The sequence below is a fragment of the Panicum hallii genome, chromosome 9 (assembly GCF_002211085.1).
Source record: "Panicum hallii strain FIL2 chromosome 9, PHallii_v3.1, whole genome shotgun sequence".
In the NCBI taxonomy this organism is placed as follows: domain Eukaryota; kingdom Viridiplantae; phylum Streptophyta; class Magnoliopsida; order Poales; family Poaceae; genus Panicum; species Panicum hallii.
This window is the reverse complement of record NC_038050.1, coordinates 21,052,685-21,113,632: the sequence shown is the minus strand read 5'-3', so window position 1 is coordinate 21,113,632 and position 60,948 is coordinate 21,052,685. Positions and strand designations below refer to the sequence as shown.

The 60,948-nt window shown below is 47.6% G+C and overlaps 4 protein-coding genes and 2 long non-coding RNA genes across 6 annotated transcripts in view; 1 reads left to right on the top strand and 5 right to left on the bottom strand.

The window, feature by feature from the left end:
- Window positions 1-7,926: 7,926 nt before the first annotated feature.
- Window positions 7,927-9,282, bottom strand: LOC112876842 (ethylene-responsive transcription factor RAP2-13-like). Its single transcript, XM_025941021.1, has one exon. It carries the CDS (start codon window positions 9,134-9,136, stop codon window positions 8,321-8,323), a length of 816 nt encoding a protein of 271 aa, XP_025796806.1. The 5' UTR covers window positions 9,137-9,282; the 3' UTR covers window positions 7,927-8,320.
- A 4,308-nt stretch (window positions 9,283-13,590) lies between these two features.
- On the bottom strand, window positions 13,591-16,060 carry LOC112876843. The gene is made up of 2 exons (XR_003225378.1): window positions 15,741-16,060; window positions 13,591-13,760 (listed from the first exon to the last, which is right to left on the bottom strand). It is a non-coding gene; the product is annotated as an uncharacterized LOC112876843 (long non-coding RNA).
- On the top strand, window positions 15,084-20,564 carry LOC112876844. Its single transcript, XR_003225379.1, has 4 exons — window positions 15,084-15,229; window positions 16,387-18,033; window positions 18,285-18,387; window positions 19,861-20,564. It is a non-coding gene; the product is annotated as an uncharacterized LOC112876844 (long non-coding RNA).
- Window positions 20,565-21,321: 757 nt separating this feature from the next.
- On the bottom strand, window positions 21,322-21,835 carry LOC112872934. Its single transcript, XM_025935968.1, is given in 6 exon segments — window positions 21,322-21,393; window positions 21,395-21,480; window positions 21,483-21,584; window positions 21,587-21,605; window positions 21,672-21,757; window positions 21,760-21,835. Coding segments are annotated over 6 exon segments (441 nt in total).
- Window positions 21,836-42,573: 20,738 nt separating this feature from the next.
- LOC112872933 lies at window positions 42,574-43,194 on the bottom strand. The gene has a single exon (XM_025935966.1). The coding sequence runs from the start codon at window positions 43,192-43,194 to the stop codon at window positions 42,574-42,576; it is 621 nt and encodes a 206-aa protein (XP_025791751.1).
- Window positions 43,195-48,200: 5,006 nt separating this feature from the next.
- The window catches only part of LOC112872619 (pollen-specific protein C13), a 12,999-nt gene continuing 251 nt past the window's right edge, over window positions 48,201-60,948 (bottom strand). The window contains exons 1-2 of the mRNA XM_025935679.1: window positions 60,926-60,948; window positions 48,201-48,740 (exon numbers count right to left, since the gene is read on the bottom strand). The exon at window positions 60,926-60,948 is cut by the window's right edge and continues 251 nt beyond it. Coding sequence (XP_025791464.1) covers window positions 48,409-48,740; window positions 60,926-60,948 — 355 coding nt within the window. The 3' untranslated portion in view covers window positions 48,201-48,408. The remainder of the gene's footprint in view (window positions 48,741-60,925) is intronic.

Genomic DNA, 60,948 nt, shown 5'->3' with positions numbered 1-60,948 from the left:
GCTGCTATGGTGTCTAACAGCTCCTCAACTTGATCCATGTTCCCCCTGGAAAGCTCGACGTTCCATTCCAGCCTCACAACAGGTGGACTATTTGACTTTTCTGGGAGTTGGGGGCATGATTTTCGATATAAAACCAATGATTTTTCCACCCGGGAATGTTGGAAGGGAATTTGTATGCAAGGTATTTGTCGCCGGCTTGTTATCTCAATTGAATGCCGGCGCCCCCTACAACAGATGGATTCTTGGAGGTGGGTTGTGGTTTGACCCAGAAGAGGAAGCGGAAAAGATCCCAGTGGGGTTCAATTCCGAGAAAAGCTTCACAGAAGTGAATAAAGATAGAGATGTGGCAAATGGAGTTCGGGTTGAGGTGATGGAGCTCAAGCCCGTAATAGTAAAGAAGGCCACGGAAAAAAGAACAAGAGGGGAAGGCCAGACCCCGTTCGGAAAAATGGTAAAATGTGACGATTTCGTCAACATTTTCCATGGGGAAAGGTTCACGGAATGAGGGGCGCCAATTGAAAAGATTCTTATCTTGGAGCAATCCCTCAGAAACTAGCCTATTGAGATCGTTGAGGGAGCACTTACTGTGTGTCCACTCTCCGGTCGGCGGCTGTGCCTCCTTCTTCTTCCCTTCTTTCTCCGATTTCTTGGGCGCCATCTCTGGATCCGCTCACCACGAGTTGCTCGGGGGCTGCGAGGAGAGGGGCGGGGAGATCTGGGGGGATTGGGATTTCTTTGGGAGAATGAAGGTGGAGCGCGTCTCTATTTGGGGATTTTGGCGGCTCTTGGCAGATTACAGATTGAAGGCACAGTTTTTACTTGGAGTTACCGCGGGGTTAAATAACCAGCGGCTGGAAACAGTTCTACTGTTTTAAAGTTGAAGAGTCGTTTCAGGGAATATTTGAAGTTGAGAGGTCATTTGGTGGATTGTTTAGATGAAATATTCATTTAACCATTTTTTCAGCGTTAATTGTCCCGAAAGAAGGGGTTTTCCGAATTCCAGATCTAACTTCCATCATTTGTATCATTACTTCAATTCTTTACCATATTGACAATTTTACATTGCATGCCACGACTTTTGGATCCTTATTTCCAAACCTGAGAGGTTTGGATTCAAGGCTCGGGGGCTGCGAGATACGTGGCATTGACTACTTGTTTTTTTGAATTTATTCGAAAAAGTAAGTAGGGAAGGTTCAAGACTAAAGCAACCCTCAGCCTGATTCTCCGATTCAACCTAAGGCTCGGGGGCTACTCCATATGGAGTGCGATTTTTCAATCGCACACCATATCAAAAATAAAATTCGGGGCATGAGCACCTCATAGCTTCGATGCAGCCAAGTAAGTACTCGAAGAAGGACTTCAAGACGGAGCTTCAAAAGAAGCCGAAGACTACTTCGAAGGCACTCGATAAGCCTGCAGTACTCAGCTATGAAGAGCTCGGGGGCTTGTCAGACCCGGGGCCACGGGACTATGTACATAACGTAGTTTAAAGAGGTTTAAGAGATTAAGTCTATCTTATCTCTTATTTATCTCGTTTATCTTTTATTTATCCCGTTTAAGTAGGAGATAAAGCTAACCGATACAGAAGAAATCTACTCGAGATATGTTCTAGTACGATTCCTTGGCTGGTGTTGGTTAGGATCCTTGTAACCCTGACCTCCCGGATATATAAGGGAGGACAGGGACCCTCTCAAAACAAGATCTCCAGATCATTCTACACCCAAGTCAATACAAACCACCATACAGGACGTAGGGTATTACGCGCCTCGCGGCCCGAACCTATCTAAGTTTTGTGTTCCTTGCACCTTCGAGTTCCTGATCTCAATGTCTCCTCACCTAAACTTACCACCTTGGGCATATCCCTCGGTGGGCAGCCGGTAAAACACCGACACAGAGAACTAGGGAGTAGTTGAAAGGGTGTCCAAGCAAAGTTGGAGGCCCAAAATATATCATATTCAAATCCACCTTAGAATCAAGGAGCAGACTGCATAAATTCATCGTCTGATCCAGATTGCACACGGACTTCATGTTCAACGCTCTACATATGCATGGAATGCTAAAATGATAATCTTTCCAATGGCACTAGTCTGACATCAAGATTTCTTCTAAATCAACAGTAATTGATCGAAACAAGTGGACATCCAAAATCTATTAGAGTGTTTCATCACCGTATTTTGAAGCGTTGGACCATGTATCACATCGGGGTCCATTAGAGACGCATCCGTCAGTCCTTAGCCGATTCTAACACTTTATATTCAGTAGCTGTCACTGAAGTTAGGGTTGGCTTTTGGTTAAATTTCTTAAACAGTCTCCTCGTTCAGCAGTTTGTGAGACCCGTTCTTCAGCAATTTTCAGTTGTGCAGTTAATAACCAGAGGAGACATGGTGCTACAATTGTTAGTTTGTGCGGTTAATAACCAGAGGAGACGTGGTGCTACAATTGTTAGGTTTGAATCTTGTTGATCATAAGCCGGATCATAAGTATTAACTTCCTGCTAAATTGATAGTTATCTTCATGATTGATATGCCTTTCATCCCATGGTATCATCAACCTATATAAATACCCCTTCATCAACCAAGCATCGAGATTCACCTACCAAAACTCGATGAAACATAGGGACACACACCATAGGAAACTAAGGTCTGTTGCATGTCTTCAAGATTTCCTAGGAGAAATTTATACTAGATCCTTGTCACCATGGTCGCCCTAGATGATCGACGCCATGGTTGAGTTCTAGAGTCAAGCCTTAATTTCATTGGAACATGTGCACATAATGGTGATATCAATCTAAAATGTATTCTAGCTGTCTCAACTTTGGTCTACTTCAATGTATGCTTGATAGTCATATGCAGGGCCGTCATATGCTTTTAGTAGGATTAGATGTAATCATGGTGATTAGTCTATATCTTGCGGATACAATAAAGTAATATGTTTACCTAGTCCATTGATTACCCTAGTATGGTGATAGAATGCTGGAGGGAAAAGTTACAGTGAGAACGTGATGTGGAGTTGAATCTATGTTTAGTACCGTGGGAGTTGCTACAACAGCTAACAAGAGGAGGCGCTTCGGGAAAGAGCACTTGATTGTTGTTTGGGGTAAAGCTTTGGAAAACCATAAGCATTAGCACACAGCTCTTGGTGGTAACCACAGGAAAGTACGCCGCTTGCGAGCCACCTTTCTGAGAGATGAATCATTACGATGACTATAGATGCAATCATGGTTCGATCGCTTTTTGACTAAGAACTGCAGTTAGAAGACAACAAACTCATGCTACCTTTGGTTGTGATACCTGTCAGACCCAGGTGGAAGGCATCAAGTGGCTTGGGCGATCAATATCTGGCATCGGTGGTATGCTCCTATACATATTTATATCATCCTATAACAGGTTCAAGATATTGTCACTACACGTCAACATCAAGGACTGAGAAGTACTCGATATAAAGACACGACTACTTATCCTTACTTGATTGGGAGGATTTTTTATGATAAACAACTTGGATGGCATATAGGACACCGTCCTGGCATCAAGAAGTACTCGGCTCACCCGCCTCAATGCTTCAGCTTGATGAATCTGCTCTGCAGAGAACCGAGACAGATCTTTGAGGCTCATGTACTCGAAGCCAAAGCGAGAGCGCTATTGCAGCGGTTGAATTCACCTGCCTATCCAAGAATACATCACCAACACTCCGGTGACTCCTTCATCCTTGAGGATTTTAATTTTGGCAAGCACCTCGTTGACTTAGCTCGGCTCGGGGCTTTCCTCATCCATCATTCGGTTATTTTTAGGACTCCAGCGGTCCTCTTTGGGAGTGAAGACGCGTGGTTCCCAATGTGGAACCAGCGTTCTTTCCAGCCAGACAGGCTAGATGGAAACTTGTAAAGGATGTACACCTTTTCCATCCCCTGCCTTAGTTGAAGACAAGCTCTTCCGGCTACTTCTATCTTGTCAGCACTGGGTTGAACTCTTAGAAGGAAAAGATGACAGAACAAGTCAAAATAGAGTTCTATCCCTAAGAAAGCTTCACATAAATGTACAAAGATGGCTATGTGGAGAATTGAGTTGGGATTCAGGTGGTGAAGCTGGATGCCATAGTGAAAAAGGAGGCCGCGGAAGAAATCAGATGTCGGCAATGCTAGCCTGCGCTCCACAAAGTGCTAGAATAGTACTATTTCATCAGTCTCTTCATACGGCCTCTTTTCCCCAGTGGCAGCGCACCGCTGGATGATTTCCTAGAACTGAAGCAGTCCCTCATCTACAAGTGCTTTCAGATCGGCATTGGAGCACTTACTTTTTCTCCACCCGTCCCCAGTGGTGGCAGCAGGCCTGGATTATTTCCCTTTCCTCTTGGAGGTTCCTTTCTTGCCCACCATTCTTGATGTCACAAGCTTTTTCACTCGCATGTGCTCGGGGGCTCAGGATGGAGGTGGCGGAGATGCGCTCGGGGAAAGCAAGGGCTCTCAGCGACTACTTTCTGCACAGGGAGGAAGCTGAGACTAACTTAGATCTAATTCTGGGAGTGGCAGCAGCTGCAGGACAGAGGAAGACGAAAGCCCAAAGCAGTAAGAATGCAAACGAAGGGGTGAGTAAACCCTAATTTACCGCGTGGTTAAATAATCATCGATGGCCCTGCAATTACTGTGTGGAATGCGAACGGTTTTTCCCTTGGGATAAGATTTGTTTTGAGCGGTAATTTTGGGTTCACTTGGGAAAGTTATTTGCTTAACTATTTTTTCAGGGACGTTATTCCAAAAAAGGGGTTTTCAAATTTCTGAACCAATTTACTCATTTTAACTATCAAGTCAAATTCTTATTTTTCCACAACCTATGCCACGACTCTTTGGATCCTCTTTTTCAAACCTTGGGATTTGGACTCAAGGCTCGGGGTTGTGGGACACATGTCATCGACAGCTTATTTTTCAAATTTTTGGAAGATAAGAGCAGAAGGTTCCAGACTATTTTGACCCTCACCCTAATTCTTCGATTTCAAGCTAAGCCTCGGGGGCTACTCCATATGGAGTATGAGTTTTATCGCAATCCATATAAAAGAAGACTTGAAAACTACTCGAGGTATGAGCACCTCACAGCCTCAATGCAGCTAAGAAAGTACTCGAAAGACACCTTAAGATGAAGTTTGGAAGAACTCGAAGACGCCTTCAGAAGTACTCGGAAGCCTGCAGTACTCGACTATGAAGAGCTCGAGGGCTTATCAAACCCGGGACTATGAGACTACATATATGGCTTACATATTCTAGGATAAGAGATGGGATATGGCCCACACCTGATTAGAACTAGTCGGAACAGAAGGAAACTACCCGAGTACTACTCGGGTAGGACTCCTAAGCTCGTATTTGGCTAGAACTTCCATGAACCCTAGCCCCCAGACTATATAAGGGCGGGCACGGACCCTCTCCAAATATATACATCATCTAAGGCAATACAAATCACCACATAGGATGTAGGTTATTACGCATACTATGACCCGAACCTATCTAAAGTTTCGTGTTCCTTGCATATTCGAGTTCGTGATCTCGACGACACCCTACCTACAATCTACCACCTCGGGGTATCCCTTGGTGGACTTGGAAGTTAAACACCGACAATACCTCTTCTGGATGCAATTTGTTTACCACACATTCATATTGTTTATCTTTAATGTAATATTTCCTTGTTTCTGCAGGTAAATGCAATCTTTACATCATGATAGGAGTAGTTCTGTTTAGTTTGATAGCAAATCTTAGCTAGTTCATTTTCAATCCATGAATGGATGAACCTTGGAAGGAACATTCTAAGGGAAAGCTACAATGATCCGTGTGCTAATGGTACAATATTTGGTTTTATTACGTACCATCAACTTATGTATGTGAGCATGCGTGACTCTACTGTATTTTGGAAAAAAATAAATATAGCATTAAAAATATGGAAGAATATATGAAAGGAATCGGTGCTTGTAGCCTAAGAGAGTGATAGGGTGAGTTAGGTAAACTTAAATTCTTAACATATGGCTCAAACTAAATTGCACAAAATATAATCTATAGCATACTATCTAGATGTGCAACTACGGCTCATCTAGTGTAAAACCCTCATCCTAAAATAAGTTTTGCAACCTATAGCCAATCCTAGCAATAGATATTACACTAAAAAAGTAGAAGCACACAAGTTGCAAGTATAAAATACGGAAGCGTAAAGGAGGGGATGAGACGAAGCAAACTCTTGATATGAGGACTTATCTTGCGGTATCGGTAGGCACTAAGCCACCCCTAGTCCACGTTGTTGAAGCACTCACAAAGAGTATTTCTTTCCAGTCACCAAATATCCTTCGGGACTCCCATTGACTTGCCACAAAGGTTTGGCCATTAAGGCTCACGCCAAGTTCCCCAGTCACCTTGATGCTGCCTTCACTACAGAGCTTCCCATGAAGGAGGGATCTACTCGTCCCCCACACAAAGCCGTCGCCGCCTCTCCACACCAAGCCGGAGGGTTCAAGATTTGCCGATGAGCTACAAAGGCTCCAAGGGGCTGGCACATCGAGATTACAGCTGAGATTCACTCAAGAACCAACACAAGGCATCTACATCTTGCTCTCTCACTCTAACTAGAGCTAGCCTAGCACTATCACTCACAAAGTTTGTACTAAAGTCTAAGAATTCAATAAATGAGTTGTTGGATGGCTTGGAGAATTTCTTCAGAGTATAGTTCACACAAACTCCAGCTGCCTCAAATGATCTAGGGTGATGCCTTATATAGGTTAGATATCCACTCCTAGCTGTTGCATATTTTTTTTTTCTGAAAAGCTTAAAATGTCGGTTAAATCGGTCACATGTGTCAGTTTAACCGGTCACTCTGAAATTGCATGCTAGCCGTTGATCTCCTTTCTGCCACATCTTCTTTTGCTTACGTCCTTGCACCGATGCTTTCAACCGACGCACTGTCAGTTCAACCGGTGCTGATGACTTTTACTAAAGCAGCCATCTCCAACTCCAAAAATCGTTCTGCAATATTGAAGTACCAATGCACCCAAGCCTTCTTTTTGATTGTCGGTTCAACTCGTGTTGAAGACACTTTTGGCCAAACTCTTCTGGAGCTTCTGTACACATCACCAGAGCAATCTGACATTGCACCGACGCTTACTGTCCATAGTGTCAGTTTAATCGATGGTACTGAGTTTCCTACACTTGATCGCCGTTGCAACTTCCAATGCACCGCTCAGTTATAAATTGATGTTGTTGGTTTAATTGGTCAACTGATTCCTCCTGCACCTTGTCCAGATCAACTCTGGATTTTCACTATGGTTTGGACACCTTGACAGCAATTTGGACTCCATATACAGGATCTAGAAATCCTATAATCTTGAGCTCACAAGCTTGTTAATCCCATTAACTATGTTATCACACAATCACCAAAATCACATTAATAACCTAATGGGGCCATGTTTCTTTACAATATACTTATGTAAATAATCTGTTGTGCCCTTCAAATGGTAGAGAAGCACAATTCCACGATACCCTCCCGATTGAACAATGGATGGCTTGGATTAGTGATTACTCTACATTAGTTTCCTTAAGAAAAAGATATTCTTAGGCATGCTATCTCACGCCTAAAGCGGTGCCCATCAGAGTTACTGCAATAGTAAGGTCCCTTATCATGTGGTGGAGGTTGTGAAACTATTCTTTAGTTTGGATGAAAGAATGTCCTTTTGTTGAAAGAGACCTATCTAGCTATGTATAGAGCACACTCTAGAATTGTAGCCATATATTTATAAAAGAGAATCCATGCATTTAAAACAACTACCAGCGGTACCTGCCTTTTTCAATAAATATTATTTCAGGGAAAAACAAATACACCCCGCATAAAAAAATTTGAAGAAAACTACGGCACCCCTTAGGGTGCCTGCGCATAAAAAATTCTCAAACCGGCTAGTGACTTGACACAATCAAACAGGCATAGCAAGTCTTTCTTTCCAATGTGTCAATTCAAAGGGCGTTCATATTAACCACTATATATATTTCTGTGGTTGCAGCGGCGGCAACCATCACATACATCATTGGCATATATGCATAGCCTTTTCTTCTTTGTGAGAAGGACGCCAACAAACTAGCGCAGGGCATTGTGCGCAACAGCAACCGGCAGAGCGCATCCTCCGGTTCCTTCCTGCATGATGCCACGAGCAAAAACCAAGCAGAGGCTTGGAAAGGTGGCACGCTGATCGTGCAAGGCAACTTAAGCTGCACCGCAAACGGCAGCCCGATGGCATCATCATCGCGAAGCCACTCAGCCATTGTTACTCTTGTCAAGGTTCAATGGTTGAGACTTTGCTTTAATTAGGAGAGGATGGCTTCCCAGTCGATCTCCTGTGACGGGTACATGCGGAGCGCGACGACGCCGGCCTCGTCCCACGGCGCCTCGGGGAATTCCACCTGTGGCATCTCTGGCAGAGGATCTGCCGCCTTTGCCAACGATGACGACCCAATGGATGATGACGAGAGGTCTGCGCCGTCGGCTGCAGTCGTGGTCGTCGAGGCCTCCGAGCCAGAGCAGCAGCCTGGCTCGTTCTTGGTGCCCGCACTCTCGGGTTCGTGCGAGGCGGGTGCCGGCGCGGATGTCACGGCTTGGAGCTTGGCGTCGACAGACGGGTGGAGCGGCGGCGCGAGGTGCCGGCCGCCGCGCCTGAGCTCCGGGAAATTGAGGCGCGCCGCGTCGCCGCGCAGCCGGAACGCGGCGCCGTCGTAGGCCAGCGCCGCCTCCTCGGCGGTGTCGTACGTGCCGAGCCACAGCCGCGTCCTGTTCCGCGGCAGACGGATCTCCGCCACCCACTTGCCCCAGTGCCGCTGCCGCACGCCGCGGTACAGCTTTGCCATCGTTGCTGCCGGCGCCGCGAGGCCGTAGTGCTGCTTCATCACGCGCGGTGCCGGTCCCATGCGCCTGCCGATGCGGTAGTAGTAAGCCACCTGTGCCGGCGTGATGAGGTGGTAGCAGCTGGCACCGACAGCCATGGCCGGGCTCTGCTCGGTGTCCACCATGAATGGCACGACCGGAGCAGCTTGCACTGGTGTGGCTAGCGCCTGGATTAGGTCTCTGTACTCCGTGGCGCCTATTGGCGGCAGCGGGGTAACAAGCTGCTCCATGGCTGTGGTCATGGCTTCTTGGATCACACAGGAACTATGCAAGAAGCAAAGAATTTACTTCTTGGCTGTCTAGTTTAATAGATTTGGCTTCTTTGGATGTTTAGGAAGTGGAATGAATATGCTTGCAATGGTTCGGGAAGTTTTTATAGGCAGGGAGAGGCAGTAGGGGCGCTGCGGCAAATGGGCATTTGCCAAGTGTTCAACTGTGCTACGTGTCAAAAGTTCCAAAGCAGCTTGTGTGTCATGAACGCCACTTGGAGGCTGATAATTGGCTCCAAGGTGCGATGGAGCATTGACCATGAAGGCCTTAGATATGGTTGTCCAACTGCTAACCATGGCCAATCACACAACAGGGATTTATATGTACCCTCCATACTGGTGATCTAATTTTTTAACAAAGTTGTATAACTTTGCTGGTTAATTTCCAACGTCGTTGATTTCTCTATGTAGGCAAATACTCCATACTCCATTTTTAAATATGTGACGTTTATATTAGGATAACCTAGTTAGTTCAAAAATGGACTAACCTGATTGTCCACAACGTTACATGTTTAAGAACGGAGGTTGTGTTTGTAAGGATTTTATATAATCTACACTCCAATGATTTTTCGGCTCTAAGATAAAGCTATCTGGAATTTCTTCCTTACAAGCTACTCCTTACGAAATAAATCGCAGAAGAAGGCCTGATCGATGGAAATACCTTTAGGCTACAACTAATATGATGTTGACATAACGCGCCGCCAATGCATTTCGATTTGATGAACACAAGGCCGTTCTTTACAACGGTTTCTGGTTGACTGGACCTGGCATGCATGATCCATTGTGTCAGAACAAGGAATGTAGGCCATCAGTTCATTATTTAACCTCAGCCATGCGATCAAAAAGTGAGTTCTTTTCTCCTTTTCTTTTCACTTACTCAGCTGCATATAAAGTTTGTCATCTCGTCACTTATTTTCTTGTTTAGTAAATACAAACGTGAAGTATACAAGTAATAGGGAAAAGTAGTGTAGAGTAGTTAATAGGACGTCGCTTGAAGCTGTTAAACAGAGATAATGTTTGTTTGCTTTGCTTAAGAAGACATATTATTAGAATACTTCAGGAAATCGAACTTCTAAATAATTGAGCTTAGGGGCGGATCTAGCATTGGGCAGGGAAGCTCCAGCCCCCTACCCCATGCAGCCTATGAAGACCCACCCATCATATTTCGGTCATGGATGAAGAGAAGAAGAAAGAAAGAGAGGAAGAAGAAGACGAAAAAGAGAGAAGGGGCGAAGAAGAGAAAGAAGATGACCCCCCCACACCCCCACCGTCTACTGAGAAACTGGATCGACTGCTGAATCTGGATCCACTACTGATTAAGCAGGAAATAAATATCTTATGTATATCATTATATAGAAAATACTTATAGATAAGCATATGGAAATTAGAATAATCTTTTTAAAGTGTCATAGAATAAATGAAAAAAATCCAACGGTGGAATGTAGACGTTTCAGTATTATGTGGGGAAGAAGAAAAGAGGATACATGGCACTGACCTTTTCATCAAATAGAAAGGGACGCTTATCAATTGCTTTATCCAAGTACCAATTGTTAAGTTGGCTCTAATAATAACTCATAAAATTTTCCCACTTCAGGAAAAAAACTCATAAAATTGTCGAGCAAAAGAATGTGAAATCCAGCCAAAACACTAAGCCACAAACTTAAGGTGGCCCAAATGCTGTCTGCAGCCATCATCAATTTCAACTGAATCATCGGAACTAACCCAAGAAATAAACCGAAATAAGTAATTTACAACTAGTAATAGTCACGGTCTCACTTTGAAAACCGTTGGTCCATACCCGCAACCTGTCGTACGCCCGAGCACTTCAAAAACATTACTATCTGTGTGGTGATAACATTCTTAATCTCTGAGTCAAGCACTACTAAAAAACAATTTGCAGGGACGTTCTGTTTTTTCTAGATAATCCGCTCCTACAAATGGAGCACAGATATTGTAGCATCTTACCCATCCCTAGAATCATTTTAGGACAGGTGACGTCATCACCCGTCCCTGCAAATAGACATCATTTTCAGGGGCAGGTGGTGCCATCACCCGTCCCTAAAAATAGTATTTCTAGGGGCGGGTGATGCCACCACCCGCCCCTGGAAATGGTGGTATTTTTAGAAGCAGGTGATGATGTCACCTATCTCTAAAAATACATTTTTAGGTGTGGGTGATGGCATGACTCGCCTCTAAAAATAGTTCCAAACAAAATAATTCATAACTTTTCCATATAATTTTGGATGAAGTCAAACTTTATATCAAAATTGTAGAGAATGATGAGATCTAAAACTGTGTAGTTGATAGCTTTTTCATTTAAAATTATTTAATGGTCTAAAAGATTATTATGAACTTGCATATGGCTATGACTATATAGTATCTCATATAATTCAATTCAAGTCATACTTCGAGGGTTTCAACAATTTTAACCTTTATATACACTGAAATATACTTAGCATATTTTTTTATATAGTTCACAATAATCATAGTATAGAAGTTTCACTTTTTTTATTTGTTTTGCTATATGGAAAGATTTAAATGAATTTTTAGAATAGAATTGAAAAATATTTTTAGGGGTGGGTGCACCCGCCTCTAGAAATAGATTTCAGAATTAATATAAAAGAATAGCATACCATATAGAGTCATAAGTGACTGTATAGTATGGTGGAGAGGAAGATACGCGCGAGACTTGAGGTATGCGTTTGAACCTCGGGTGATGCAAGTATGCATATTTCGTTAAAAAAATTGTAACTCGATAGTACAGGGGCTTGTGGTGGTGGCTAGTTGGTTGCAATATTTTTTTTCTTTTCTTTTTCTGTTTTTGATCTTTTTTATTTTTTTCATTTCTGAAAATCAATTTCTAGGGTGGGTCACGCCGTGATCCGTCCTACAAATTATTTTCAAGAGCGAGCGCGTTACCAGTCTCTAAAAATCGCATTTTTAATTGCGAGAACTAGGGGCAGGTGCGGCCCGCCCCCTAAAAATATATTTTTACCTGCCTAAAAACTCTATTTTAGTAGTGAAGAAAAACAAGGAGGAAGCCAAACAAGATGATAACTTTATATACCAAACTTGTGGTCTACGTTCATTAGGCCGGGCGTTAAGAAATGCAAGATGAAATAGTGGTGGCCAAGCAGCCCGGAAGAAGAAGAAAAAACACAAATAAATAAACTACCGCCTAATCGTGGGTTAGCGACGAGCTAATCCAATCATGCAGCCTACGAAATGGTTGGTTTTGGCGTGGCATCAGCATTCAGCAGCAGCAGCAACCTGGTGACAGGTCTGGTGATGCCACGGAGGCAGCGCTTTTCAGCGCTCTGGTTAATAAAGGGCAAAAGGGTGATTAAAGAAATGACAAGATAAGGGTTAGTAATGCTGGAAGGGGACAGGGCAGCGTAACACGACGTCTTACAATCTAGGGGATTACGACATGCAGAGGTAATAAGATTGGCAAGGTACGTTGCTTGTAATTGCAAGTGTGCAATAATGTTCACATTTATGGAGGTCGAAGGGCTAATTTACCGATGGGGCGCCTGGCGATGGACGTGGATGTCTGAAAATCCGAATTATTCATATCTATATCCAGTAACGGGTCTAGGATTAAAAACGCGATCCTACCACTAACTACTCTATACACTACTCTATATATACCACTAACTACTCTATATACTACTCTATATAGTGCACTAAATAATTGGGACCGACGGGATAATTAACATGCACTAAATAACATGGAGTTTGGAATATCATTATCAAGTGATAATAAACTGAAAGACAATTGTGAACATGGATTACTTATTTGGGCGTACCACATAAGCTAATTGCAACAAAGAGACCGAGGCAAATTCATTATCCTGTTTTTGAGCCTGAACGCGCTTCATAATTCTGTGATCATCAATATCTCAAAATCTGTGTAGGGTACCGTCAAATTATTGAGCCACTCATCGGATCTGTAGTGTAAAAGTATCTCTTCAAGCAACTACGAATCATCAAATAAAAGTATAAAACTTGAGTCATGAGGGCATCTAAAAAATACATCCAGAGGATCAAACAAGAGTACGTGCGCTCTTCTTCAGAAGAAAGATCAAAAAAGCATACGATTCGTAGTCAGAGATCGAATGATACATTTTATTCTACAGAATTTATCCAACTCCAACGAATCCAATTTACTAACCTTTTCCTTTTTTTTTCCCCCATATGACCCGCATGAGAAGCTTGCCCCCGTCAGCACAGTGCGCTCCCTGCTCCTCCACGATCTCGTTGAATTGAAGGCTCCCTTTTCTGATCCTCTCTACTCTGGCCATCGCTAGTTTCGTCAGGGGTTTCTCCATCAGCCATCGTGGATTCGTGGACTCGCAACCCACACCTGAGATCAGCGTCGCTTCGTTTCCAATGGTGCCCACATTCCCTACGCCTTCGACTATTTCTTTTTAGAAACCGGATTTATATTTCATTCATATTTTGGTGATTACTTCAGCCCATAACTTACAAAGACATCCCTGAAAGAAAGTGAAATTAAATTTGAGTCATTGTAAGCACCTCCCATTCTTCCTCGCCGCCGGCAGCCGGAGCCCACAACTTCAAGCCAACTTCCTCCCTGGTGAAGAAACACATTTTTTGGACATCGTCTTGAGCAACAAATCAAAAACGACATGTTTTATTGATGCTGAATGACCCGGCTGGAAAAGATCATAGCCGTTGACCATCATATCGCCAGGTAATGAGGACTGCAAGGCTTCATGGACTGCCAGAAACTCCAAATCGCCGGACGACGAAGAACCCCAAAGGGGAACTGAACCACAAAAACGGCGGGATCTGATAACCAACTTGATTTCACCTCATGTTGGTAAACAAACCTCCAACATCAAAGCCAAGAAGACAAGCATCACCAATGAAGACAAAAGGAGGGAAAAAAAGACCCAACAAGATCTAGAGCTCCAGATCCGAGGAACTCACACTACATCGGCTCATCGCTGGCACCAGAAGACTCACCAGCAAGGTGGAGAAGAAGCCAGCGACGCTTATTCCACCACCGTAGCCCCGCCTTCACCCTGCGAGCGTCGCCTGGATCTAAACTGCCTATACTAGGTAGGTATATATACAACGGCCACCTCTAATCCCCGTTCCCCATCCTCTCTGACGCTATCCCGGCTGCCGGAGTGAATGGGGAACGGAAGAAATCAGCACCGGACGCTGGTCGCCTTCTCTCAACTGTAGCTGGGCTAGAGAGTTCGAGAGATATCTGCTATGCAAATACCTGACTTCGACTAATTAAATAGATGCCATAAGACAGCAGATAACCCCCCCCCCCCCCGCCCCCTCCTCCTCATCTCCTATTCAATGTCAGACTAGCAGTACTGTACGCTTCTCCGCATCGCAGGCTCGCAGCCATGGCAGGAAGCCAGGAACCCGGAGAGAACAGGGGTAGTAGAGGGCTGCTCGCGGGCCAGCAGGTACGGCAGCCGCCGGACCTCGGCATATCGGTGGATCTGCACCTGTTCATATCCGATTTTAATATTGATATTATATGGATGTATCTAAATCCAATTTTTAGTATTTTTCTCTATATAATTCCATATTCATATTGGAAGTAATGTGAATTTCCGACCATATCCGTATCGATAAAGAAAAAGTATCCAATGAAGCTGTCTTAAACTTATCTTCATAACTAATTACTTAATTATGTACACCATTTAAACTATTTAATCTTATACTACTAAAAAGAACAAAGTTCTTCTTCACGCTTTCACGCTTCATCCATCGTGCGTCGTCGTGCGTCGCCAGCCCCCTGTGATCATCGTCCTGCCGGAAATCATCCTTCGCCGTTTGATTATTTTCTCCCGCTTTCTCGACCCGCTACGTGCGATCGCGCACACTCAGACCGCTGAAATTTGCAGTCCCATGCTCCCCCCCCCCCCCTCTGAATCCCGCACTCAAACCACCCCATGCCCCGACCATGCACCCCCACCATATATATACTCCTCCCTATGTCCGTTATGAGCGCTTGGAAGAGCATCACCGAGTTGCATTTGGGTCGGCTTCTTCCACGCACGACGAGCGCCCCAGGTAATCCTTAAACCCTAATCAATGCAATTGTTCTATTACAGCTAATTTACCATGGTTAGGGCTAATTGCTTATCAATTACTAAGCCACCACCACCTCTGTTTAGCGGTAATTCATTGCAATTAGTTCCATGTTAGTGCTAGGGATTTGATTTAGAAATGAAGGAGGAGGTGGATTGCGATTCAATGTCAGACCCATAAGAAATCCCAAAAATCATGTCTCAGATAATTTACCATGGTTAGGGCTAATTGCTTATCAATTACTAAGCTACCAATCCCACCATTACCTCTATTTAATGGTAATTCATTGCAATTAGTTCCAGGTTAGTGCTAGGGATTTGGTTTACAGATGAAGAAGGAGGTGGATTGCAATTCAATTAAGAAATCCCCAAAATCATGTCTCATCCACAAGAAATCCTCAAATTCTGAAACACTAGATCCAAAGTTCCCGTAATTCCGCCCTAAATCATGTCCAAATCCTAACCCTAAGAGCGGCAGGTGTAGAGATACCTACCTGAGGCATGCTGGAGATGTCGCCGTCGCATGGAGCCGCCGCGACCACCCTTGAGCGTGAAGCACTCATCTCGGCCACACCATGCTATGTTGTCGCTGGGCCCTACTGCGTGCACTCACATCCTCCCACCCTGCCCTGTTGCCTTGATCCCTCCCATCCCACTCGGGGATGAGGGCCCGCAACCAAGCCGGAGCGGGAAAGCAAGCCGTTGCCGGAGATGCGGAGCCACCGCGCACTAGCAAAAGCCACACGCGTGCAGCGGCGAGTGGGCCTTGGCAGCGCCACCAGGTCCTCGCGCGATGCCGCCCATCGCTCCGGCCGCTACAACAGATGAATTATCAAAAGATACCGCTATCGCTGTTCCTACGACGTAGTCAATACGCATTGGAATAATGGCATCCCCTCCACCATAGTAAGAAGTAATGGGTCTACGCATTGCTTTGATGCCCAGAGGAAGAAAAGCGAAGGCAAAGCAATGGCATGTTTGTACACGGTTAGAAAATGGCATGTTTGTACACGGCTAAGCAATGGCTTTGGTACGGCACCTAAAGAAATAAAATAATTCCAATTGCTTAACTTCTCTTCCTGGCACTTGCTGGCGTGTAGTTTGACATTACGTTTTTTTCTCTCTTCTCTACTGTTGCAGAATATAGACGGTGTAGATATGCTAGCAGCCAAGATGGATATTCTCATGAAAAAGCTAGAATCTTCGCACCAGGAGGTCAACCGGATCATGGAGTCTCGGATCACATGTGAGACATGTGGCAATACTAGGCATTCGGGCAATGATTGCCCATCAACTCAAGAGGACGCGAATTTCATTGGGAATAGCAATCCCAATAACTCAGGCGTCCTCAGCAAAGTTGGAACTCCAAGCCCAACCTCCCCGTCGGCCAACAGCAAGGTAACAATTTTAATAACAGTTTTCAACCTTCTCTTAAAGACTTAGTGTACGGTCAAAAACAAATAAATGATAACATTAGTAAGAAAATTCAAGCTAATGATAAAATTTTGGAGTCTTTGGACACACTACTAGAGTGTTTTAACTCTGTTATTAAAAATCAGCTGAGTTTCAATAAAGTGATAGAAACTCAAGTAGCTCAGTTGGCCTCATCTTGCCCTAACCATAACACGGGAAAGCTACCTAGACAATCGGAAGTGAACCCAAAGGAAAGTGTGAATGCGTTGACTGTGCAGGCTGGAAAGTCCATGCAGGAACCAGTTTTTCCGCAGGATGCAGGTAACGGCGGAAGACTGTAACCGCCAGGAATACTGATGGTGAAGACGAAGTGCAGGAGGAGGCCGATGAGTCCATCACTGCTACCTAGGGAGAAATTGAGGAAGTCCCAAGGGCTTCCCGAGAGTACCACAATACAACCGCTTTACCATTTCCAAAATGGAGAAGGAGGCCGGTGGCTGACGAGCAATTCGACAAGTTCATCGAGGTAATTACGAAGCATTATGTCAACATACCGCTTCTTGATGCTATGCAGGTTCCCACTTATGCCAAGTATCTCAAGGATATCCTTGGAAACAAGAGGGCCCTACCGACCATCGAGGTCATACAGCTTACGGAGGAGTGTAGTGCAGGTATACTCGATCCTCTCCCGGAGAAGAAGGACCCAGGATGCCCCACCATCACATGTTCAATCGGAGCCCAACACTTTAAGCACGCTCTTTGCAATCTAGGGCAAGCATCAGTGACATGCCAAAGGTAGTTTATGACAAACTTAACCATCATGTGCTTGCCCCTACTGCTATGTGCTTGCAGCTAGCGGACCAATCGGTTTGTTATCCCGTGGGAATTGCCAAGAATATTCTGGTGAAAATACGAAATTTCTTCGTCCCCGTTGATTTTGTCATTCTCGACATGGAAGTCGAGACCAAGACCCCTCTCATTTTGGGAAGGCCATTCTTGAGCACAATAAATGCACACATTGATGTGGAAGCTGGAGAAATTCAACTCAACATCAGTGGACAGAAGGAGAGATTCGCCTTCAGACTGAAGGTCGAACAATGCTCTCAGGCCAAAACATTCAACCGGAAGAAATCCGAGAAAGAGCTAGAGAAGCCATCTACCCCATCCCTCAACACCCTCATCAAGTTTGTGGAGAATCTTCAAATTTGAGAGGAGATCAAGGTGCATAACCAACGGAACGTGAAGCGAAAAATCCAACATAAGAAATTTCTGGAGCTCGAGTGGAAAGAGATTGAAGCAAGAAAGTCCACGAGAAAAACATGGCAAGTTCATCACCGACAACATCTCCATCCGGTGATGACAATCGAACCCAAGGTATGGAGAGTCCCGCTCAGGACTCAAAAACTTGAGCTCTCGCCATGAGGTAATATGGTAGTTATCCATTCTTTGCATTAGCATATAGGATAGTTATTTCCTTGCATAATTTCCTTTCAACTTCATCATAGCACATTTAAATTTCTGCAAAGTGGATATTTGAAATTTTGAACTTTTCCTTTCATTTGCACTGCATAAAAAAAATGGCGAAATGCCAGGCCGGCCGGCCTCACATATCTTTATTTGGTCAGAGTGCAACATGTAGGTGGAGCACTAATGTGCAAGGAGCAGAAATGATCACATCCAAGCACTACTGAGCTTCATCTAAGCTTGGGGGAGATCCCATGTATCCAGGTAAGTTGTCCAACCTGTCCATTAGTTTCAAAGGTTCCATGCCATGCTAAGAACAAAATAATAATAACAATAATAATAAAAAATATTTCTTGCTTTGAAGAAAAAAACTCCCAACTCATATGTAAGCTCTTATCTTAGAAATGATGAATAGTTGCTCTGTTCATGCTTTACAAGTGCTTTGTATACAACTTTTTACTCTCCGAGTACTTGAACTTGTTGGCACATTAAAATTGTTATCATTGAAAATCTGGTTTTGTGGGTGCTTGAGCTTCATTTCCAAGTCTAGGTTGTTGTGAGATTTGAGATAGTTAGAACCGGAATAAAATCGCATGCTAGTAGGGAAACTCTCGGAATTTCTTTAGAAATGAATCATGGTTAAGATATCCCCTTTGGTTTTCATATCCTATCTAGAGCCATAATGTTTTATCATCTGAACCGATATAAGCTATCTTGAGTTGCTTTGAGCTGTGCCGAATGGTGAGTCTGTTCAAGGAAGGTACTTGTCATCTACCAATCTTTCTCCTTTGTGTACCCGTTATTTTGCTAGCCTCAAAATATCTAGCATGTCAATTACCTACCCCAGGTAGTGACATCAACCTTCGCTAGACAATCCCACTCACAACAAAGCCCAAAATCTCAACAGTGATCCCATCCATCCAAGAATGATCTATCCAATAAAGACTCCATTCCATTATTCTATCAGCACAGAGTATGGGTCATCTTCTTCTTCAAAAAAAAAGATATGACAAAAGAGAAAGAAGGAGACAAAGACCTATACCTCCCTTCGAAAAAAAGCAAAAGCAAAATAAGGAGTTCAAAGACCAGAAATATTCCAAGTGTGAGCCAATTTCCTCCCTCTCCCTCGAACATTTTACCTTCCATAAGATCGGGATTCGATCAGGTACCAACCTCTTGCGAACCACTCTTCAGCTCAGCAACATAGGTAACCAAGGTATGCTACACTCTTTCTACCCATAACTCCACCTATTAGCCTTAGAGTAGAAAGAAGATGGTCAAAATTTCTGACCATGGGGAGGACTGTACACCTTGAGCGATTTGAGAGTACCAATAGGGATTCTTAAACCTATTTTGAAAAAAAATCTGAGAAGGAACCTGAACAGGAAGTAGGAAATATTTTGGTGAAGACTGTTCAGTCTCTCAACCGCCCAAGACGAGGGATGAAATGCGGGTAAGCACCACACTTCGGAAACCAAGGTATGAGCCAACTTATTCAAGTACATATGGGGTAGAGTAATACGTTGTGCACAAGATACCTGCAGGGTGTGAACATTGACGCAACTCCTGATCCACTGAGCCTGAAGTTTTAGTTTTGCTCGAGCACGAGCAAAAGTCTAAGCTTGGGGTGCATTGACGGCCATTAAAACACATTGTGACCATCAATTTCTCAGGAATAAATAGAGCTTTCCACTATGTTCCATATATAATTTTACTTATTTTTGACAAGTTCTACAGGTTTTGGATGAGTTGTGAATGCAGGAACAGATGAACCAAAAATGAGGCAATTTGGGGAAAATCCCAGGCCGACCGATGTCCCCTAGGCCGGTCGGCTTGGCAGTGAACCCGAATGCCATGTCACTGATCCAGTGGCAAGGAAACACACCCATAATGCCCTTGAGCGGTGGACTTAAAGTCGGTTTGATCCAATGACCCGAAAGGCTTCACCCATGGATTGAAGGGCCCACTTGCATGCAAGACTCAGGCAAATATCTAAGGTGCCACCTCCACCGACACCAGGAGAGCATCAGGATCGTCCAGGAGAAAGGCGGTGCCACGCGGCTAACATCCCAAGCCGGCTGGTCTCTTCTTTCGTGCCAAGATAGAGAAGCCACCTCGGCAGTTATCACAACCGCCTCCAGGACTCAATCCAAGCCGCAAGATCAAAGTCAGTGCAGATCAAAGGCCGGCTGGCCTCCCCTTGGCTGGCCAGCCTGAAAGTCACACAACTTCCACAACCATTTCACTGATGCTATCCTTAGCCCTCCTACACTATAAATAGAAGGGTATCCATCACTTATAAACACACACAAAAGGAGTTCTCTTCTCTCTTTTCACTTTCTAGAGTTAGATTTAGTAGCCTGGGAGTTAGTAGTCCGGAGTCGTCATCGAAAGTCTGGTATAGATCTTGTATCTTTCCCTTTGATAGTTTATCAATATAATATATCTTCTTTACTTTTCGAGTCAGATTTACTTGCCGCATTTATTTATCATTTTCAAGTTATCAACTTGTGTGCGGAAGTACCTTTCCTCTAGCTTAGGCTTTATTGTCTTTTTAATTTTTTAGGATCTTACCTTGTGGGTTTTCACACCCGGACTAGGGAGCTCAAGTCAGTTCCCTAGGTTGAGGGGGATTTCTCTTAAATGCATCAAGAGAGCTTAGTGGTGTCTGAGGGGGATTCCCTAACACCGAGTGCAGATGTGGTGTCTGAGCTTAGTGTTAGCTAGGAAGTGTGTTCCACCCCACGGTACCGTTGTGGTAGGTGGTAAGTAGTGACAGCCCTGTTCGTCCCTCGTAGTCCACCATGTTCGGGTGCTTTCATAGCAGTAGTAGCAGGTTGCCGTTGGACCCCCCTCTCACCTCTTTCTGCAGTCCTTCCTCTTACAGCCGCCGAAGTAAGATCTAAGTTCCAGATAACTCGTTAGGAGCAAGGTTTAGCCTAGTGAGGCTAGCTCGATAGTCTAGAAGTGTTTTAGAGTCTTTCTTGCTCATTTATCTTATCTATCTTATCTGACTTACCCCTTCTAGTTGGTCGGTTGATATCTCTAGTAAAATTTGTCGTTCGATTCTTCGATACTCTTTATCCATAGTGCTTCCCCAAGGAAATTCACAATACCCTGGAATACTTCAAGGTGAAATGGTATAGTGGTAATTCTATGCGCTTGCAGTATATCAATTCTATTGGAGCATAAGAAACATCAACAGTGGATGGAAATGGCCTTGTTGTACCTAACTCCCATCTTCAATGGGGCCTGCTCTTTTTTTTTTGGGCAGAGTATGCCAATATGATCTTAATGAGGTGCGGGGCTTTGCATCTAACATTCGTTGGGCTTTCCTCTGCGGGAGCCTGCGTCCCAACCTTTTTGTGCAATAAACCCCTCCATCCGAACACTAGTGATAGGTGGTCCCACGGAGCTTTCGGAGAAGGGTAGCATAGTGTGTAAGCACAACAATGAATGCAGTGAACCCTCAGACGACCCTTCTAAGATAGGGGGGAGATCCTCAGTAGTGGTGACCCTTTGACTCTTCCAGTGACTTATATATGTACCGAATGCTCATACAGGAAAGTGAACTCCTAGGTTTTGAACCAGGGGTGTTGCTCCGAGAAAAAATCCTTTCTTTCTCATCCACTCCAGGGGTGCGTACACACCTGCATGGATTACAGGTGACGGTTACAAGAATGGCGGGGCAGTGAAGAGTACCTGACGACATTCAGGGATGAACGTAGACCCATCGGGCTGGGATAATCATTCCGTTACTAGGGGAGCTGGTGACACCAGTCTGAGCTAAGGGAAGCCAGCCAATTGAGTCACTAAAATGACCGCTGGAGGCACACGTTAAGCCCAGCTTCTCGTAGCTGCTATTGCGAAATACGGCTTCCTTAATATCCAAATTTCCACAAGGGGGCTGGGCTGCTCGATTTCATAGAAAGGCGACCGGGCCTAGATTAGATGTTCGTCTTTTATAGAATAGAAAGGGAAGGTAAAGGGGGGCTTTATTGGTAATGGCTGAGATCCATAAAAGAATCGCCGGAGCACATCAAGTGGTCAGAAGAATGAGATGGCTGATACACGGATATGGGTTTTATTTTATTGGCCAAACATGGAAAAAGATTGCAAGAAATATGCCCGAGGATGTGAGGCTTGCCAAAGATACAGACCGATTAAAAACCTGTAAGCGGAAGAATTACATGAAATCATGAAACCTTGGTCATTCCGAGGTTGGGCAATTGAAACAATTGGAAAATTATATCATCCTTCCAGCACCTTTTAACAATCTTCTTCTTTGTTGAAGCGTAAAGCCAAAACATTCTTTCAAGAATCTCCAAATCCTACTTCCTTGACCTACCGGATACAAGTCAAGTCACACCTGGAACCCAGACGAAATATGGCGTCTAATAGCCGGGGCTACCCCCATCCACGCATAACCCCTTATTTTTTCTCCAATGGTAGATTCAAAGAAATTCACATGCTCATATCGTGCTCTAATCCCACGAACATCCCCAAGAAAAGAAAACTCAAAGAGGAGCCATATGCTTCATATATTGATGGTTTCTTGGAGGGATGGATCCTAATGCAAGCAAACCAGAACTCTTCCACATAATTTTCAAGGCGACACTTGGGGCCTTCCACGTTATAGTCAGCCAACTCTATTTTCTCAGGTACTGGAGAAAGAGTATGAACACCTGCGTTCCAGTATACCATCCTTCCATGCAGTAGTAATCCCCCCCTCTAAAAAAGTAGGTTGAGATTCAAAACATTCCCATAAGCTAGTAAGTCAATCAAAGCTATAACTCTATTTGTTAGTTTAAGGAAATTGGTACATATTTCTAATAATAATAATATATCTTTATATTATTATTATTTGGTCTTTACCAATTTTAGAAAAAGCATAAATTCATTTTGAAAGAAAAGGCAAATCCCTAGAAATAAAGGATTTTTACTATGTTACCCTAAAAAAGTACTCCGGCAGCGTGAGTGAGTACAGGCTCATATTCCTATTTATTTTCTGACAACGGAGGGATGCACAGGATTTCTTACAAGAGAGATCGAAGATAGGGAGGTACTCAATATAATGTGTACTCTTTCAACTGAAGATGACGATTGAAGGTACCGCTGCAAATGATCAAATGGACTGTGGGTACTATACTAAGAGTAGTAACAACTATTCCTTCGCAACTTCGCCCTTCGCACTTACCTTTCATCCGGTACGTTGTTCAAATATTTTTCTGGGATTACGGTGGTGATCTTGAAGGGTTGTGGGAGTATGCATGGGGCCAGTCTGTTGGGGACAACCTGTTGAACTCTGTTTATGCTATTGGTAAGTGTGTGCAAGAATTTATGGCGGATGAGAAGATTCACAAGCCTACGCTGCTTGGGGCGCATTTTGCTTTGCTGGTAAGAAAATACAGTAAGTTTGTTTTTTTGCCATCCTGTATCGTTGGTGGGTGATTACAGCATGGCTTTAACTACAAATGTTTGCAATCAAAAGGTTTGGCTGTATGAGCAGTGATGAAAGAGAAAGAGGGGGGGGTGGAGTTAGGGTTTCGGGGCGGGTTCGACGGTGGTTTTGTTGCTTGTAGGTGGGTTGCCGACCGTCCGATCGCGATTGACGGTTCATATCTTTTGGCGCCGAAACAGGCCGAGTAGGCCGTGTGGGGAAGGAAATTCACGGACCCAGCCCAAGTTTTTGGGCTATGAGCCCATGCGAGAGGACTGCCGGGTATAACGGGCTGGGCCAAATGTGGGATGGTTTATGAAGTTTTTTTTAACTAAGAAAACTAATTTTTTCCTATTCCCATTAGGTCGTTGGGCTCCATAGTTAAGCGCTATATTGTAACTATATAACTATGTTATGTGTTTGAATCAATGAAATCCACCCCTTCTCAAGAAAAAAAACAACCGATGTAGTTTTTGTATCACATTTTATATTTACGAATATGCATGTTAATGAAAATATGTTTTTCTTACATATGGTATCTTCAAAACGATCTGAGGAATGCATCCTATTCAATGATCTGTCCAACGCCATTAACCTAAATAATACTGGTAAACTAATGTTTAAAGGTACTTTTTATGTACAATGCAATTACATATATGCCTTTTATTTTAGGTGGCATCACGAATAGCACTGTTGGAGAGTCAATGAATTCCCATGACATTCCAACACCTGAAGATTTCGGACAATGGAGGAGACAGCGAGATAGGGAACGATATGCACAAATGTCAGTCCAACAAAAGGAAAAATTACTAAAAAGTGATGTGAAAATTACCAACCAAAGAAAACTGCAACCACCAATATTGGAGGTGAACACAGGAACTTGCTGTCAGTGTTTTACCGCTACGCCCACCGAGGGATACCCCTGAGGTGGTGAGTTTGTAGGTAGGGTGTTGCCGAGATCAGGAACTCGAAGGTGCAAGGAACACAAGGTTTAGATAGGTTTGAGCTGCCGAGAGCATAATACCCTACGTTCTGTATAGTTTGTATTGCCTTAGGTGATGATCGGGTGATCTCTTGTTTGGAGGGGGCCCCTGTCCGCCCTTATATAGTCTGGCGGAACAGAATTATATGGAAATCCTAATCGGATACAAACCCAGGAGTCCTACTTGAGTACTTTTTGGGGAGTTTTCTATCGTCTCCGACTATTTTTGCTGTTGTATGAGTAGTCCTACTACACTATGAGTAACTATAACAGATGTAGGGTGTGGGCCATGTCTCATCTCTTATCGTAAAAAATATAGGCTATGTGCACAGTCCCGTGGGCCCGGGTCTGACAAGCCTCCGATCTCTTCGTAATCGAGTACTGCAGGTGTTCGAGTACTTCTGAGGGCGTCTTCGAGTTCTCCTGAACTCCATCTTGAAGGTGTCCTCCAAGTACTTCCTTGGCTGCATTGAGACTGTGAGGTGCTCATGCCCCGAGTAGTTGTCAAGTCTTCTTTTATACAGGATGCGATTAAACTCGCACTCTATATAGACTAGCCCCCGAGACTTAGGTTCACATGTAAATTCATGCTGAGGGTCAATTTAATCTTGAGTCTTCTATCCTTATCTTCCAACAAATTTGAAAAATAAGTCACTGATAACACGTGTCCTGCAGCCCCCGAGCCTTGAATCCAAATCCCCAAGGTTTGGAATAAAGGATTCAAAGAATCGTGGCATGCAATATATGATAGTAAAGTTTTGATGGTTAAGATGGGCAAATCGGTTCAGTAAATTTGAAAACCGCTTTTTTTGGGATGAATTCACTGAAAAATAGTTAAAGAAATAACTTCTCCAAAAAACGCCCTAAATTACCGCTCAAATCAGATCATGTTCCCTGAGTCAATGACAAGACAAGACCTCTAGGTAATAATTTGAAAAAATCCCTTATTTCGGAATAGAATCCCAGAAATAATGGTTAACAATTATCTTCCTAAGATAAATCTTTAAAAGCCTCTTGAATCGGGATCCTCCAAATAGTTTTGCAGCGACCAACCTTAAAGCATGAGAGCTGTCGCTGAAAACATGATGAGTGCCTTATCGCATCCAGCCCCCGAGCCAGGGAGCTCAATAAGTAGCATAGTATATACCTAGCAGTCGGTGGTGCAAGCCCTCGAGCCCAAGTATCGGCCAAGTAGCTGCTGGATCTTGAATAGTCATTAAAGTCGTCTGGTCGGAGTTGATTCCGACTAGATTTGTAGGCGAGACGAGTAGTCGAAGTAATAGAACACGCGTAAAACTAGCTATAGACTAGTAAATGCCTTATTATGGGAGCGAGATCCCTTCAGTAACATAGGATACTAGTCGGAAACTAGTAATCTATTACTGGAAGTATGGGAGCGAGGCTCCTTCAGCAAACTTGCGCATAATACCAATTGTAAACCAATAAAACAGAGTTATACTGGAAGTATGAGTGCGAGGCCCCTTCAGTAATATATGATACTAGTCGGAAACTAGTAATCTGTTACTGGAAGTACGAGAGCGAGGCCCCTTCAACAAATTTACGCATAATACTAGTCGTAAACCAGTAAAACGGAGTTATACGAGAACTATGAGCATGAGGCCCCTTCAGTAACATAAGATACTAGTCAGAAACTACTAGTCTATTACTGGAAGTACGGGAGCGAGGCCCCTTCAGCAAACTTGCTCGTAATACTAGTCGTAAACCGGTAAAACGGAGTTATACTGAAAGTATGAGCGCGAGGCTCCTTCAGTAATATAAGATACTAGTCGAAAACTAGTAATCTATTACTGAAGTATGGAAGCGAGGCCCCTTCAGCAAACTTGCGCGTAATACCAGTCGTAAACCAGTAAACTAGAGTTATACTGGAAGTATTGATCTCCAGGCGCCAACAGAAGATGTCTTGGTCAACTAAGGATGAAAACAGCGTAGATGCTTGATATTCCAGGAACTAGGAACCTCCTGGCCATCAAGGTACTGTAAGTGATACGACCTAAGGCATGTAACCTTGTGCATGATGAAAGGCTCTTCCCATCGTGAGTTAAGCTTGTGTAACCCGGTGTCGTCCTGGATTCGTCAAAGAACCATATCTCCAACATTGGAAGAGCGTCGTTGAACATTCCGGTCGTGGTAACGATGGACTCCTTGTAAGTAGCGGGCTGACTGAAGCAAGACTTTGCATCTGATTTCCTCATCTTAGTCAAGCTCGAGATGTCTTGCAATGTCAGCCTTGCCTTCTTCAAACATCTCCAGTCGAGGAGACTTCCACATCACATCAGCTGGTAAATCATACACGAGGAAGAAAGGTGACTGTCCTGTGGCTTTGCTTGGTTGTGTGCGAAGCCCCCAGATCACTGACGAGATCTCGTCGACCCACTTGCCGCTCTTTTTGCTGTTCTCGTCGTAGAGTCTTTTCTTCAAGCCATCAAGAATCAATCCATTGGCGTGCTCAACCTGGCTGTTGGCCCGCAGGTGAGCCACTGAAACGTACTTAACTTCAATGGAACTGCGTTCACAGAAATCCTAGAACTAATGCAAGTGGAAATTGGATCCTAGGTCCATGATGATGGTGTTGGGGAAGCCAAAATGATGCACAATATCGCAGATGAAGGTAACCACTCGATCTGCAGAGAGCGTCATGATTGGCTTGTACTCGATCCACTTGGTAAACTTGTTGATGGCCACCAACACGTGAGTAAAACCACCCGGCGCAGTAGTCAGAGGCCCTATCATGTCCAGGCCCCAGCATGCAAACGGCCATGAAGGTGGTATGGTGATGAGGTTGTGAGCCGGGACATGGGGCTGTTTGCTGAAGAACTGGCAGTTTGTGCACCGGTGAACTAGTGCTTCAGCATCTGCCAAAGCAGTCGGCCAGTACAAACCAGATCTAAAAGTCTTGCTGACTAGTGTACGAGAAGTAGCGTGGTTCGCACACAAACCTTCGTGAATCTCTTTTAGTATTTCTCTGCCCTCCTCCGTGCAGACACACTTCATGAGTATGCTAGATGCTGATTTACGCCTGTACAAGTTACCCCCAACTAGAACGTACCCTTTACTGCGCCTTAGGATGCGTGTAGCCTCAGCGCTTTTTGGGTTGACGCCGGGGGTAGTTTGTGCTCCTGGATGTAGTCAATGAAGGTCACCCTCCAGTCGAACTTGATCATCATGACCTCTTGGTCGGGTTCCTTTGGACTCTGAGTGATGAACTTGAGTCTAGTGCCTTGATGGAAGGGCGATGCAACTCGTGAATGAAAACTCCCAGTGGGACACTAGCTCGATCAGAACCCAGTTTGGAGAGCACATCCGCTCCCGCGTTGTTGTCGCGAATCACATGATGGATTTCCAACCCCAAGAACTTGTTCTCGATCTTGTGTATCTCCTCAACGTATGCGTCCATGGTGTCCTTGTTGACATCCCACTTCTTGTTGACTTGTTGGACCACCAGTAAGGAGTCACTGTAGACGATTAGTCAGTTGATGCCCAGAGAGACTGCTAGGCGTAGCCCGTGCAATAGTGCCTCGTACTCAGCTTCGTTGTTAGAGACCTCAAATAGTACTTGGAACACATATTTGAGTTGTTCTCCTCTCAGACTGATGAAAAGTACTCCCGCACCACTGCCACCAAGCTTGAGTGAGCCATCGAAGTATATAACCTAATTCTCTGGCTGGATGGCTGGGGCTTCCACTTAGTTTTCTCACCACTCCACCATGAAATTGACTAGTGCCTGCGACTTGATGGCCGCCAGGGGCTTGAAGTCGAGGGTGAGGCCCCCAATTCCACTGCCCACTTGGAGATGTGCCCGGTGGCGTCCGATTGTGGAGGATATCTACTAATGGGAAGTCGGTGACCACCAAGATGTTGTATGCATCGAAATAATGGCGAAGCTTCCTGAAGGTGATGAGTATACCGTAGAGTAGTTTCTGAATTGTCGAGTAATGAACCTTGGATTCAGAAAGGACTTCACTGATGAAGTAGACTTGTTGCTGCACACCGAAGGCGTGGCCTTCCTCCTGGCGTTCCACCATGATTGCCATACTAAGGATGTGAGAGTAGTCGCAGCGATGTAGAGTAGCAGGTTCTCGCCTAGTTGGGGAGCCATCAGGATGGGTGGCGACTGCAAATGGTGCTTGAGATCTTGCAGCGCTTGCTTTGCCTCCTCGGTCCACTGGAACTTGTCGTGTCGCTTGAGCAGTTTGAAGAAGGGTAATCCCCATTCTCCAAGTTGGGAGATGAATCTGTTCAAGGCTGCCACGTAGCCTGTGAGCTTTTGGACATCCTTGATCATCCGTGGAGCATCCATGGCTGTGATGGCGGTGATCTTCTCTGGGTTTGCTTCAATTCCTCGGTGACTAACAATGAAACCGAGTAGTTTTCCTTGTGGCACGCCAAAGATGCACTTGGATGGCCCGCTGATAGGTGGCTCCTGCATTCTTCAACCCAAAGGATATTGTTGTGTATGCATATGCTCCAAAGGGGGTGATGAACACCGTTTTGATCTGATCTTCTTCCCTAGAGCGATCTGGTGGTAACCTAAGTAGCAGTCGAGGAAGGAGAGCAGGACGCAGCAAGCCGTAAAGTCGATGACGTGGTCAATGCGTGGGAGCGTGAAGGGATACTTCGGGCAGTTTTTGTTGAGATTAGTATAATCCACACGTATCCTCCATTCATTATTATTCTTTTTCAAGACTAGTATAGGGTTAGCTAACCACTCGGGATGGTACACTTCTTTAATAAAACCAGCCACGAGTAGTTTTGCTAGCTCCTTCTTGATGGCCTCCCTCTTGTCGAGAGCGAAGCATCATAGTCATTGCTTCTTCAGAGTGACTTTAGGGTCAACTTTTAGGCAATGCTCAATGAAGCGTCCCCTCATCCGAGGTGACTTAAATGTGATATAAAAATCAGTCCCAGGAGGCTGATACACATTTATTACATCAGATGGTACATTACTGTACAAACCTCCGAGGAGGCGGGCATTCGATACAAACGATAACTAGTAATAAAATAGCTATGGTAATACACCAAAGCGTGACCCACGTGGGATCCAGCTCGGGCTCAGAGTAACACGCTAGCAGAAGCATCTTGCGGAGGGTCAACACCACAGGCAAAGTTGGGCGCGGACACAACCCTTATTCGTCGTTTCCGATCACGTAGTCTGGGTCTTCCTCTGAGAAAACCACAAATATATATAGCGTGAGTACAAAGGTACTCAACAAGTCCAACCACACCCGCGGAGGGGTGATAACAGAGATCATGCACGGTTATATCAAGGGTGGGGTTAGGGTTTATTTGCGATAAAGCAAGATTTCACACATGCAAGGGTTTATTTAACAAAAGTACTTTCTCAAAACATTTTTATAGTAATCGAATCATAAGTAGTGTTGATCCTGCATAAATGATCCAAGTTTTAGTGTCATCGGACTCGGCGTCCACAGTAGCTTACTGTACATCTGCCGAGTACTTTCAAAACAACCTATGCCACAAAACCAGTCATCCCGGAACATCTATTGAAGTGACCATGCCGTAACGCGTCCAATACCGTGGACACGGCTATTCGAATAGATTTTTACACTCTGCAGAGGTTGTACACTTTACCCACAAGTAGGGTACCGCGCTACGAACACCTTAATGTCGCGGCGGATCCTAACAAAGCCATTACCCACCTTAGCTGAATCTAACTAGCCAACACGGAAGCTACCATGGGGTTAATGACCCATCGATGGAGTCATAACCGGAATATCACTCACACAGATCGTATCCCTTCCCCATGGTCTCCCGTTACTCCCCCGCTCTCCATTTTTGGCTAGTAGAGCAACTAGTGGGGTTTATGCTAAGCCGTTGCCCACACAACGGTCGAGTGGTTGTACGATAAAAGAGTTAGGCAAGATGACACCCCAGTTCATCCTTATACCAACCAGACGGACATCTCCCGACCATGCTCAACCACAAAGGTACAAGCACGCAAGCGGCATTTCGCACTGAAAACGCCGTCCATCTCGTCAGGTTAAGCCTTTCTTTTTATTTCCCCACAATCCCATTTTGATCTTCTAAAGCACCCGTACCCTTATTCTTAGTAAAGCGCTTATAATCATGGTTTACAATATAATGAGAGGAATACTAGGTAACAAGTATCTCTGACATGTAGTTTACGCCTAACCGAGCAAATCCTAGGTCATCGGGGTAGGGTTATAGCAATCAAGGGGTGGCTATCCAACCAGGTCTTGCAATAAAACAATGCATTTTACAAAACAGGCCAATAGGTTGTATTTATAAATCTAGGATAAGAATGCATCAAAGGATGGGATTGGACTTGCCATTCGCAAAACCTTCCGGGAAGTCCTGATCGAGGTACTGTCCTTCAGGTTCGGGCTCACGGCACTGGTTCTCGGACTCTTGCTCGCAGTACTGCTCATCGACGGGTTCTCCCTCAGTCACCTCGTAATCTACGGCGCACACAAACAAACATTCCATAAGGAAAAAGAATTAAGGTTTTATTTACAAGCCCGAATCAGGAATGACTTAAGAAACTATGGTAGAAGGAAGATTTCCGGGGGATTTCTTGATGGCAAGGCCGACATTATGCTAGAAATGGCGTGGTAAAGTTTCAGGGCAAACGGGGGATTTTTGGCGCATAAAATAATAGGCCGAACGGGGTTTTAGGGAAGGAATAAGGGTCCAAGGACCTATTCGTAATTTCTGTTGGGAGGGGAGGGCTTGATTGGAATTTCCGGAAATACCTAGGGTACTCTAAAAAGGGTCAGGGACCTATCCATAAATATTTTGTGTAGTGGAGGGGTTCATTTTCTAAATAGTATGAGCAGGGGGGGTTATTTGGAAAGGGGGTTTAAGGGGAGGTGGGGTTCTTAAGGGAATAGGCAAAAGGTCAGGGGGCTCAGGGCAAATGTGCCCTTCTTCTTCCTCCCGTTACCAGAACAGAGGAGGGGGGAACAGGGGCCGGCGGCGCCACCAAATTCGGCGGCCCTAGGGCACGGCGGCGGCCGGGGGCAGGGCTACACGGAGAGGGGAGCGAGGGGAACTCATTCCACTACTCACCCCGAGCTGGGACGGCACGAGACGGCCTGCCCACGAGGGCCAGGGGCGGCGGGCGGAGGGCCGTGCGGCGGCGGCGGAGCAAGGCAGGAGAGGGGGCTAGGGGTCGCGGGGAAGGTTGGGGTGGTGGTGAGGCGCGTCGCGGGGGGGTATTTGTAGGCCGGCGAGAGCAGGAAGGAGGGGGCGCGGTGGAGGTCGGTGGCGGCCAGTAATGGCAGTGGGGCGGCGGCGGTACGGGGTGCTGCTGCGCAGGGCGGCCGGTGGCGCTGGTCGTCGCTGCGCAGGGCGGGGTGGTGGCGCGTAGCGGGGAAGGGCGGCCCGGGGGCGTGCGGCGCAGGGGGAGGTGGCCCGTGGCGAGGCGACGCACGGCGGCCGGCACTGCACGGCGTCGCAGCACGCAGGGGCAGCGCGAGCGCCAAGACGGCAAGGGGGTACGGCGTGCGCAGAGGAGGGCCGGGTTAGGCAGCTCCTGTGGAGTCGTCAAAGGGCGGGGGTGGTGGTGGTGGCCGGCGTTGAGCTCTCTGCTCGGTGCTGTGCTGCGTATGCAGGGGAGCGAGGGGAGCAGGAAGCAGGAACAGAGAAAGGAGAAAGGAAAAGGAAAAGGAAAAGGGGTAGGGGAAAAAGAAAAGGAGGGGGGGGACGTCGGCGGATTTTGCGGCGGCGGTCGCGAGCACGAGGTCGAGCACGCGGGGGGGGGGGGAATGCGTCGGCGGGATTCGTGGTGACGGTCGCGGGTGCGGGGTTGAGCACGCGGCATGTCGCGGGGGTCGAGGAAAAGAAAAAGGATGGCGGTCAAATTCGGGTGTCAGGCGGCGAAAGGTCGAGGGATGTGTTGGGCGATTAGGGGTTCGGACGGTAAGGGTTTAGGATCGATCCGAGCTTGTCGAGAGAATATTTTCTAGCAAGCGACTTGTGCTGTAATTTAGATAAGGTAAAAATGCGGGCGTTACAAACCTACCCCACTTAAAATGAATCTCGTCCTCGAGATTCGGCTGGTTCCTAAATAGATGGGGAAACTCTTTCTTAAGGGCATCTTCGCGTTCCCATGTGGCTTCTTCTACTCCATGTCTGCTCCACTGAACTCTGCAAATCCGTACTTCGGAGTTTCTTGTTCTCTTTGTGACCGTGTCCAAAATCTTGATAGGCACCTCCTGGTACTGAAGATCTGTTTGTAAAACTATCTCTTCTTCCGGCACCCGTTCCCTCTCGGGCACCCTCAGGCATCTTCTCAGTTGGGATACATGGAATACTGGGTGTATGTCAGACATCCCTTCCGGTAGTTCTAGACGGTATGCTACAGCTCCAATTCTCTTCAGTATTTGGTACGGTCCAATGTACCGAGGGGCTAGTTTCCCGTGTACTTGAAATCTCCGAGTCCCTCGAATAGGTGAAACCTTGAGATATACGAAGTCTCCTGGATTGAAGCTTACTTCTCGTCTCTTCTTGTCTGAGTAACTCTTCTGTCGGGATTGGGCGGCCTTTAGTTTCTCTCTAATTTCGGCCACTCTTTCTTCCGCTTCTTTTATGAATGCGGGTCCAACCAGGGCACGCTCCCCAACCTCTGACCACATCAGGGGGGTCCTGCACTTCCTCCCATAGAGAGCTTCAAATGGTGACATGCCCAAGCTTGCTTGATAACCGTTGTTGTACGAAAACTCAGCGTACGGTAAGCTTTGTTCCCAGTCCTTGCCATAAGTAAGGACACATGCTCTCAGCATATCCTCCATAATCTGGTTCACCCTTTCCGTTTGACCGTCGGTCTGCGGGTGATAAGCCGAACTGAAGTCCAACTTGGTGCCCATGGCCTTATGCAAACTTTTCCAAAACCTAGAGGTGAATTGGGTTCCTCTATCCGAAACAATTCTGCTAGGCACGCCATGCAGCTTCACTATGTTGTCTACGTAGAGTCGGGCTAGCTTTTCACCACCATAATTGGTCCGTACAGGTAGGAAGTGAGCGACTTTTGTGAGTCGGTCCACTATTACCCATATGGAGTCATGTCCTTTCTGCGTCTTGGGTAAACCCACTACAAAATCCATTCCTATCTCATCCCATTTCCAAACCAGGATGGGTAGGGGTTGTAGCAATCCTGCTGGCTTCTGATGTTCAGCCTTGATCCTTTGACAAGTGTCACAATGGGCGACGAATCTTGCAATGTCCGCCTTCATTCCATTCCACCAATACTTTTGTCTTATATCCACATACATCTTGGTGGATCCTGGGTGGATGGAATATGCCGAGTTGTGGGCCTCATCCATAATAGTCTGTCGGAACTCTCCTTCCTTAGGCACGCAAATTCTATCCTTGTACCATAAGGTTCCTTTGTCGTCCACTCTGAAATCCGGTGCCTTGTTTTCCCCCGTATGCATGCGGATTCTCATCAAGTCCTTATCTGAGCTTTGGGCCTTTCTGATCTGGTCCTCCAAAGTAGGTTGAACACTCAACTTGTGACTGGAGCCCTGGGGAACGATGTGCACATTTAATTGTGCCATCTCTTCTTGAAGGTGGGCATTCTTAGGTCCATAAGATTTTCGGCTTAGGGCATCTGCTACCACGTTTGCTTTGCCAGGATGGTAATGAATTACCACATTATAATCTTTAACTAGTTCTAACCACCTTCTTTGCCTTAAGTTCAATTCTGGCTGGGTGAAGATGTATTTCAAGCTCTTATGGTCCGTGTAGATCTCACACCTATTCCCAATCAGATAGTGCCTCCAAATCTTGAGGGCATGTACTACGGCTACCAATTCTAAGTCATGGGTCGGGTAATTCTGCTCATGTGGCTTGAGTTGTCGGGAGGCATATGCCACTACTTTCCCTCCTTGCATAAGGACACACCCTAATACTTGACGGGATGCATCACAATAGACGACAAAGTCCCGTTGGATGTCCGGTAAGGTTAGTACCGGGGCGGTTGTCAGTCTTCTCTTTAACTCTTGGAAGCTTCTCTCACATGACTCGGTCCAGGTGAACTTTTTCTCTTTCTTGAGTAGCTCTGTCATGGGTCGGGCTAACTTGGAGAATCCTTCAATAAATCTCCGGTAATATCCGGCTAAACCGAGAAAGCTTCTGATTTCACTAACATTGGTGGGTTGCTGCCAATTGGAGACTGCATTGACCTTTTCGGGGTCCACTGCTACTCCTTCCGCGGTCAAGATGTGACCCAGAAATGCTACTTTCTCAAGCCAAAATTCACACTTGCTGAACTTGGCGTAGAGCTTGTGCACTCTCAACTTTTCCAGAATCACTCGTAGGTGCTGCTCATGTTCATCGACACTCTTGGAGTATATAAGTATGTCGTCAATGAAAACTACGACGAACTTATCTAACTCTTCCATAAACACCTTATTCATGAGGTTCATGAAATAAGCAGGTGCATTGGTGAGTCCAAAGGACATCACGGTAAACTCATATTGCCCATAGCGGGTGATGAAAGCCGTCTTTGGAATATCACCTTCCTTAATCTTGAGCTGGTGATATCCTGACCTTAGGTCTATCTTGGAGAAATACTTGGCTCCCTTCAACTGGTCAAAGAGGTCATCAATCCTGGGAAGGGGGTATTTGTTCTTGATGGTGACTTCATTTAGTGCGCGGTAATCCACGCACATCCTCATGCTTCCGTCCTTCTTCTTGACAAACAAGACCGGAGCTCCCCATGGTGATGAGCTCGGCCTAATGAACCCACTTTGTTGTAATTCTTCCAGTTGTTTCTTTAGTTCTGCCAATTCAGAGGCTGCCATCCTATAGGGTCTCTTAGCTATAGGAGAGGTTCCAGGGACAAGGTCAATGACAAACTCTATATCCCTATCTGGCGGCATCCCCGGGAGTTCTTCCGGGAAAACGTCTGAGTATTCATTTATTACTGGAACTTCTTCCAAAAATTTGGCTTCCATGCTAAAAACCATCGGATCCGGTCCACTTCCCCGAGTATGGCAGGTTACTTGCACTCCTTCTAGGTTGGTTAGGTGTACCACCTTGTCAGCACAACTTATAAGGCCATTGTGCAGGCTTAACCAATCCATTCCAAGGATCACATCTATGCCTTTAGACTTAAGTACTACTAGGTCTGCTAAGAATTCTACCCCACTTAGGATGATCCTTACCCTAGAACAACCCAGCCGGCACTTTATGTCACCTCCGGGCGTTCGGGTTAATAGGGGTGTCTTAAGTAGCACTGTAGGTATATTGTGTTCTTCCACAAAACTCGAGGATATGAATGAATGTGATGCCCCAGAATCAAACAATATTGTTGCCAAAACTGAGCTGACTAGGAACTCACCGAGCACTACGCCCTGAGCGTCCTGAGCCTCCTGGGCGTTGATGTGGTTGATGCGGGCTCGTCCAAAGGACTGTTGGGGCGGCCCCATCTGCTGGTTGTTGTTGCCGGTATTGTTATTGCGGATGGGTACACGATTGGCTCCTGATAAGGCTGGCCTTGGTCCATTCACTGAGTTGGAGAGGGCTGGTGCTGCCGGCTTGTTATTGGCATATGGGCAATTGGCAATGAAGTGTCCTGTCTCACGGCAGTTGTAGCATGCTCGGGTATTGCTGCTGGCAGTAACTTGGCTTGTATTACTCTGTGGGACCTTCATGGTGCTCTGGCTCTTGAACTGTCTTTGCTGGGTGTTGGGGGCTTGAGAGCTAGTGGCTTGTGGCTGGGTCCTATACTGCATAGGGGCTTGAGACTTGGTCACTGGAGGGCCAAAGTGCCTTGGTTTCTGGAAACGGTCCTGCTGACGAGCTTTGGCTTCTAGGAACTTACGCTTATTGTCTCTCTTTTCTTCTGCCATGGCTCTCTCAGTGATGATAGCCATGTTCATCAGTGTGTTGAAGTCTGGGTAGATGCATGGGGAGAGCAGCTTCTTAAGTTCGGTATTTAAACCCTTTCTGAACATATCCTGCTTCTTTTCATCCTTGTCTACTTCCTCCGGTGCATAGCGGGCTAGTTCTATGAACTGGTATGTGTACTCTTCAACCGACTTGTTGCCTTGCTGCAGCTCACGGAACTCATCTGCCTTGCGCTTCATGGTGGCTGCTGGGATGTGATAGCGACGGAATTCATCCACAAACTCTTTCCAAGTGATAGTGGAGGCATCTTGCGCAGCTGCACAGTAGTTCTCCCACCAAGCCAAAGCAGTTCCAGTAAGTTGGTGAGCGGCTAAACGGACTTTGTCACGGTCTCCATGTTCAAACGGCTCGAGTTTCCTCTTGATAACACGCAGCCAGTCATCTGCGTCCAAGGGGTTGTAGGATCCCGCAAAGGTGGGTGGCTTGGTCCTTAGAAATGCTGTCAGTTTGTCATTTGCATTCTGCTCACGGGGCCTTGGGTGGGTGATAACATTGGTCAAAGCTTCCAATAGAAGGTTCTGATTGTTTAATACTTGCACCAGGTCGACGGCCGATGGGGGTGGGGCATGTTGTGCTCCTACTTGGCTTTCCCCTCCCTGCTGGCTCACTTCCTGATCTTCCTGGTCTTCCTGATCGGGGGCTTGTCCTTGCATATCTTGTGGTCTCTCCGTACTTGGGGTGGCATGTGCCCGTCTTTGGAAAGCCCTGTTGTTACGCCTAGGGGCCGTCTGCGGGTTGGGTAAAATCCTTATGAGACTTAGATTTGAAACTAATAATTTTTTTTTTGAAAAGGCAGATTCCACCTACTGCCGGCAATCGCATAGACTAACCAGCATCAAGTGCAATTAGTTTTTATTTATTACGCTGGGGTACAACACTCGGGGGGGATACAGCTAAAACACACACTCCACGGTCGGGTACAATGGTCACAATAGAGGGGTGGGCACAATCCTAGGCTCGGGGCCGAAAACGGCTTCATCCCTGGGGCACCTCTAGGGCACATTACTCACGGGGCGAGTCATCTTCCGGGGCAGAGTGAACTTCCAGTGGGATGAGTAGCTCTTCCTCGTCGTCTTCGAGGATCCCATTTTCCTGGGGCCGCTCGACGGCTTCTCCTCCTGTGGCTGCAGCTGTCCCTTCGGTACCTTCGGGTGGAGCTTGCGGGGTCCTAAAAAGTCCTCCCCATCCTGTGATGGGTGTTCCGATTAGGATTTGGGTTTCCCTGATTGCCGGGACGGGTGTTCCGCCGTTGGTCCACTCTTGCATGCGCCGATCCTGGATCTGCCTGAAACTTTCCTGAGCGACGGCTTCGCTACTTATAGCAGCCGCGGTCCTTGCTTCGGCTTGAGCCACCCGGATTTGGTGCATCCTCACGGCAAGCTCAGCTTGCTCAGCCCGGTGGGTTTGCTCCCTTAAGATTTGGGCTTGCTCGTCAAAGAGCTTGTCCAGGGAGACGAGGTATGCGACCACATGGTACAAAAGGTCTTCGTGTTGGCGGCGCCGTTCCAAGTTCCTCATGCGGGCCTGCCAGACTTGCGTCCTGATGACTGGAGGAAAGAGCCTCATTGGCGTGGGAATGAGGTGCTCTTCGAAGATCCAGCACAGGTAACGGAGAGCTTTTCTGATGGCCAAGGGATAGGCATCCTGATGTTGAAATCCCGTGGCAGTCACTCTCCATGGTTCGATGTCGGGGTGGTGGGTGCTTCTGGCAATGGATAGAACCACCCTACAGCGACGAGTACCGAGGTGTTCGTATTCCCTGCTGTAGTACCTTGGGCGCTCGGTAATACCGAGGCGCTCCAGGGAGTTGATTAAAAGGCGGGGAAAACCAGGTTCCTCTTGGCAAACGCCCTGGGTCCACCCATTCTCAGCCATCTGAAAACAAGGACAGGATAAACAATCTGGCACAGGTGCAAAGGGAGTAGATAACATTTATTATTACAACAGGGGTGGTACAGTTTTCATGGGTACGTGGTCATTAGGGTAAGGTTCCAGTTCGGAATGCTAATCCTATCATGGAGACTCTTCCTTGATCCTGATAGGGTGCTTCTTTATTGGGAGGCTTTGATCCATCTCTTCGGTTTGTGTGCCTTTATCCCAGTGGGTTTCCATGGGTTCGTCTTCTTCTTCTTCCTCTATCCATCCACCTATTCCATTGCGGTTCTCGTATTCTTGCATCTGGGCTTGGAGGGCGGCTAAGGAATACTCGGCGCTGGCGGCCCTTGTCCGTTGTTCCTCCAGTTCCTGGGTTAGCTTTTCGATCCCATGGATTAGCTTCCTCAGTTGTGCCGTCTGTTCGCGGTAGAGTGCATCCAAGCCGGTAAGGTAGATGGATAGGTGGGACACCGTATCTTCTAGGCCTTCTTCCTCCCGTCCAAGTCCCCTTATCCGGGCAATCCAAGTGCGTCCCCTTCTCTCAGCGGGTGGGAAAAATCCCATAGGGGTCCGCTGAAGGTGGTGCTTGTAAAGCACACGCAGCCGTCGCAGGGCTTTACGGGCGGCCTTTCGGTAGGTGTCGGGGAAGCGGAAACCAACGGTGGAGATGAACCAAGGGTCCACGTCAGGGTAGCGGGTGCTCTTCTCCACAAAAACCATTATGTCGCACCGAAGGGTGCCCCCGGAGATGTATTCACGATAGGCATACTCTGGTGGTTCCATAACCCCAACGCGTTCCAGGCTGAGCAATAATAATTTAGGAAGGCCAGGTTCTGCGTGGCAGATTCTGTTGACCCATCCATTGTCAGCCATCTGGAACAGGGCAAAAACCAGTGGTGAGTGTTTGTGCAGGAAAATACCTAAATCAAAACAAGTCCTATGGTTTAAAAAGAGTTTCGCTCCTAGGGTCACGTTCTACGGCCAACCTACGGCTCTGATACCACCTGAAGCGTCCTCTCATCCGAGGTGACTTAAATGTGATATAAAAATCAGTCCCAGGAGGCTGATACACATTTATTACATCAGATGGTACATTACCGTACAAACCTCCGAGGAGGCGGGCATTCGATACAAACGATAACTAGTAATAAAATAGCTATGGTAATACATCAAAGCGTGACCCACGTGGGATCCAGCTCGGGCTCAGAGTAACACGCTAGCAGAAGCATCTTGCGGAGGGTCAACACCACAGGCAAAGTTGGGCGCGGACACAACCCTTATTCGTCGTTTCCGATCACGTAGTCCGGGTCTTCCTCTGAGAAAACCACAAATATATATAGGGTGAGTACAAAGGTACTCAACAAGTCCAACCACACCCGCGGAGGGGTGATAACAGAGATCATGCACGGTTATATCAAGGGTGGGGTTAGGGTTTATTTGCGATAAAGCAAGATTTCACACATGCAAGGGTTTATTTAACAAAAGCACTTTCTCAAAACATTTTTATAGTAATCGAATCATAAGTAGTGTTGATCCTGCATAAATGATCCAAGTTTTAGTGTCATCGGACTCGGCGTCCACAGTAGCTTACTGTACATCTGCCGAGTACTTTCAAAACAACCTATGCCACAAAACCAGTCATCCCGGAACATCTATTGAAGTGACCATGCCGTAACGCGTCCAATACCATGGACACGGCTATTCGAATAGATTTTTACACTCTGCAGAGGTTGTACACTTTACCCACAAGTAGGGTACCGCGCTACGAACACCTTAATGTCGCGGCGGATCCTAACAAAGCCATTACCCACCTTAGCTGAATCTAACTAGCCAACACGGAAGCTACCATGGGGTTAATGACCCATCGATGGAGTCATAACCGGAATATCACTCACACAGATCGTATCCCTTCCCCATGGTCTCCCGTTACTCCCCCGCTCTCCATTTTTGGCTAGTAGAGCAACTAGTGGGGTTTATGCTAAGCCGTTGCCCACACAACGGTCGAGTGGTTGTACGATAAAAGAGTTAGGCAAGATGACACCCCAGTTCATCCTTATACCAACCAGACGGACATCTCCCGACCATGCTCAACCACAAAGGTACAAGCACGCAAGCGGCATTTCGCACCGAAAACGCCGTCCATCTCGTCAGGTTAAGCCTTTCTTTTTATTTCCCCACAATCCCATTTTGATCTTCTAAAGCACCCGTACCCTTATTCTTAGTAAAGCGCTTATAATCATGGTTTACAATATAATGAGAGGAATACTAGGTAACAAGTATCTCTGACATGTAGTTTACGCCTAACCGAGCAAATCCTAGGTCATCGGGGTAGGGTTATAGCAATCAAGGGGTGGCTATCCAACCAGGTCTTGCAATAAAACAATGCATTTTACAAAACAGGCCAATAGGTTGTATTTATAAATCTAGGATAAGAATGCATCAAAGGATGGGATTGGACTTGCCATTCGCAAAACCTTCCGGGAAGTCCTGATCGAGGTACTGTCCTTCAGGTTCGGGCTCACGGCACTGGTTCTCGGACTCTTGCTCGCAGTACTGCTCGTCGACGGGTTCTCCCTCGGTCACCTCGTAATCTACGACGCACACAAACAAACATTCCATAAGGAAAAAGAATTAAGGTTTTATTTACAAGCCCGAATCAGGAATGACTTAAGAAACTATGGTAGAAGGAAGATTTCCGGGGGATTTCTTGATGGCAAGGCCGACATTATGCTAGAAATGGCGTGGTAAAGTTTCAGGGCAAACGGGGGATTTTTGGCGCATAAAATAATAGGCCGAACGGGGTTTTAGGGAAGGAATAAGGGTCCAAGGACCTATTCATAATTTCTGTTGGGAGGGGAGGGCTTGATTGGAATTTCCGGAAATACCTTGGGTACTCTAAAAAGGGTCAGGGACCTATCCATAAATATTTTGTGTAGTGGAGGGGTTCATTTTCTAAATAGTATGAGCAGGGGGGTTATTTGGAAAGGGGGTTTAAGGGGAGGTGGGGTTCTTAAGGGAATAGGCAAAAGGTCAGGGGGCTCAGGGCAAATGTGCCCTTCTTCTTCCTCCCGTTACCAGAACAGAGGAGGGGGGGAACAGGGGCCGGCGGCGCCACCAAATTCGGCGGCCCTAGGGCACGGCGGCGGCCGGGGGCAGGGCTACACGGAGAGGGGAGCGAGGGGAACTCATTCCACTACTCACCCCGAGCTGGGACGGCACGAGACGGCCTGCCCACGAGGGCCAGGGGCGGCGGGCGGAGGGCCGTGCGGCGGCGGCGGAGCAAGGCAGGAGAGGGGGCTAGGGGTCGCGGGGAAGGTTGGGGTGGTGGTGAGGCGCGTCGCGGGGGGGTATTTGTAGGCCGGCGAGAGCAGGAAGGAGGGGGCGCGGTGGAGGTCGGTGGCGGCCAGTAATGGCAGTGGGGCGGCGGCGGTACGGGGTGCTGCTGCGCAGGGCGGCCGGTGGCGCTGGTCGTCGCTGCGCAGGGCGGGGTGGTGGCGCGTAGCGGGGAAGGGCGGCCCGGGGGCGTGCGGCGCAGGGGGAGGTGGCCCGTGGCGAGGCGACGCGCGGCGGCCGGCACTGCACGGCGTCGCAGCACGCAGGGGCAGCGCGAGCGCCAAGACGGCAAGGGGGTACGGCGTGCGCAGAGGAAGGCCGGGTTAGGCAGCTCCTGTGGAGTCGTCAAAGGGCGGGGGTGGTGGTGGTGGCCGGCGTTGAGCTCTCTGCTCGGTGCCGTGCTGCGTATGCAGGGGAGCGAGGGGAGCAGGAAGCAGGAACAGAGAAAGGAGAAAGGAAAAGGAAAAGGAAAAGGGGTAGGGGAAAAAGAAAAGGAGGGGGGGACGTCGGCGGATTTTGCGGCGGCGGTCGCGAGCACGAGGTCGAGCACGCGGGGGGGGGGGAAATGCGTCGGCGGGATTCGTGGTGACGGTCGCGGGTGCGGGGTTGAGCACGCGGCATGTCGCGGGGGTCGAGGAAAAGAAAAAGGATGGCGGTCAAATTCGGGTGTCAGGCGGCGAAAGGTCGAGGGATGTGTTGGGCGATTAGGGGTTCGGACGGTAAGGGTTTAGGATCGATCCGAGCTTGTCGAGAGAATATTTTCTAGCAAGCGACTTGTGCTGTAATTTAGATAAGGTAAAAACGCGGGCGTTACACTCAATCAACTCCTTGGGCACCCTTGGCATATCTCCTGGTTTCCACTCGAATATGTCTCGGTTAGCCCTAAGGAAGCTGATGAGCGCCTTTCCTATTTGTCACTCAAGCTGCCTCTAATCAAAGCAGTCTTGGATGGGTCACATTTTTGCAGCTGGATGGCCTTGATGACAACATCTCTTGGGTTGGGTTTAAACCTCGACTGGCTAGGCCTCTGGCTGGAGATCTCTATCTCTAAATCGGTGAGCTTTTGTGTGGCCGCGAGTACTTCTGCAGAATGCTTTAGCACACGTGATGTCGTGGCATACTTGATCGCCTCCTGAACGCAGTCGTACGACTTCTTCAGGTCGCAACGGAGCATGAGTATGCCTATCTTGCCTAGCATTTTGAGTAGCAGGTAGATGTAGTGGGGCACGGCCCTGAACTTGGCTAGTTCCGGTCTTTCGAGGATGGCGTGGTATAATGACTCGAAGTCAGCCACCACGAACTTGATGTACTCGGTGCGGTAGTTGTCCTTCATCCCAAAGGTAACTATTGGGACCACTGAGCCGAGTGGTGTAGCCGCGTTTCCCGGGATGATGCCATAGAACGGAGCTCTGCTAGGGGTGAGCATTTTGGAGATGTCCAGGCCCATCTTCTTCAGAGTACACGCGAAGAGCAGATTAAGGCCGCTCCCTCCATCGATGAGTACTCGGGTCAGCTGTGAGCCCGCCATGATAGGATCTAGGATGAGCAGGAATTTTTCCAGCTTGGAGAAGCTGGTCCATTGATTGTCCCTAGAGAAGGAGATCGGGACCTCGCTGTATCTCAGAGGCTTTTGCGTGGCCGGCTCTATAGAGAGGATTTCATGCAGGGTCAACTTTTGCACGCGCTTAGAGGGGAATTTGCCGTCTCCGCCAAAGATGACGTTGACGATATTCTTCAGGTCCTGGAAATCTTGGGCCCCTGACTTGTCACCCTCATCATCGTCCTCCTAATCTTTTCGCTTTCCTACTTGGGGAAGGGGTGGAGTGTTGAGTGACTTGCGGAGGCTGACGTACTCAAAGAGCGTGTGTTGTGACTTTGGGTGCATCGGGCATTGTTTGTGCAAGACTTTCTCAAATTGTGTGTCATTGTTCCCTGACTTCTTGCCATGCAGATTGCGCTCAATAGCCGTGACTTTTTGGTCTGGCTTGCGCTTTCGCGGGTTCCCCGAGTGGTTCCGCTGGCCCTTGTCGAAGTGGCCGTTGCCGTTGCCTTGCTTGTCGTTGTTGTGCTTGGGGAAGCGATCGTTCTCCTCGTCCTCCTGATCAGCCCACCGTGCCATCATGTCGCGTAGCTCCACGGTAGTAGTCGGGCGATTGCGTCTGAAGTTGTGGTACGTGTGCTTCGAGAAGAGCCCTTTCTGGAAGCAGCGGATGACGTCCTCGTCGATGATGTTGGCGATGGTGGCGTGCATCTTGAAGAAACGCCGGGTGTAGGACCTCAAGGTCTCGTTCATCTCTTGCTTGACTTGGGATAGATCGTAGCTAGTGCCTGCTCTGATCATGGATCCCTGGAAGTTGTCAATAAAGGCCCACTTGAGGTCCTCCCAGGAGCCGATGAAGTTTGGCCTGAGTCTTTCAAGCCAAGTGAGGGGCGTGGATTCCAATGCTACCGGGAAGTAGAGAGCTTTGGTGGAGTTGGATCTTCCTAAAACATCGATGGCAATAGAGTAGCATCGTATCCACTTGCGCGGGTCCTGCTTGCCATCATACTTGGGGATTCCAACTAGTTTAAACTCCTTGGGATAGGATTTTTCAGTGATGTTGGAGGTGAAGGCAGGGAAGCGGTCATTGTCGTCATCGTCGTGGTACCTATCGGGACGAACCCTTCTCCTTGCTTCAATAATACGCTGCACGTTGCGGCTGTCATTGATCTTCTGCCTGAGGTTGATAGTGGGAACGTCGTGAAGGCTGGCCTCGAGTGGAGCTTGGCCCTTGAGGCCTTGCGCCATGCTAGTTGCGAGGTTGGCAAGTAGATTATTGTACTTCTTGTTCAGCGTTGCCACGCGCGGATTGGTGGCCCTCGTTGCGCTGGCGACTGTCGTTCCTCTGGTTCCCACGGCCTCCTCCGGGGGTGCGATTGATCAGTGAAGTGTCACCATGGTGCTCAGATCTCGAGGGCAAGTTCCGAGTGGAAGACACTGGATGCTACCCATCGAGTTGCACGGGTGCATGCTGGGTTAGAATCTGGGCGCATCGCTCACCATGCCCTTTGAATCTAGGGGTTGGGTGGTAACTGTTGGGCTAGGGGCGCTGCTTCTGCGATGGCGCCAATTGGTGTACGATACTCCCAATCCACGGCTACTGCAAAAGCGTTGTTGAGGTTCCTTTGGTACATTGGATTATGAGCGCGATTTTCCAGGTGCCACCTATGCTGGGAGCGCTTGGCGTTCTACACCCGCCGGATCCTTCGGTGCTCCTCGTTCTCATCCTGGGGGGTGTCTGCCATGGGCTCATCGGCAGACACGTCCGTGAGTTGTTCATCATCGTACTCGGGACCCAGCTCGTCGTCATCCACATTGTGAAGGGAGGCCACGTAGACTTGACGATCCGGCGAGTTGTTAGCCGTATGGCTGTACTCAAGTAGCTCTATGCTACCGTCTCCCTCTTCCACGATGGGAGAGAGAGGTTTGCCCTCCTGGAAGGGCCGTTCCTGCGTAAAGGCCACAAGGCGGGAATCGTAGTCGAGTAGTTCAGAGGGCTCTAAGCCGTTCCAGTACATGAAACGGGCATGCGGCGTAGATGTTATGGTTAAACCCAGATGGTTGCCCAAAAACAATTCGGGGTAGTCATCAGGTTGCGAGTGGTTTTCAAGAGCGCCCCCTCCTAACGGGCGGTGGCCCCCTCGTCTCCGAGTCCTCCTCGGCTCTAGCTTGAAGGTGTAGTACTAAACGACGAGTACTCTTCGTTGGAGTCCGAGTAGTTGTCGAAAATGAGGCCCCCCAGCAAGCGGTGGCTCCCACGTCCTTGAGCTTGAGCAGCATATCTAAGTCCTCCTCCAAGTCATAGAGAGACTTAGATTATGTGGTCCCCTCAGATCGGTTTGAGTCCGATCCGACTAGTTTTGGTGCATCACGAGTGGAAGTCCTGTCGAAAACGGACATCTTTTCGATCTGGGGGAGCAGCAACTCGTCGAGGTTGTTGATGAACTCGTCGAGATCGCTGCTTCGAGTTGATGTAGAGGCCTCCGGCTTTCTGAAATCGACTAGGTAGCTGTTGAAGCCACCCAAGCCGTTGGCGAGGCAGATCCAGGAGCCGAAGATGAAAGTTGTGCCCTCGTCGAGCATAGCGCTGGTGAAGTTGAAAGACACTATCGAATTCTCCGGTGGATGCTCGATGAACATCCCTACCTGGCGCGCCAGCTATTGGTATTTTACCGCCACGCCCACCGAGGGATACCCCCGAGGTGGTGAGTTTGTAGATAGAGTGTTGCCAAGATCAGAAACTTGAAGGTGCAAGGAACACAAGGTTTAGACAGGTTCGGGCTACCGAGAGCGTAATATCCTACGTCTTGTGTGGTTTGTATTGTCTTAGGTGATGATCTCCTGTTTGGAGGGAGCCCCTGTCCGCCCTTATATAATCTGGGGGGACAGGATTACATGAAAATCCTAGTCGTGTACGAGCACAAAAGTCCTACCCGAGTACTTTTCTAGTAGTTTCCTATTGTCTCCGACTAGTTTTGCTGTTGTATGAGTAGTCCTACTACACTACGAGTAGTTACAACAGATGTAGGATGTAGACCATGTCCTATCCCTTATCCTAGAAAATGTACGCTATGTGAATAGTCCCATGAGCCCGGGTCTGACACTTGCTAGGTACAAAACAATTACTTTTGATATTTTTTAATTTTATTATTTGATTATTGATGAAATATGTCTTATGATCCTTCGTTTTTAGAGGTACAACATAGACAAGATTTAACGGATGAGCAAATAGAAACAAGGCGCGCTAAAGATAAGAGCACGGTATGCAAATATGACACCTAAGCAGAGGCAAGCAATACGTGATCTTCATAACGCACGTAATATGAGGCCGGAAAAAAAGCAGGCAAAAAAGGACCAGTACAAAGCACGTCGAGAATTGCGCCGCAACACTCTACATAAAGATTAGATTGCAATGGTGAACCCCTTTATAACTCAATGGTTGGCTCCCCTTGAGATTCGTTTTTTTTTATCCCGCAATATGAATGAATATGAGATGAATTGTACGGTTCATGAATAAAATTAGATGTGTTGCATATATTTCTCATAATGCCATACATCATCTATAGTCTAAGTGTAATTTACGTTGTTTACTAAATTGTTTGCTTTCCAATAATATTATAATGCTATTTATCTATGATTTGTATTGCCTGTAGTAACGCACGGGCACAAACCTAGTTTGTCTAATAATATTAATTCTAATATTACTAATGATTTAAAAGATTAAATTTAGTTATTTAATGATAAAACTATTTTATGTGTGTTAATTTACTTATCTATCTAATGATGAAATCATTATTTTATATGTGTTAATTATTAGGTATTGACATATTTATGAAAATATTTATTTACTTTATATCTATAATTAATTTGACATATTTGATTATAAAAATTATACATAGATTACTTTGTTATTTTTTATTAGCTACGTTTATGCAAATGTCCTATATACTGACCCTTTACTCATTAATTGTATAATAACTTTAATCTACTACAAAAGCATTGATGGAACAAATTGGTATTCACTGTGACGCTATCTTCCAAATCGAGAAGGTATTCGAATCGGAACCTGAATTTGAACTATTTGTTTTGTATTCGTATCCGATAAGATTTGTGTTTGTATTTGAATACGAATTAAAATGTGGTAATCCGAATCAGATTTCATCCGTATCCGATCCGAATACATCCATAACGCTTGCTGGGTTGGTAGAGTTAGGGGGCGTCGAGCTCCCTGGCTCTCCAAGCTTGGTCCCCGGCCGCTGGCCTCACTCCCTCAACACATGGCGTTTTCTGAAACGAAAAAAGAAGGAAAAGAATTTCAGTTACTCTGTTGCCGATCAAGCTTGATCCAGCAAGGTCACCACGCCAGGTCCAGCTTCTTGATGTCTCCAGCACCATGAAGCAAGTGAATGCGTCCTCATAATCATCAGTGTTTGTTTAATCTCCCAGGTACCAATTTCTCCAAGGCAAAAGACCCCCATAGGCCATAGGCAATCCTCAAATCTCAAAAAAGTTCGCCATTTCATGCAAGTGAAGATACACCCAGTACAATTGGTTCAATCAGAGACACGGCAAATTAGACAAAGAACATGTGAATGTTAAGTAGCATGTAGAGCAAATGAGCGTGTAACTCAGTGGTAGTGCATCCAGTAGAGGTGCCACCCACCTAGGGCTCCAACCCGTGCTGCGTTTGTGGCCACCTCCCTGTGCAACGGATGCAGATGGGTTCCAGGCTGCTAAAGAAGCAGACGCTGGTGAGATTCCTCCCCGGGCCAGGCTTCGGTGGGCCCCTTCTTAAAGCAAAGTCAGTGGGGACGATCGAGTTTTTTTAAGTAGCATGCAGAGTTTTGAAGCTTTGGTTCCCAGCGCTCTACAACAAAACCCAGTATGAAATGACTGGTTGTAGTTGCAGAGCTCCGAAGCTTGACTTCCACTACTCTCTCATTTCTCAAACAAAACAATGTATACTCTTGTAAAAACTATTCCAGTACCTCATCTATACCAGACAACAACAACACTATATTAGCCAGGTAGATTTAGTAGCTGATAACATTCGCAGTTCAACTGCAGATAAACATACATAATCAAAGTGCTAAACTAACAGGCAATAATGTGGTTGGTCCTCGTAATAGATATAGAGGTTCAAGGACACTTCAGACACAAGGTAAATATATAGCTCACCGAGCAGTGTCAAACTCTCAACCATTAAACACGGTCGTCCTCATCCTCATACATCTTGAGGATCTGCGCACATCTGGGTAGAGCAACGTCCTTTTGGAATCCCAGAGCATTGGCCATACGAACATTAGAGGCCACACCATTCTTGCTGGTGAGGAAGACAGGGGCCCTCTCCCGACCAGGCACGGTCGTAGCACACCTCATGTCCGGACTGCTGACGAGGACGGACTCACAGAGCTCATGCTCGTGCTCATCGGCGACGAGGATGTTGTAAGTGCCAGTGCCATCAGTGTGCCCCTCAAAGCTGCATGTCTTCACTCCAGAAGTTTTCGATCTGCAGTCAACTCTTACCTTTGCTCCTGAAGTAACAACCAATGCATATTAACAACAGTTGACAAAGAAAGAAAGAAATGCCATGACTGAAAAATGGATGCTATCAATTCGTTCACTCAGCTCTAATTTTCAACCTTTTCAGTTGGTCCTCCCAACCAATTAGAGTAGAACATAAAAGTTATGAGAACCAGGCTGTATAATTTTAAGCCATAAAAGATTTTTCTGTTTCCAACCATGACTGTATTAAAGTAGTGCTGCTTCTTTTTTCAGTATTCAATATATTACAGTACCTTCTACTCTACCAAGTAGCAGGAAGCAGAAACCAAATCTAACCATTAGTTATAATGGGTATTATACGTTATTGTTTTATCACAAATAACAATATTTCTTGACTAACTAACGATGCCTCAAATCTTGCTCACGCCACACACAGCCAACAATCGCTTGCCTAATCTAGGAAACCTCACAGCTACCAATGGAGGAAAGTTACATACGATCATAATGGGGAGAAGAAGATGATAGCTTTAAATCATCAGCCTTTTCCACGCTTCAAATACTGATAGATCTTAATTGAGTGAGCTGTTTTGCTGCCCAAATCAATCCTTCCATTAGAAAAACCCTCAGAACTAACATTGAGCTTTCATGGATACAATCATTAATCTTGAGCTTTACTGATCGGTCCATGCAAGGGAAAAGAGAGAAAATACGATCAACTGAGTGCATGATCCATCCAGCTTCATATAAGGAAACAAACAAAATTGATTTCACGGCAAGGGGATGTGTGGATTTGGACATGTAGCGGATGGGAGAAGCAAAATTCTGGCTGCCAATACATGGGAGATTAATTGACGTGTGATGAGAAATTGTATGGAGTATGGTTACAGTATAACTAGCCGTTGCCCCTTATGCTGCTCATGCAGCATTGACTGCCTGATTCGGTCAAGCAGTTGAAATCCCTCCAATGTGTCAATCGAATATAAATAGATCTGGCCATCCGATTGAGATTGGATGGTTCAGAATGATTTGTGGGTACCCTATAAAAGAGCTCTAAATTTATAGTATCACATTCTAGATGCAACGTGCACACCATGAAACGTACTACAATATTCCAAAAATCATTATACCTAGCCTAGCCCAACTTTATAAAAAGCGAAAAGATTAGGATCCAATTAACTATATTGCAATATATAGGGACCATCATTTTCAATAAGCAATATTTCGAGAATCTCCAGGTCAGGCCTGACCGAGCTTTCTAAAAGAAGAATTATAATTTTTTTAATTCTAATACTTAAATAAATCTTCTAATGACAAATTTACAAAAATATGCTTATATCATCTGCTCATTAGAAGAAAACAAAATTTCGTCCAATTGGTAGACGAAATTAGTGATTTTACCGTATGGTTAGATGAAATACAGTTTTCGTCTTGATCGGATGAAATCCAATTGGCCCAACGGATGAAAATAGACTTCATCGGCCCGGCAAACGAAATTGGATGGCCTAGCCCACGGCATCGCCTTTCCCTCATGGTTTTGTCGCACGCATACACCTGTCTGACCTTATCCATCCACAGAACGCTGAGACGGAGGCCAACGAGCGGCTAGCAGACAACGAAGGGGCCGGTCTGCACCTGGTGCGGCGATGGCCCTAGGATGAGGCGGCGGGGCCGAACTACGCCAGCTGACATGAGATTGTGATGGCGGAGTCCCTGCGCGGGCGTGGTCCTTCAGTTTTGCATCGGGCTAAGCTCATAGGTTCGTTGGGTTCTTCCCCCGTGCAGCCGTGCATGTTGAGTCTGTCAAACAGTTGAGGAGCGACTGCGATCTTGGATTTTCTTTCTTGATTGCTTGCACCTATAGCTCCATGTCAATTTTGCTTTCAGTATTTGTTTTAGTTCCATTTTTCATAGATGAGACAATTCTATATTGATTGAGACAATTATATATTGATTGATCAAATAGTGTCTCATTGAGGCCTAGTGCCAGATATCTCCATGCATGGATGAAATTTAGTTTCATCATGCAACTTTGTCTTTTTTAGCTAGACGAATTTAATTGTGTCCGCTCACTGGACGGAATTTAGTTTCATCTACCCGTTGTTGGACAAAAACTCCAGTTTCATCCAACGATTTGACGACAAACACATATTTTCAGAAATTAATCATTTTGTTGTTTAACACTGCCTTTGCCGGTCCCAAGCCCGCGATGAGAAAATGTGAAGGGTTGTGTTAGGTTTGGCGAACCAGCGTAAAAAATCAGCCACTCTAATGGAAATGAAACCCATAAGAAATTTGTTGGGGCGTAACCCTCTTAGCGACGCGCTACATCGGAACCCGAGTGTGGTGTTAAATGGGCAAGGGCCGGGTCGTCATCCCCTCAGGGGCGCATCGTATCGTGATCCAGGTATGATGATAAGTAAGAAAGGGTCGGGTCGTCGCAGCCTCTGTGGCGCGCTACATCTGCGCCCGGGTGTAGTGAAAAATGAGCAAGGGTCTTCGCATTTCTCTCGACGGGTGCGAAGGGTAAGGAAGCTAGCCGAGCCAACTAGGATTCGTCTAGATAGTTGGAACTAGTCGATGTAGCAATTAGGAGGCGTGTAAATATTCTATACGTGCAAGAGACTAAATGGAAGGGCCAGAAAGCGAAGGAGGTGGAGGGTTGTGGCTTCAAGCTTTGGTACACGGGACAACTTCGGGTAGGAATGGTGTAGGCATCTTGATCAATAAGAGCCTTAAGGATGGAGTTGTAGATGTTAGGAGGCAAGGCGACCGGATTATCCTTGTGCGGTTGGTCATTGGAGATTTGGTTCTGAATGTGATCAGTGCCTATGCCCCTCAAGTAGGTCTTAGTGAGAGCTCCAAGAGTCAGTTTTGGGAAGACCTTGATAGCATGGTTAGTACCGTGCCTATCAGTGAGATGCTCTTCATAGGAGGAGACCTCAATGGCCACGTGGGTGCGACTAATGTAGGATATGAGCGAGTACACGGGAGTTTCGGGTATGGTAGTAGGAACAAGGGGGGAGGATGTTTTGAATTTTGCGTTGGCCTACGACCTGCTGTTAGCGAATACCCTCTTTAGAAAGAGGGAGTCCCATCTAGTGACCTTCCATAGTGGACAATACTCGAGCCAAATCGACTTTATCCTTGCTAAGAGAGAGGATAGACGTGCCTGCTTAGATTGTAAGGTGATACCTGGGGAGTGTGTTGTCCCCCAACACAAGCTTGTGATGGCGGATTTTCATTTTCGGGTACGTGCCCACCGGGACAAACGTGCCAAGATTGCGAGAACGAAGTGGTGGAAGCTTAGAGGGGAAGAGGCATAAAAGTTTAAGGAGAGGATGCTAGGCGAGGGGCCTTGGGAAGAAGGAGCAGATGTAGATGATATGTGGCTAAAGATGGCGACATGTGTTCGGAAGGTGGCTTCAGAAGTGTTTGGTGTGAGTAGGGGAGGCAAGTGGGAAGTGAAAGAGACTTGGTGGTGGAATGACGAGGTGCAAAGGTTAAGAAGAAGGAGTGTTTCAAACGCCTTCACCTCGACAAGAGCGCAACCAACATCGAGGGCTATAGATTAGCGAAGAGGTCTGCAAAGCGAGCTGTAAGTGTAGCGAAAGGTCAGGCTTTTGATGACCTTTATCAACGGCTAGGTACGAAGGAAGGAGAGAAGGACATTTATAGGATCGCTAGGACCCGCGAGAGGAAGACAAGGGACATAAACCAAATCAAATGCATCAAGGATGGGACAGATCGACTTCTGGTGAAGGATGAGGAGATCAAGGACAGATGGCGAGAATACTTCGACAAGTTGTTTAATGGGAAAAATGAGGATCCTACCTTCGAGTTGGACAACTCATTTGATGATACCAACAGACGCTTTGTGAGGAGGATTCAGGAGACAGAGATCGGGGAGGCTTTGAAAAGGATGAGGGGAGGTAAAGCGATGGGTCCTGATGGCATCCCCATTGAGGTGTGGAGATGCCTGGGCGAGAGGGCGGTAGTATGGTTAACTAAGCTTTTTAACCTAATTTTCCGGTCAAACAAGATGCCGGAGGAATGGAGGAGAAGTATATTAGTACCGATCTTCAAGAACAAGGGAGATGTTCAAAGTTGTACTAACTACCGGGGGATTAAGCTGATGAGCCATACGATGAAGCTTTGGGAGAGGGTTATCGAGCATCGCCTAAGAAGATTGACAAAGGTGACCCAAAACCAGTTTGGGTTCATGCCTGAGAGGTCGACCATGGAGGCGATTTTCTTAGTACGACAGTTGATGGGGAGATATAGAGAGGAGAAGAAGGACTTACACATGGTCTTTATTGACCTAGAGAAGGCGTATGACAAAGTACCGAGAGACGTCATGTGGTGGGCCTTGGAAAAACACAAAGTATATTACCCTCATCAAGGATATGTACGAGGATGCGATGACTTGTGTTCGAACATGTGATGGTGATACCAGTGACTTTCCAATTAAAATAGGACTACATCAGGGGTCAGCATTGAGCCCTTATCTATTTGCTTTGGTGATGGATGAGGTCACAAGGGACATACAGGGTGATATTCCTTGGTGTATGCTCCTTGCTGATGATATGGTGCTAGTTGACGAGAGTAGGGCAGAGGTTAATATGAAGTTAGAGCTGTGGAGACACACGTTAGAGTCGAGGGGGTTCAGACTGAGTAGGACCAAGACCGAGCATATGATGTGCGACTTTAGCCCGACTAGGCATGAGGATGGGGACGTAGCCTCGAAGGTCAAGTGGTGGCCAAGAAGGATACTTTTCGGTATCTAGAATCAATGCTTCAGAAAGATGGAGACATTGATGAAGATGTTAGGCATAGAATTTCAGCCGGTTGGTTGAAGTGGCGGCAGGCTTCTAGCGTCCTCTATGCCAAGAAGGTGCCACAGAGGCTAAAAGGTAAGTTCTATAGGACGGCGATTCGCCCGGCGATGCTATACGGTGCTGAATGTTGGCCTACAAAAAGGCGACATGTCCAGCAACTGAGTGTAGCAGAGATGCGTATGCTGCGTTGGTTCTGCGGGCATACAAGAAGGGATAGAGTCCGGAACGAAGAGATTCGAGATAGGGTCGGGGTGGCACCTATCGAGGAGAAGTTGATTCAACATCGGTTGAGATGGTTTGGACGTGTACAACGGAGGCCTCCCGAGGCGCCGATGCGTAGTGGAGTTTTAAAGCGGGGCGATAATGTAAAGAGAGGTAGAGGTAGACCTAGACTAACTTGGGACGAGACGGTTAAGAGAGACCTTAAGGAGTGGAATAACGCTAAGGAATTAGCTATGGATAGGAGCGCTTGGAGATTAGCAATTAACGTACCTGAACCGTGACCTTTGTTACTTTTTGTTTAACCCCTAACTCTTCCTTTGGCTTGTGCCCTTTTTGTGTTTCTTATTCTTGTTTTATGTGGGTTTCATCTCTAGCCTACCCCAACTTGCTTGGGACAAAAGGCTAAGTTGTTGTTGTTGTTGTAATCATTTTGTTGTTTATTTCTATAAATACCATCTTAATTAGTATTGATAAAAGTAAAAATTTCCCTAAAAGAGATTAGATTTAGGGACCCAAATAACACTTACAGCCAGAAATGGTTATAAATTATTTGAAAGAGGGAATTAAATTTAAATCCCTCAATTTTCCATAGCATGGTTGTCTACAACTTAAGACCAAAGAGGGAAAGGGATATGTTTCAGTAGCATAAACTGTTTTCACTTTACACATGTGCACATGTTTCTCTCAATACTCCTTTGTAGTTGCACCTGATTTATAAGACCCTACGGTTTTGAATACCACTATTCCAATTTTTTAAGATCTATTACAGTATGCAGGCAAGATGACTAAATTCGACATTGATTCTTTTTTTGGGGTGAAAAAGCATATAGCAGTTGAATTTCAAGTGAAGTTCGACTTCCCAGTTCCGTCAAAACAAAAGTCAACTGCCTTGCTAAAACAAAGGATAGCAATCATCCTGCCAGAAGCCCAGAACTACAGCCAATTATACAGGTTAAGATTAATAACCTACCACTACCTAGGGGCCTAGGGCAAACTTGTCAGTCACTGGACGGCAGTGTGTGCTGGCGAGCAGACCACGATGAGCGACGAGCAAGAACACGAGCAAAACTCAACACGAACACAGTGGGTTTTGGTGCTGCAAAAGGGCGCAGCGTTTTCTGGGATTGTATTACTATTTATTGGATTACAGAACAATGAGATGCAAGCCACGACGCCCACAGTTGCGCTGAGTCCGCACGTCCATCCCCATGCGCCGCAACGGCCGGCCATAGCTTGCATGCTCCAGTTCATGCCGAGCGATTCTCGTCCATGACTTCCTACACACTCGGAAACCACAAGCCGGTCCTCGTGTGCATGCACATGCAAAACAGAAATGCGAGATATGCTAGGATTACTAACAAATTCTCCTCCTAATCCTAGTGTATATGCTGTACATCCACAACACCAATTCTGGAACGCATCTCACAAAAGTGTGCACGCCCCAGAGCTTTGGTAAGAATGTCCGCCAGTTGCTCCGTTGTCCCAATAGACTGGAGTCTCACCCTGTCCTCTTCAACGCATTCACGGATGAAATGATAACGAATGTCGATATGCTTACTGCGATCATGGAAGACAGGGTTCTTGCTGAGTGCGATGGCAGACTCGTTGTCGATCTTCAAGGTGACGGTGTTGGCCTCCTCGCCTTTGAGTTCGGCGAGCAGCCGTGCCAGCCACATCCCCTGGCATGCTCCTGTCGATGCTGCAATGTACTCAGCTTCGCATGAAGACAGCGCCACAATCTTTTGCTTCTGTGACTGCCAGGTGATGATGTTGTCGCCAAGGAAGAAGAGGATGCCTGAGGTGCTCTTGCGCGTGTCAATGTCCCCAGCCATGTCGCTGTCGCTGTAGCCGACAAGCTGGGGATCCTTCTTCCTCTTGTAGTGGCACCCAAAGTGCAGAGTGCCTGCAACATAGCGCAGCACCCGCTTCATGACCACCAGGTGCTCAGTGGTTGGATTCTCCATGAACCGGCTGATGAAGCCCACTGAGTACGCCAAGTCGGGTCTTGTGTTCGCCAAGTACCGCAGGGAGCCCACCACACTACGATACATGGTGGGATCAACAGCAGGGGCCGAGCTCACCTTGCTGAGTTTCAGGCGAGGTTCCATTGGCGTCGCGCTGGGTTTGCAGCCCATCAGTCCTGCTGTCTCCAGGATCTTGGCTGCATAGGAGCTTTGGCAGATGGTGATCCCAGCCTCAGTCTGGGACACCTCCAGGCCAAGGTAGTAGTGGAGCAGACCCAAATCGCTCATCTTGAATGTAGCTTTCATCTGATCCTTGAAGGTGTCGATGTCGACTTGGTTTCCACCAGTGATTATGAGGTCATCGACATAGACCCCGACCACCAGCCGGCGAGCTCCAATCCCGCGCAGGTAGACGGCATGTTCTGAGCCGCTCCTCCGAAACCCGAGCCCGATGAGAGACTCGTCGAGTTTGGCATACCACGCCCGTGGAGCTTGACGCAGTCCGTAGAGTGCTTTGACGAGATGGAGCACCTTGTTCTCATGGCCGCGGAGGACGAAGCCGGGAGGCTGCTCGACGTACACCTCCTCCTGAAGCACTCCGTTCAGGAACGCCGACTTCACGTCCATATGGTGGACGGCCCATCCTTGACAGGCGGCGTGCGCGAGCAGGAGCCGAACTGATTCCAGGCGCGCGACAGGGGCAAAAACCTCGTCAAAGTCAATGCCCTGCCGCTGTACATAGCCCTTTGCGACGAGGCGGGCGTTGTGCTTGGTGACGATGCCGGCAGCGTCCTTCTTAGTCTTGAACACCCACTTGAGGCCAATTGGCCTGGTACGCGCCGGCGGCTCAACCAGTCTCCATGTGCCGCTGGCCTCGATGGAGGTCATCTCGTCGAGCATGGCGTGGCGCCAGCAGTCGTGGCGCATTGCTTCTTCGAAGGAGGCTGGCTCGGCGTCGCTTGCCAACAGCAGGCGCTCATCCAGATCGCGGTGGGCGAGCTCAGGCGTCTCAGCTTCCCCGAGCACGTTGTCGATGCGGCGGAAGCGGAGAGGAGCGTCGTCGTCGTGATCAGCGTCGAGGTAGTCCTCCGTTCCGGCTCCTGGTGGAGATGCGAACTCCACTTGAGGTTGTGCCAAGGAGCCGGGTGCTGGTGGAGTGCTGTGGGTTGCCGGTGAACCAGCCATGGGCGTGCCTGAAGCTGAGGACGCGGCCGCGCCCGATGGACCTGGTGACACCGCGCCCGATGAAGCCAGGGACCTCGAGCTTGACGCAGGGGAGACCTCTGTAGTCGTTCTGGAGGTGATGATCACGGAGGGGTCCTGCTGGTCCAGCTCCTCGATGATGAAGTCGTTCGGCTCGGCGGGATCCACTGCAGACCATGCCCACGCCGCTGCTTCATCAAAGATGACATCGCGGCTGATGTGGACGCGTCGTGTCGAAGGGTCGTAGACCCGGTAGGCCTTGGACCCCGGCTCGTAGCCGACGAACACCATGCGACGGCTGCGGTCGTCGAGTTTCTTCTGATGCGGTGTGTTCACCTTCGTGTGGGCGATGCAGCCGAACGTCCTCAGGTGCTGGATTGATGGCGTGTGCCCGTTCTAGAGCTCATAGGGGGTGCGCCCACCGATCGCCTTGCAGGAGGATCTATTCAGGAGGTAGACCGCCGTCGACACCGCCTCCCCCCAGAACACAACAGGGAGAGACTTGGCCTTCATCATGCTTCTGGCTGTGCCCACCACGGTTTGGTTGCGGCGCTCGACGATGCCGTTCTGTTGAGGCGTGTACGGCGCCGTGAGCTGCCTGCGGATGCCGAGTTGGGCGCAGTAGTTGATGAAGTCGGAGGCTGCGAACTCTCCGCCACGGTCAGTGCAGAGCATCAGCAGCTTCTTGCCGCTCTTGCGTTCCGCCGCAGCTTGGATGTTCTTGATGGCGGTGGCCGCGGCGTCTTTGGATGGCAGCAGGGAGAGCCACATGAAACGTGAGTAGTCATCGACAAGCAAAAGGAAATACTTGTTACCACTCGGGGTCGCCGGAGTGATGGGACCGCAAATGTCTCCATGGAGGAGCTGGAGTGGCTCCGTGGAACGCCAGAGCGCCTTCTGAGGGAAGGGCATCCTCCTCTGCTTGCCGGCGAGACACGCGTCGCAGATCTGCTGCACCTGGTCGATGACGGGCAGCCCGCGGACCAGCTCCTCGCGCCCCATCTTGCGCAGTGCGGCGAAGTGGATGTGGCCGAACCGCTGGTGCCACCTCCAGGCGTCGTCGTCCGTGCGCGCCGCGAGGCACACCGGGCGCGCAATGGTGACGTCGAGGTTGTATAGCCAGCCTGGACTCCGAGGAATCTTGGTGAGTAGGCGCCGGTCTTCATCTCGCACCTGCATCACGCCGTCCTCCACCAGCACCTTGTACCCGCCTTCGTCGAGTTGCCCGACGGAGATGATGTTGGCGGTGAGGCGAGGGAGGAAGTAGACGTTCCCGAGCGCCCGGTGCTCGCCGTTCTTGCAGTGGAAGAGCACCGTGCCGGTGCCCTCGATGCGGGCGACGGAGCCATCCCCAAATCGCACGGCGCCGGTGACGCCGGTGTCGAGGTCGGCGAACGCGGCGCGGGACCCGGACATGTGGTTGGACGCGCCGGTATCCAGGATCCAGCGCGTTGGGTCTCGATCCGCCGCATCGTCGAGCTCGGGGTGGACCTTCTTCTCCAAGAGGTGGAGCTCAGGGAGTGCCGCAGGTGCAGGCAGCGGCGGCTGCGGAGAAGGAGAGACGTCCTCCTCCTGGGCCACATCGATGGCAAGCATTAGAGTGGCCTCTTCTTCTTGGGCCACATGGGCCTGTTGTGCTGGCTGCTCCTTTTTCTTGCTGGGGCAGTCGCGGGCCCAGTGGCCATTCCTACCACACCGCGGACAGGGATCGTCCGGCGGCGGGCGTGCAGAGGTGCGACCGCCAGAGCCGCGTCCGCCGGAGCCATAACCGCCATGGCCAGGCTCCGACGCCCTTTTCTTGTACTTCTCCACCCACTGCTCCTCTGTGAGCATCAGTTTGCCGCTCGCGGTGTGCACCGGAGCGGGCTCGACGTCGTCAGCGGCCTTGAGGCGGCCAGTGACTTCCTCGATGGAGAGCTGAGAAATGTCAAGCAGGGTTTCGATTGAGATGACCAGTTGCTTATACCTTGGGCGAACGACACGCAGGTACTTGGCCACCACTTTCTCGTCAGGCTCCGGGTCACCCAACGTCGCCAGGCGCTGCACGATGCCGGTCAGACGCAAGGCGAAGTCCTCGATGGGTTCACCGTCGCGGAGGGCGATGGACTCGTACTCGGTGCGGAGGTTTTGTGCCGTTGCCTTCCGCACACGGTCGTCGCCGATGCGGAGAGTCTTGATGGCCTCCCAGGCTTCCTTGGCGGACTGCTTGGCCACCAAGATCGGGATCATCTCCGCCGAAACGCTGCTGCAAATCGCGTCGAGCGCGCTGCGGTCATCGTCGTAGTCGGCGTCGGCGAACTTGACGGCGTCCCACAGGTGGCGCGCTTGCATCTTCAGTTGCATGCGAAGTGACCACTCATGGTAGTTCGTCTTCGTTAATTGCGGCCAGCTGCCGGAGCTTCCACCATCTCGGATGATGCGCTCGACGACGATTTCCCGCGGACGGCGTGCATCCCGGGTGCGCGAGCGACGTGCGTCGTGCGTGTGCGATCGGCGCGGTGGAGATTGGTGCGGTGGAGATCGGCTTGAGGAAGGCGTGCGCTGCGGCGTCTTGCCTTTCGGCGACGGGGTCTTGTTGCCCCCGGACGTGCCGACCTTGATCGGCGGCGGCGTCCGGCCACGACGCGGCGGCGTCCAGCCACGGCGCGGCGGCGATGTCATCGCGGTGCAGGTCCCTTCTTACGGCTCTGATGCCACTTGTCAGTCACTGGATGGCGGTGTGTGCCGGCGAGCAGACCACGATGAGCGACGAGCAAGAACACGAGCAAAACTCAACACGAACACAGTGGGTTTTGGTGCTGCAAAAGGGCGCAGCGTTTTCTGGGATTGTATTACTATTTATTGGATTACAGAACAATGAGATGCAAGCCACGACGCCCACAGTTGCGCTGAGTCCGCACGTCCATCCCCATGCGCCGCAACGGCCGGCCATAGCTTGCATGCTCCAGTTCATGCCGAGCGATTCTCGTCCATGACTTCCTACACACTCGGAAACCACAAGCCGGTCCTCGTGTGCATGCACATGCAAAACAGAAATGCGAGATATGCTAGGATTACTAACAAAACTAAGATATTCAGTCAATTTCATCAAATCTTGTCCAGGAGGATAAATCTTGACTTCGTTTGGATGCAAGTTGGAGATACTCAACATCACTGCCCTATTGCAAATTTGTCATTAACTGAAATTTTACAGCCAATAAATTTTTCTTAGTGAGGATAGAGTGTTTCTATTTGTGTCCAGTATTTGAACTATTAATTGCTGAGGCAGACAGCTGAATAATCTCTGTACAGATCAGCATGCATGTTTGATGATCGTGTAACATGGTTAAGATTACTTAATTTCAAAGTTCAGAAAATAGACTACATTCAGGTATTCTGGTTCACTAATTGACAGCATCATCAAATGTGAGCAATATGGCTTGACCCAGGCCCCAGGGTCCAACAACGTACTACCAATTATACCGTCCCAAGTTCTAATCACGTGATCCATGAACCATTGAACACGATCACATGCCCTATTGATCTTAGATCCAGCTTGCCAATTCACCACCGAAAGATTTCAAGTCCAGAGACCCATATTTTTTCACACATACCCATTGAGTATGCAGTAGAAGGTCATGTCTGGTAGATCCACTAGAAGAACTTGAAAATTCACCATGACACCAGGATATTCGGTTAATAAAAAAACAAAAGTGGATCTATGAAGAACAAATCCCCGGCAGCAATGACACGTGCGAGCATCGTGCAGGAGATATACTGCAGACTGGCAGAGTGTTAAACTTCAGCACTAGACAATCCCAAAGATGCAACGAGTAGATCCATCCAAACACCATTTCCCTAAAACCAATCTACTCGTCTAGGCCATCTAAATTAGAATATCAGATCACGGAAAGATAGAAAGAACAGAAACAAGTTTTTTTCTCACTTCTCTTCATTGAGAGACCAGATCAGTAACAAGGAGGGCGAGCAGGAGGGAAGCAGGGTTCGCACCGGCAATGTAGGTGGAGGCGGGG

Excerpts from the sequence above, each read along its gene's own strand:
- LOC112876842 (XM_025941021.1), bottom strand. The coding sequence starts at position 9,136 with ATGACCACAGCCATGGAGCAGCTTGTTACCCCGCTGCCGCCAATAGGC.
- LOC112872933 (XM_025935966.1), bottom strand. The coding sequence starts at position 43,194 with ATGGCGGGCTCACAGCTGACCCGAGTACTCATCGATGGAGGGAGCGGC.